At 51.9% G+C, this 71,233-nt stretch overlaps 2 protein-coding genes across 2 annotated transcripts; both read right to left on the bottom strand.

Annotated features, from left to right (window-relative positions):
• Nucleotides 1-16,737: 16,737 nt before the first annotated feature.
• On the bottom strand, nucleotides 16,738-18,981 carry LOC133924518 (indole-2-monooxygenase-like). Its single transcript, XM_062370094.1, has 3 exons — nucleotides 18,376-18,981; nucleotides 17,755-18,198; nucleotides 16,738-17,561 (listed from the first exon to the last, which is right to left on the bottom strand). The coding sequence occupies exons 1-3, from the start codon at nucleotides 18,895-18,897 to the stop codon at nucleotides 16,932-16,934; spliced, it is 1,596 nt and encodes a 531-aa protein (XP_062226078.1). The 5' UTR covers nucleotides 18,898-18,981; the 3' UTR covers nucleotides 16,738-16,931.
• A 31,734-nt stretch (nucleotides 18,982-50,715) lies between these two features.
• Nucleotides 50,716-52,966, bottom strand: LOC133924517 (indole-2-monooxygenase-like). The gene is made up of 3 exons (XM_062370093.1): nucleotides 52,349-52,966; nucleotides 51,737-52,180; nucleotides 50,716-51,540 (listed from the first exon to the last, which is right to left on the bottom strand). Exons 1-3 carry the CDS (start codon nucleotides 52,844-52,846, stop codon nucleotides 50,881-50,883), a joined length of 1,602 nt encoding a protein of 533 aa, XP_062226077.1. The 5' UTR covers nucleotides 52,847-52,966; the 3' UTR covers nucleotides 50,716-50,880.
• Between the last annotated feature and the right edge of the window lie 18,267 nt (nucleotides 52,967-71,233).

The raw sequence follows: 71,233 nt of genomic DNA, 5'->3' as shown, positions 1-71,233 counted from the left end.
AAACATCGACAGCAGCCCCCGGGCCCATTGGCAGGCAATGGCCCAGAGACTGCGGATGGGCCCTTCGTCGCCAACGAGGCCGAGGCCGATACCGACGCCATGTGGCAAGCTTCCAGAGGGTGGTCCCTCTGGTTCAGGTCTTCCGGACGACCCAACGGGGAACCGAATGGACGCGCGTCCACACAACTCCCGAAGGGTGTGACAACGAGACAGGCGGCACATGACGGCGGGGCAGGCGGCACACGCGGCAGCCACACAAATCGAGAAAAATACGCCTGGCAACCGTTGACACCGCACGACCCGTGGGAGACTCGCCTGGCGGTTGTGTCGATCGAGGAAATCGTCATGCCGAGTGCGCTGTGGCGGACGACGTTTGAATTTCCCTGGGGTATAAAAGGAGGAGGGGAGCGAACCGCCCCCCTCTTTACGCCATCTCGTGATCTAGCCCCTGCTCTCCTTGCACTCCTGAGCCCTAGACTCTCCTTAGGCGATCAGAGCACCTTCCCTTCTCCACCGTCCAGATCATCCCCCGCCCCGACGAAATGCCAAGAGCAGGAGGAAGCAGCTGCGACAGGACTCCCGACGGCATGCTGCCAGAGTCCCGCTTGTCGAACGAGGAGGTGGCAGAGAAGATTCGGAAGTTGTTGGTCCCCGAAGGCCAGCAGGGGGCCTTGGTGATGAGGCCGGCGAGCTTCCCGCCGGCGACAAACCATCCGGGGCGCATCGTCCTCTTCACCTCCTTCGTGGCGGCCGGGCTGGTGCCGCCGTTCTCAACGTTCTTCCTCCAGATCCTCGACACCTACGGGATCCAGTTGGTGCATCTCAGCCCCAACTCCGTCGTCATCCTGGCGGTCTTCGCTCACCTCTGCGAGATGTTCGTGGGGGTGCCGCCGTCGGTGACGCTCTTCCGGCACTTCTTCGCGCTGCGGTCGGCCGGGAAGAAGAGGGACTTCTCCACCACGGACGTCACTGGCTGCTGCAGCTAACGGCTGCGGGACGGCCTAGGGGAGCGATACATTTCCCAGGTGCTGCGAAGCAAGTGGGAGGAATGGCGACGCGACTGGTTCTACGTCGATGTCAGCCCCCACGACTGTCTGACCCTGCCGGAGGTGGTAGCGGAACCCTAGAAGGCAACCTGGGAGGTGCCGCCGCTGATGGACGCGCGACTGGAGCCGGTCCTGGAGCGCATCGAGTTCCTGCGCGAGGCTGGGCTCACTTCGGTGATGGTGGTGGTGGACTTCCAGCGCCGTCGCCTGGCGCCCTTGCAGAAGCGGGCCCGGCCTTGCTGGCTTTACACCGGCCCCAAGGACATCACCCGGACCCAGATCAGCGAGGATTGGGACCTGGGCATGTCGGAGTTGAGGGGCATGCTCCGGGTGGTGACCGGGGTGGATGACCTGAGCCGGGCGGAGCTCCCGTGGAAAGAGATGGCGCTCTACGCCAATCCTGACCGGGTGGCGATTCAGGCGAAGCTGCCGGAGTTCGATGCCCAGGGGTTGGTCGACCGGCCGGGGCGCCGGAGTCCCAGGACCATCGAGACCCCCGGGGTGGACGAGGCGGCCGGCGAGGAGGCCGCAAGCGATCCGGCGCAGACTGGTGGCCCGGGCGTCGCAAGCGACGAGCCGCAGGCCAGCAGTAGGGCTGCTGTGGGCAGCAGCTGCCTCATCGGAGGAGGAGGCACCGTCGGCAGCGGGGCGGCGACGGCGCCGGAGGACCGGGGAAAGCGCCCCCGGCTCTTTATTCCTGTGCCAGAGTCCCTACCGTCACCGTTGCCAGGCGAGGGGGGAAGCCGGGACGGCCAGTTGTCCAGCGCGGGGCCGTCGGCGGGGGCGGCATCTGCGGTTCTGGAAGTGCACTTTGGTCTGCTTGGGCCCGATTCGGCGCACGGAGACCACGCGGCGGCCCCGCAGAGCCCCCGGCGGAAGAGAAGGAGGGAGGACTCTGGGCCAACGCCATCGAGCCCGGAGTTCACGATTCTGGCAGTAAGGTGGCAGCACCGAAGACCCACAACCACGTAAGTTTTGTCCTCCATTCTTTCCTAGGCGTGCTTTGCCCGGACGAAATTCTGAGTTTTGATCCCATTCTTCTCTTGCAGGCTGCCTACGGGCGCCGCCGAGAACCAGGGACGGTCAGAGGCACCGAGGCCAGCGCCAGCCCGCGAGCCAAGCGCGCCCGAGCCAAGTGCACCGGCGGAGCCAGGGCTGGCGAGCGCGGCGATGGAGCCAGGGCTAGCGGGGGCGGCGGAGCCGGGGCCGGCGGATGCGGCGGCCGAGACAGAAACGCAGCCGCCGCCCGAGTGTTCGGCGCCGTCCGAGACCACCCCGAGCGCGTAGAGCACAGGGCGGGTGACTGCGTGGTAGTTTTCGGGGACCCCGAGCCCAGCCGCCGCCCAGCCAACCCGCCGACCCTCTCCCGGTCGTGCTTGGGAGCGCCCGGGAGGTGATCGGGCGGCTGGAGGCGGCCGTAGCGAGGGAGATAGCGCAGCGAGAGGCGGAGCGCGCCGCTCTGGCCACGGAGAGGGCGCAGCTTACCGCGGCTTGGCGCGTTTTCGACTCCCACCTTGCCGCGGCGCGTGCCGCCAACAAGGACAAGCAGCGCGCTATGGAGGAGGGGCGGAAGGCCTTGGAGGAGGCCCGCGCGGAGGTCGCGCGGGAGCGGAAGACTCTGAAAGACGCCCGCGCGGAGGTCACGCGAGAGCGAGAAGACGCTGCCCGCCTGGCCGAGGCATCGCGGCAGCAGGCTGCCGGGGCCCTCGCCAGGGAGAGGCAGGCGCAGGAGCGAGAGGAGGCGACCGTGAACCACGAGAGGGCAGCAGAGGCCCTCCAGGCTGACCTAGCCCATCAGAAGGACGAGGTCGACCGGACCCGCGCCGAGCTCCAATACTGGGCAGAGGAGCTCTAGCACGTCGAAGGGGAGCTCCAACGCCGGGAGGAGGACGTCACGATCCGGGAGACCGACGCCGAGATAACGGCGGTGGACTTGGGCGCCCGGGAGGATCTGCTGGCCCGCCGGGAGGCGGAGGCTACCGAGGCAGCGACGGCCGCTGCTGCTAGGGAGGAGCGGGCCGCCAAGTCCGAGGCAGAGCTGGCTGCCCGCGAGCAGGCCCTGTCCGTCTTGGCGGGTCAGGTGAAGCTGGTTGTGGGCCAGGTACCTGGCGCTAGCTCTGCCGGTGCGGCCGGGGGCCAGGGGCTCGAGGAGCGGCTGCGGACCGCGACGGAGGAGCTCGAGGCCGCCTCGGTAGAACGGGCCAGCCTGCAGCTGATGCTAGAGGACACCCTCCGGCGGATGCAGCGGTCCGTGAGGGTGGCCGGGCTCGGGCGACTTCTCGTGGAGGAGAAGGGGGCGGGCCCTGGCCGGTTCGCCCTAGGCTTCCAGAAGGTCTGCGAGCGCCTCGAGGCGTTGCCCCAGGCCGTCCAGGAACTCGCCGCCTGGGAGGGGCGTGGCTTGGCCCAGACAGTGGCCAAACACGTCATGGCTTGCTACCGGAGCCGGGACCCGAACTTCCCGCTGGAGCCAGCTCAGGAAGGGGTGGTTGAAGCTGAGGAGGAGGCCGCCTGGGAGGCAGTTCGGAGCACCGCCGCCGCGGTGGCGGTCGGCTTCACACGGGAGGTGCCGCCGCCCCCAGTCCTGAGGAGCAGCACCGATGGCTCCGACTCCAACTAGGCTTTTGTAGTAGTTTTTTCTTCTTCTTTTCTTTTTACTTGATGTAAATATGGGAGTGATCCCTCAGAATAGCTATCCTTTTTTGTGAATATAATGGAGGCCTTTCTTTGGGGTCGCAACTCCAGTATTCTTCAGAGTGCTTGGTGTAGTTTCTGCTATTTTCACTTGATGCCCCGAGGAGTACTCAGTCGGACCGACCCCGACCTTTCCTTCCCCGAGAACAAAATCGCCCCGACCGTCCTTCTCGGCGTGTTCAGCTCCCGAGCCCTCGCGAGTCCGCAACGGCTAAGTCAAAAGACAAAGGCACGAACTTCCTTACTCGGGAGATAGATCGATCCAGCACGGAGCACGCCATGACCGGTGAACACTTCTCCACTTTGCGACCACTCAGCAAGTAGACTAGAGACAAGTGCGGGCGGGAATGCGACCAAGAGTCCCGGCGGTTCGGTGGTGCCCGGGCTTAAGACAGACCGGACCGAGCACCGACAGCCTGTCCCTGGGGCCTAGGCTCCGGACTACTCGAGCGGCTCGAGCGATAGGATTACCCGAGAATCCTAGGGACTCGGTAGTGCTCGGGCCCCTATAAGCGGACCGTACACCACGACCACTATGAAAGACTTCGATCGGACATTACCGTACACACGGTACACCTTTCTACGGACCGTTCTGTCGTTCTAGGAAAAAGTGGACACGCGGTAGGGTTTTGTGCACGAGGAGACCATTTCATCGAGCAGATTAGAGTACGAGGGCCCCTGAGGACGACTCGGGAATAAAATATTATTGAATATAAATTCGTCTGAATTTAACCACTCACCGGACAGCTGTCAGCCTTTCGGCCAACCGATCCAGGAGGGGCACGCGCTCCAAGCTCGGGGTGCCCGGGAACTTAGTTCCCACGGCCGGGGCTTCCGAGCACCAGGGGGCGCATGAGGGGCCCGGGATCAGGCGGTCCCGACCAGTCATGCCTGAGCGGTAGGACCACCCGAGGACCCTTAGGGCCGGGCAGCGACCTGGGCACTGAGGCCCTCGCGGTCGAGCTACCTTTGCTTTTGATTGTCGATCTGCGATTTCAAAATAGAGAGACTCTTTGCTTGGTGCGCTCTGTTAGTGCAGTACTCATTATAGACTGCTCTCGTTTTCGACCCGAGACCTCTCGAATACCCAGACCGGCGGACAAGAGCAGGTAGAGGCATAACCCAGAGGTCCTATGGTTCGGTGGCACCCGGGTATGACAGACCGGACCGAGCATCGACAGCCCGCCCCTGGGGCCTAGGCTCCGGACTACTCGAGCGGCTCGAGCGATAGGATTACCCGAGAACCCCAGGGACTCGGTAGTGCCCGGGAGACTGTCACGACACCGAACACCACGGCCCACCACAATAGACGTAAGTCAGCGCAACTGCCCGTGTGCATACCGATCGGGATTCTTTTATCAGCGGGGAAAATGAGAGAGAGAATTTTTCTCGCACAATCGAGCATCTCACCAGACAGATTAAACATATGGAATCCAGAAAAATGAAATTGACATATGATTGCACATTGATATACATACTGTATTGACAATTTTTTTACAAGGTTGGGTGACTTACCCAGTTAGTGGTAGGCCCCGGTCAACTTGGGCGGGGGGAAGCCCCCGGCCTGGGTGACCTGAGCCTGCAAACATGGCCATCTACGGGTAGAACTTGCGTAGGTGCTCGATGTTCCACGGGTTGGGGAGCGGCTGCCCATCCTCTGCAGCCAACCGATAAGAGCCTTCTCGCGGGACACCGATCACGGTAAAGGGGCCTTCCCACATAGGGGACAGCTTATTCCTTCCTTCGCGCGACTGGACGCGTCGGAGAACTAGATCCCTCACCTCGAGAGACTGGGCCCGGACGTGGTGCTGATGGTAGCACTGCAGGCTTTGCTGGTAGCGGGCTGCTCAGACGGCGGCACGCCGCCGGTGCTCTTCCAAATAGTCGACATCGTCGCGCCTCTGCTGCTCCTGTTCGCCTTCAGAGTAGGCATGCACCCAAGGGGAGCCTAGAGTGAGCTCGGAGGGGAGGACCGCCTCAGCGCCGTACACGAGGAAGAAAGGAGTCTCCCCGGTAGCGCGACTTGGCGTGGTCCGGTAGGCCCATAGCACGGCAGGCAGCTCGTCGATCCTCCCTTTCTCATGCTTTGCGAGCACGTTGTAGGTCCGAGTTTTGAGCCCCTTCAGTATCTCCACGTTGGTGCGCTCGACCTGCCCGTTGCTTCGAGGATGAGCGACGGAGGCGAAGCAGAGCTTGATGCCGAGGTCTTCACAGTAGTCCCCGAACAGGGCACTTGTGAACTGAGTACCGTTGTCGGTGATGATCCGGTTCGGGACACCAAAGCGACTGGTGATGCCGCGGATGAACTGGAGCGCCGTGTTCTTGGTCACCTTGACGACTGGGACCGCCTCCGGCCATTTGGTGAACTTGTCGATGGCGACGTAGAGGTACTCATAGCTCCCGACTGCTTGGGGGAATGGCCCCAGAATGTCCAGCCCCCAGATCGTGAAAGGCCCTGACATGGGGATGGTGTGAAGAGCTTGAGCTGGCTGGTGAATCTGCTTGGCGTGGAACTGGCACGCTCTGTAGCGCCGGACCAGCTCAGAAGCGTCCTGGAGGGCTGTAGGCCAGTAGAAACCTTGCCAGAAGGCCTTCCCGACCAACGTGCGGAACGATGTATGGCCACCGCACTCGCCCTCGTGGATCTCAGCGAGAAGCTCGCTGCCTTCTGCCTGGGTGATGCATTTGAGGAGAATGCCACCTGCGCTACGCCAGTAGAGATCCCCATCTACTATGGCATAGCGTTTGGACTGCCGAGCAACTCTTTCGGCAGAAGCCTCATCCCCGGGGAGGAACTTTTCCTGCAAGTACCCTCGGATCTCGTCCATCCACGAGGCATCTTGAGAACAATCAGCAAGCACAACGCACTCGCCGGACAGCGGCACCCTGTCGGGGCTTCCCACTGAGGACGCCGCCGGGGTCCCTTGAATTAAGCTCGAGGTTTCCCCTTCGTCCTGTTCGATAGGTAGGACGGAAGGCCGTGTGAGTCTTTCTTCAAAGACTCCGGCAGGGATGCGCGCACGGGAGGAGGCCAAGCGGGAGAGGTCGTCGGCCAGAGCGTTGTCGTGGCGTGGGATGTACCGCAGCTCCAGGCCATCGAAACGCTTCTCCAGCTTCCTGACTGCCGCCACGTACGCCGCCATTTGAGGATCCGTGCACTGGTACTCTTTATATACCTGGTTGACCACCAGCTGGGAGTCTCCCTTGACCAGGAGGCGACGAATCCCGAGGCCCACCGCGGCTCGGAGGCCAGCGATGAGACCCTCATATTCCGCCATGTTGTTGGATGCGTAGAACTGCAGCTGCACGACGTACCGGAGTTCTTCACCCGTTGGGGAGATGAGAACCACTCCGGCCCCCGCGCCTTTCAGCGAGAGGGAACCGTCGAAATGCATGATCTAGTACCCGGGTGCATCGTGCCCGGGATATGTAGAGATCTCTTCTGGGAAGACCTCAGGGACGGGCGTCCACTCGGCCACGAAGTCAGAGAGTGCATGGCTTTTGATCGCCTGGCGACTGACAAAATGCATGTCGAACTCCGCCAGTTCCACCGCCCACTTGACTACACGCCCAGTGCCTTCTCGGTTCCGGAGGATGGGCCCCAGTGGGTACGTGGTAACCACTGAGACCTTGTGCGCTTGGAAGTAGTGGCGCAGCTTCCGGGAAGCGATGAGCATGGTGTAGAGCAGCTTCTGAGCCTGGGGGTACCTTGTTTTTGCCTCCCAAAGGACTTCACTGACGAAGTACACCGGTCGTTGTACCCGGCGGGCCCGGATTGCGACCTCACCCGAGGGCCTGCTACAGCCCCCAGGCTTGGCGACATGGTCGGGGCTGACAGGGTGCTCGGACTCTACTCCCTGGTAGGGAAGAGCCAAGTGCTCGGACTCGACTCCCTGCTCGGGGGGAGTCAAGTGCTCGGGCTCGACCCCCTGCTCGGGAAGAGCCAAGTGCTCGGGCTCGACCCCCTGCTCGGGGGGAGCCGCGAGGACGGGGGAGTGCCCGGGGGCGGCCGGGAGCTGGGACCCAGCACCTGACCCCGTGCACTCATCGCGCTCCACCACCAGCACCATGCTTACGACCTGAGGGGTGGCCGATACGTAGAGTAGCAGTGGCTCATCTTCGGACGGGGTCACCAGCACGGGTGGTGAGGTGAGATACTTCTTCAGATCACGGAAGGCGTGCTCGGCCTCCGGCGTCCAGTCGAAACGACCGGTCTTCTTCAGAAGCTTGAAGAGGGGGAGCCCCCGCTCCCCAAGTTTGGAGATGAAGTGCCCAGGGCTGCCATGCAGCCGGCGAGGCGCTGAACCTCCTTGAGTCGAGCCGGGGGTCGCATCTGCTCGATGGCCCGGATCTTCTCTGGATTGGCCTCGATCCCTCGGCTGGAAACCAAGAAACCGAGGAGCTTGCCCGCAGGTACCCCAAAGACACACTTCTCGGGGTTGAGCTTCAGGCGGGTAGTGCAGAGACTATTGAAAGTCTCGGCAAGGTCTTCGAGCAGGGTGGCGCGGTCTTGGGACTTGACCACGAGATCATCGATGTAGGCCTCAACGTTGCGGCCAACCTGCGAATCAAGGGTGATGCGGATAGCGCGCTGGAAAGAAGACCCAGCGTTGCGCAAACCAAAAGGCATCGACACATAGCAATAAGTCCCCACCGGAGTGGTGAAAGCAGTTTTTTCTTCATCCTTTACGACCATGCGAATCTGGTGATAACCAGAGTTTGCATCTAAAAAACATAAAAGATCACATCCCGCAGTTGCATCTACAATTTGATCTATGCGGGGCAAAGGAAAATGATCTTTAGGGCAAGCCTTGTTTAGATCGGTGTAGTTCACACACATGCGGAGCTTGCCGTTGGCCTTCGGGACGATAACTGGGTTTGCCAACGACTCGGGGTGGAGGACCTCTCGGATAAATCCGGCATCAAGGAGCTTGCTGACCTGCTCCCGGATGAACTCCTGGCGCTCGGGCGCCTTCCGCCGGACCTTCTGCTTCACCGGCCGTGCGTCTGGGCGCACGGTAAGGTGGTGCTCGATCACCTCCCTAGGGATCCCGGGCATGTCGGACGGCTGCCATGCAAACACGTCGGCGTTAGCCCGGAGGAAGGCGATGAGCGCGCTTTCCTATTTACCGTCCAAGTCACCGCCGATTCGGATGACCTGGGAGGCGTTTTCACCCACCACGACCTCCTTCGTAGGAACGGAGGCGTCGGCGGCGAGTCGGGGTTTGGATGAAGAGGGTCCCGGGCCCCCTGGACAGCCTTCGACCTCGGCCTGAGCTGAGACCAAGGCCAGGTATGACTGATCGGCGCAGGAGACGGCACCGCCGGTGTCGGCGGACACGGAGATGGGGCCTGCTGGGCCCGGTATCTTGACCATGAGGTATGTATAGTGCGCAGCCACCATGAACCTAGCGAGCGCTGGGCACCTGAGGATGGCTTTGTAGGGGAGGGGGAGCTCCACGACGTCGAAGACGACACTCTCCGTGCGAAAGTTATCCTGACTCCCGAAAGTCACGGGCAGCTCAACCTGCCCGAGGGGCAGGGAGTGCCCGGGTGTCACCCCGCAGAATGGAAGCGACGGCTTTAGGCGCCTGGAGGGAACCTGCAGCTTCTCGAAGGCCTCCTTGGAAAGGAGGTTGAGGTCTGCGCCCCCGTCGATCAGCACCCTGCCAACCCTTACATTGCAGATGGTGGGGGACACTACCAAGGGTAGTCGCCCCACGCCTGCAGTACTGGCAGGGTGATCGGCCATACTGAACGTGATCGGGGCGTCTGACCATCTCAGGGGCCTTGTGGCCTCTTCGCTCGGGGTTGCCGAGCAAATCACGCGCCGCATGGTCTTGACGCCGCGCCGTGAGGAAGGCGTATAGGTGCCTCCGTCGATGAAGGCGACGGTGTGCACGGGCTCCTGAAAGCCGAGCTCTGTGTTGTCGGGAGCGGCTCCAGCGTCGCCTCCCCTGCGGGACTCGTCGCGCTCCCTTTGGCGCTGCTCGACGAGGCCCTTGACCGTTCGGCACTCCGTGAGTTCGTGCCATTTGGTCTGATGAATCGGGCACCACTTGCCCGGCTCGGGCCCCGCGGGAGCGGGGGCCCTGGCCGGGGTGGGGGCCCTCGCAGGAGCCGAAACCCTAGGAGGAGCATGGGCCGGGGCTCCTGCGGGCGCAGGCCATCTATCGGTGGCCGCCCGGCGTGCTTGCCGGCAGTCGGGCTCTTGGGCCGCCCTATGGGCGGGGCCCTGGGCCGACTCGGCGGGGACGACCTCGCGCCTCCTTCTCTTTTTCTTTTCCCGCCTGTCGGAACGGGAAGAACTTGGTTGATCGGCGGCTGGGCGCTCGCGGCGCGGAGCGTGCCAAGCCCGCGCCTCCGCCGCCTTGGCGCACTTGTCGGCCAACGCAAAAAGTTCCGCAGTGGTCTCGACCACGTGCGTGCCTAGCTTCTCGAGCATCCGCTCATCGCGGACGCCCTGCCGGAAAGCAACGATGATAGTGTGGGGGGTTATCCGCGAGATAGTGTTACGGACCTGGCTGTAGCGCTGAATAAAGCACCGCAGCGTCTCCCCCTCCTGCTGCTTGACGGCGTGGAGGTCGCACTCCAGGCCGGGGCGCGTGAACGTGCGCTGGAACTTAGCCACAAACTGGTGGCAAAGATCATCCCAGGAGCTAATAGATCCTGGAGGTAAGTTCATGAGCCAAGAACGGGCAGAGCCCCTCAAGGCAACATGAAAATAGTTAGCCATCACCTTTTCGCTGCCACCAGCCACTTGGACGGCAGTAGTGTATATCTGGAGGAACTCAATGGGGTCGATGGACCCGTCGTACTTCTCTGGTAGCTCAAGGCGGAACTTGGAGGGCCATTTGACCCGGCGGAGCTCGCTAGTGAAGGCACGACAGCCGGTGCCGTACCCTGTGGCGCGGGTGGCGTTCTTGGGCGGTGAACGCCGGCGAGCCGGGGAGCCCCGACGATCATAGGCCGGCAAAAAGGAAGCCTGGTCCTCAGCTTCGGCCTCCGCCGGGTCTCCCGTTGGTGCTCGAGAGTGACGCGCGCGTCTTCGAGGCCTCTTCGCTTGTTGAGGTGCAAGCGGAGGTCCTGGGTTCCGGAAGCGAGCGGGGGGGGGGGGGGGGGAACGCTCCGCCTGGGGGCCCCCCCGGCCAGAACGAACATTACCCGACGATGGGCCGGTTCTGGCGGCGCCACGCGGGGTGGTGGCGCGGGAGCTCTCGGCCAGCACCTGGCGGCGAGCAGTGCCAACTAGGGCGGCAACCTCTTGGAGCCAGCGGCCCTCTGGGGTTTCCCCGGTCGCCTGGACTGGCGGATGCCTGAGGAGAGCGTGCGCTGCAAGCCGCGCGCTCCAGGGGCTGGCCTCGCCGAAGGCGAGCCTACGCCGGAGAGGCGCCCGGCGCTGTCCAGACGCGGACCTGGCGGCAGGAGTCTCGGCCACCGGTTGGGGATCGGATGGTGCACCGGCGACGGCGGCAGCGGCCCTACTGGCTTCTGTGCTTAAGGATCTATTCCAGATGCATTTTGCCATCCCTGCTTCTGTGCCGCCGGCTGCTTTAAGTACCCGCCGGCAGCAACGTGCCCCGAACGGGAGGGAGGGGGCACGAGTTCTGAGACACCATAAATGGAAAGGGCGTCATCATTTCCTCTGGGCGAAGTGACCGGGGGTGGAAAATACGGCACACGCCCGGTCATCCGTCACCATAAATGGCCTGGCAACGGGCGCCGTGGAGAGGGCCCACCGGGCAGCCGCAGAGCGGCCCGGCGTGCCCGCCCTGTCTTGTTCCCTTACCACAGCAGCGCGGCAGACGGAACGCCTCGGCCCTCACGACGTTATCCTGAGACGGGCCGGATGGCACGGGACGGGACCCGTGCAATTAATAACCCCACGCCTCTCTACCAGAACGTGACAGAAACTAACGCCGAGCGCGGCGGGAGCAGTTGGAGGTGACAGGCCACGCACGCTCTTTAAATGCGGCCTCGGGCCTTTGACTGGCTGATACCTCAGCGGTGGGCCTCTCGGGGGCCTCCATCAGGGGGCTTTCTGGGTCGTCGGGGTACCGAGTGCTCGGGGGGTACTGTTCACCTCCTCGAGCACTCTTTCCCGAGAATACCCTTTCTTGACCTCGGAAAACCGAGTGCTCGGGGGTACTGTTCACCTCCCCGAGCACTCTCTCCCGGGCACACTTGTACGGATCCTCGGGGAATCGAGTGCTCGGGGGCTGCTGCACGCAGCCCCGAGCACTCTCTCCCGGAACTTTCTTCGGTAAGTCCTCGGGATACTTGGGTGCCCAGGGGCCACCGTCGGCGGCCCCGGGCATGTTTCTCCCGGTACTTAGCTCTCCTGGTCGTCGGGGGACTAGGGTGCTCGGGGGCTACCGTACACCTCCCCGAGCACTCTCTCCCCGGGACTCAATCTCTTTCACCCCTGGGGAGAGACTTCGCGGAATGGTGCCACGTGGCGGATTATTGGCTTGACCTCGGGATTCAGGGACCCTCGGTTCCTGAAACACCGAGAACATTACTCCATAATTTTTCCCGTTCTTATAATTCTCTTCGGAGGTACTAATTGGACCTCTTCCTAGAGCAGTTAACTGACTATATGAACATTGGTACTTGCAAAATTAAAATTAGATAATTAGATTACAGCCACTGTAAGATCAGAAAGCAACATACATGTAGTTACACAGCATTCTTACAGAATGTTCTGAACTTCCTATAAAATTGTTGCCAGAGATACCTTCCTGCAACGACAACGACAATTCTCATTCTGCTGAAACAATTAATCTGGTACAGTTAAGATATGATATGATACGATCCACTGAGTCTGTAGGTGAAAATCAACCAAGAGAAAACTAAACATGGTAGCTAACACAATGTGGATTAAAAAAAATTCACCAATTCGGTACCGAGAGTACATAACTTACCCATCAAAAAAATATCCAGCATCAGAAAAGTAGTTAACCTTTGCAGTATTTCTACTAGAGTGGACCTCTAGCTGAGAATCCAGAAAGAAGAGCATGCCAAGGTGTAATGCAATAGTTCATCTTTATGGGATCATAAAGTAAAGAAGTCAGAAAGATTTAGCAGGATGAAAATCAGAATTGGCAACAGTTGTGCAGGTCCAGTTTATGATGCTAATAGTTGGAAGAAACTTTCATTATGTACAAGTAATTGTACACAACTCTGAATTAACAAATAGGAACAAGTAAATTTAGAGGCCTCTGTAAAGGACAGTTAAAAGAGTTCATACAACTGTGAGAGGCTGCATCATGAGTCATCACCATGCATCACAAAGGAAAGCAAAAAATGTATATATAAAATTGTATAGCTTGGAATGCATCACAATGAATGATGGATACAGAAGACTTAAAAAAGCAGTTACCTTACCATGTAATCCGAGTCCATCCAGTTTCATCAAGCGATGTCTTATGTTATCCAGATATATAAATCGTGTCCAGTATAGGCGACTGAAAACACCGAAAGTTACAGTCGATGGCGTCGCATGAGGAATTAGCATCGGGGGCTTAGACAGATGGGCTTTGGAGGTGGCGCAGGGGCTAGAGCACAAACAAAGAAGACGACGGGAGGAAGATGATCTACCGTGCTGCTTGGATCAGAGGTGGAAGAAGCAATCACGGACGTCCGATCGCAATCTAACTGTTGAGACTCGTCGACTGAAATAAACTCTAATTTCTGCTGCTTGCAGAATATCATCGTCCTTATTTTCACACAAAAAGGAAGAACGAATCATTCTTTCAGCATCAAGCATATATTTGTCTAACAGTGTTTGACTATGACATCTATTTCTTGTGGACCAAAATAGTAGGCGAAAGAGGTACACAAACATTTGGATGTCAACTTGTCACCTTAATTAATGTTATCCCCATACAATTCTTGCCTTAGGCCATCTCTAGCAGCTACCTTAAATTTTCATCCCAAAAACACTATTACAGCATCCCCTATCACTATTACAGTATCCCTTATTTTTTCATCTCCAGCAGCTACCCTATTTGCTACCTTCTACTCCTTTTTTTTCTCTCTCCGGACGCGCTGTCAGCCTATATGAACAGTGTTACTACAGCACCGACGCGTTTTTCTGCCCCCGACATTGTCAGTCCTTGCGAGCAGCATTGGTACAGTCCTGCTACAGCACCACTACAGTGATACATGCTGCTACAGTACCCGGGCAAAATACAACACTGTAGCGCTAGATTTGCAGATTCTGCAGAATTTGGCCTTATATGGTTATTGAAGGTGACACCTCTATTATTAAATATCAAATTCTAGGCTGTTTATCGTGTGTCTTATTAAGATGATTTTTTTCTTTTATTGATCGTTGATGTACCTATCAAGAGCAAGTCGCATTGGTAACTTTATCCATCCTCAAGTTTCGTATCTTTAGTCTTTTGTAGACGCTAAGTAAGTATATATAGTGGTATGACTGTATATATATATATATATATGTATATACATATATGTATATATGTATATACATATATGTATATATATATGTCTACAAGTAATATCGGTATTTTTTAAAAAACAACATGCTATATATATATATATATATATATATATATATGTCTACGAGTAATATCAGTGTTTTTTAAAAAACAACATGATATGTGGTCATATCCTTTGACTATTATTTCTAAGAATAATTTACAGCAAAATAATTTCAAAATTTTAATATTTCAAGCGCACTTCCGGCAGGGCAGTAAGCGATGGAGCTTTGAAGAGGATTCATGCATGCATGCGAAGACCGGTAGCAGATCGTTGGCGCCAGGATCTGACAGAGAGAGCCTTCACGACAATGACCTTAGAGGCATTCGTCAATTGCAGCTCCAAAAATACTTCACGTACAACCTATTCATAGTATTGCCCCTGTTCATCCAAGTATCCATGCGCCATATCCATGTGTGAGTCTTCATCCAAATGTTTGTGAGAAACTAAATTGAGATATGTCTTAGTTTATTGTTTGTGATGAGTGATTAATAATGTATGGTTTTGGTTGAGTGTTTATCAGATTATAGTTATCTATGTAAAGATTGATATTCTCCAATCAAAGTAGCAAAGAATTGGAGATTATATCGTTGTCTCAGTGCAGGAAGTTTATACTCACCGGATAGTCCCGTGTGAGGGTGTTTGACCTTACCGGATAGTTCGGTGTGTGGCAATTATGAGTACCGAAGTTTTTTCAGCGCAGAGGAAAAGAAAAATTCATTCACCGAAAGGTTCGGTGTGGGTGAGAGTGAGCATCAGACAAATTCTTGCATAGAAGGATTTTTGACACTAAATTTGGAGAGAGTGCCGGATGGTCCGGTGTTGGTAATAGGTGCACATCGGACTAATATTTCTAGAAGAGCTGAAATGTGTGTATCAGGAGTAGTTATGCTCACCAGATAGTTCGGTGTGTGCAATATTGAACATCAGAAATTTTTCAGTGCAGAGAGCAAGTTGAAGGCACCGGATGGTCCGGTGTTGACAGTGTGAGCACCGAAAGTGGTCACTAGACTAATTTTTTCAGAGAGTAATGCAAATCAGGCTCCAATAGAATTGTATTCATCGAATGGTCCGATGTTGCACTTGTGTGAACGCTGGACCATCCTGTGTTCACATTTTTGTTACGTCTGATCTTTTTCAACTTGATTTTGATTTGGACTAACATGTGATGGTGTTATATGGTTATGAAGATGCTTAACTTGATGGTGGACGATGGGTGATTGAGGCCAAGCGGAGTGCTTGATGCCGGACGATCAAGGAGGTCGGACGGAGTGAAAGGTGATCCTAGCTGTATACATGGAGGTTAAGCAAAATATGAGGTGAAGGATGAAGACAGTGTGTTGACAAAGTCAAGCGAAGGGGATGCTGGTGCAAGTGACAAGGCGGTCCAAGAGATCGAGAGCGGGAGAGACTTGCCGACGATTAAGATAGTAAGACGGAGGACACGTATCAACATCGGAAGATTTGCTTGAGGTCAAAGCAAGTAGTTGTGAATTATGCCTTAAGAAGCGTGCGAGTCGGTTTCCCAATTTAGTCATAAAATCGTAGGCAAATGGAGTGCACATGGGATCATCACGAAGATTGTGTCGAGGCGAAGTAAGTCGTGAAGGCGCCTCGATCGTTCGATAAATGGAGGAGAAAATGGACTAAAACGCTCTCGGTGGTAGGTAGAAGTGTACTACAATAGAGGGATATTTTGGAAAAAAGTTAGAAAATTTAGGGGTCCAAGTTTTTTAGACCTATAAATAGAGGGGTAGAACTATAGGAGGGGATGAACTAGCCACTCGAGTCTCTTGAGCCATATACATGAGAGTCATGTGCTAGGATTTAGAGCAGAGAAAAATGAATATTTAGCTTATATAATATTTGAGAGTTTTGGGAGATAAATATTTGTAATCAGTCTAAAATAAGACTGACCTTTTTTTATAATGAAGTTTATATTTTTGCATATACTTGAATTCTCTTGCTTCTAGTTTTTCACTATTGGTTCACTTGCAAGTTTGCAAGTTTTTCGGTTTTAATTTTTGTTTTAGTTTTTGGGCTGATATTTTAGCATCTTGTGAGGTCATTCTTCCTGTTACTAGAGACATAAAACTCGTATACACACGCTTATGTGATGTGGTTTTGAATTCCCTTTTTATTTAGACAATCAACTTGAAGAGTTTCGTTGCTTGGTGCTTATCTTTTCTTGTTTCTTTGCAAGTTGTGATTTTTCGAGTGCTAAGACCCATGGATTGATCTTAAATGAAACCTATAGTTCATATACCATCTGTGAAGTCACGTTGCTTCGATTTTCTCATATTAAAACTTATCTTTATTTTTGTTTTTGCTTGAGTTTGAGATGCGTTAGGTGATCTAAATAGGAGATGATCATCGATTTCGTAAGAAATTTATCGAAACACATATTCACCTCACTCTGATTACCAATTTCGTTCCTACAGTTTTGAGCCCTCCAAATCATTAGTACCACGCAATTTCCCAATTAAAACACACAATATGAACTTAATAATCGAGAAATTTACTTGATCATTACAAACAATCATATACGCCACGTTATGCACAACAGCACAAACGAGATCCACATACAAACAATTTATGAAAATAATTAAACTAATGTCGCTCGGATACGACTAATCATCATGTTGTATAACCCATGCAACATTTACTGACGTGCTTGGATGCAAGACGATGCTACACACGAAATTTTGGAACTAAGAGGAGCTTCTCCTTCCGGTGCACCACTACCCCGAACACCTCCGACATATCAACGTCGCGCGTCTCCATCCCCGCCGGCAACTCCCAGTCAAAACGGTGCATGAGGTTCGCCAGCATCAGCTCGACGGTGGCCATCCCAAAGTTCATCCCGGGGCACATCCTGCGTCCGGCGCTGAAGGGCAAGAACCGGAAATCGTTACCCTTGAAGCTAACATCCGCCGCGCTGCCGTCGCCGAGAAACCTTTCGGGAACGAACTCCTCCGCGTCCTCCCAGAAGCGCGCGTCCGTGGCGATGGCCCAGGCGTTGATCAGAACCCGCACCCCCGCGGGAACCACGGACCCGTCGATGCTGCAGCTGGCCATGGAGAAGTGCGGCGCGAGGAGCGGCGCCACGGAACGTAGCCGGAGCGTCTCCTTTACAACAGCTCTCAGGTAGGCCATGTTGTTTAGGTTGGGTTCGCTGATGATTTCTTGTCCCAGCTGCTCGGTCTTGCTGCCCCTTACCTCGGCTTGTAGTTTCTTCATCACGTGTGGCCTCCGCATGAGCTCGGCCATGGCGAATTCGAGTGTCGAAGATGATGTGCCTGTTCCCGCGAAGAACACGTCCTGCATGTTCATAACTCGGGAAAAAATATCAGATATAGAATATATAAATCTACTCCCGTATATTTATTTTCTATCTGACTATCATGTCTAATTCAGACCTGGTGCGTGAATTCACGTAATATATTTGTACCAAAATTGTTCGTAGTAAATCAGCAACTTTATGTGTGAGACACGAGCTGAAATTTTAACTTACAAGCAGGATGCCTTTCATCTGCTCTCTGGTGAGGCCGTACTCCTGTCGAACGGAGAGCATAACATGCATGAAGTCGTCGTCGTCGTCCTTTGGATCACTCGCCGCCGCCGCAGACTCGTACTTGCTCTCACAGTCCTCGATCAGCCCGTCCAGCAGCTCGTCCCACCTCCGCCTCAATCTCTCGGACTTCGTGCGGACCACCTTGCTGAGCACGCCGAAGCGAGCCAGGAACGGGAAGAACTCCTCGACGTTGAAGCCGCCCAGCAGCGGGGACGTGTCGCGGACGAGCTCCCGCAACAGCTTGTTCCGGCCCTCGCTCCGGAAGGACTTGCCCATCACGGCGCGGCACGCCAGGTCGTTCGTGAACGAGCCGAGCAGCTCGCCCACGTCCACCGCCGCGCCCGCGGTGGCCGCCTCACCGATCCGGGCCATCACCGTGCTCACCTAGCCATGCACAGCATGTCACATATTTACAGCGTCAAAACAGAACCAGCTGCGTGATAAGTTTTTAAGGTTATCTCAAAGCCAGTTCAACGATATCATAGTTTGTAAAAGTGATTATCTCTTTTCTTTAAAAAAAGAAAAAGCTTGTACAAGTGGAAAAAACGCATTAACTCGTACCTCTTCCTCGCGGGCGAGGCGGAACGACTGCACCCTCTTGACGCTGAGCAGGTGCGTGGTGACGAGCTTCCTCGCCTGCCGCCAGTAGTCCCCGTACGGCGCGAAGCCGACGTCAGACGGGCCGTACAGGACGACCTCGGCGACCAGGGAGTGCGGCCGGGACGCGAACACGTGGTCGTGCGTGCGCAGCACCACTTCGGCGGCACGCGGCGACGACACGACGAGCACCGGCATAGCGCCGAGGCGGAGCAGCATAAGGTCCGTGCCGTGCTGCCTGGCGAGGCGCCGGAGGGAGACGTGAGGGAGCGAACCAATGAGGTGGAGGTGGCCGAGGATAGGCAGCGCCGGGGGCGAAGGCGGAAGACGGTGGTGGTCTAGCTGCTGCTGCTGCTTCCGCGCTCTCTTGGCGCTGAACGTAGCCAACGTGCAGCGCACGAGCAAGAGGAAGAGAGGGAAGGCTAGCAGAAACCACGCTCGTGGAGCCGTCATCTCGCGCATGAACTGCTGTGCCAGGCTCGCCATGATAAGGAAATGGTACGTACCACTCCGGTTTATGGATCAGCTTGATCTGCAAGGGACGAACGATGCTTGTGATGGTTGTTGATACGTCCTGTGACTCTTTATGCTTCCACACAAGCTAGCTGGCCAGCAGCAAAATGGAACGATCGCATCCACACACGCTCACTGATAATCTGATATGATGCACGACCATGGTTCACGTTACCGACCGGAGGCGGTAACCAAAAAACCGCGATTACCGGTCAAAAATTCAAAAAAATTCGGAGAAAATTTATTCGGCAAATTTTGAATTTTTGCGAAAAAATCGTGTTTTTCCCCTCTCGGTAACCGCTCGGTTTTGGTCGGTTACCGAGCGGTTTGGGTCGGTAACCGCTCGGTTTTCTCGATTTATCGAGCGGTTTTATCGAATTTCAGTGCAGTTCAACAAAAAACCTAAAAAAGGGTTCAATCTTGTAAAATTAATAACTAATTCATCTGAGCTTCAAATCAAGTGAAACAAATTTTGTTGGCTTCCTTGTAACATGATCTACATGATAAAAGTATTTATACTCATAAAAAAGTTCAAAATTTTCTGTGAGAAATTTTATTTGTTAAACCAAGGTAAATGCATAGTTTACTCTTTGCTAATCCAAAAATCATGAAACTAATTTTGTTAGTCTTTTTACATGATCCTATATCTTTTAAAAATATATGAACTCATGAATTAGTTATTTTAACATGCATGATTGTGTAAATGTGTTGCGACTAGATTAATTCATAACTGACCCATCACACCTCAAAAATTAGTGAAACCACTTTCATTAGCTTACTTATATTATGATTTACAAAGAAAAAATAATAGTAGACATGAAAAAGTTAATTACAGTGCTGTTTCTTAACATATTCACTTTATGCTTGTGAACTTTGTAAAAATCATAGAGAATTTAATAAAAGTCTAAATAAAGTGAAATCAATTTTAAAGATTCTCTTAAAATAAGTTTTATACAAGAAAAATATGTGTTTGCATTTTACACTTTTCCTTAACGTGAGTTAATAATTGAGCGGCACGCTTCAATTTTTTTTTCATTTTTTTCAAACTTTCTCCCTATAGAATATGATGCAAACGACATTATTTTTGAAAACGTTTTTCACAGAAGGTCTTAGAACCGTGTCTAATTTTTTTAAAGATTTGTTTTGAATTTGTTTTGAATTGTTTTTATTTTTTTCGAATTTTTTGAATTCAAATTTCGGTTTTTGAAACCGGACCGGACCGGGAAGGTCGGTAACCGCGATTTTTGGGCGGTTACCGGCCCCTAAGCTAGCCGACGAGATCACAGAACAAGTGGATATCATCGTTAACTCAGCAGCGAATACCACATTTGATGAGAGGTGGAAAAAGTGAGGAAGTGTGTGTGTGTGTGGGGGGGGGGGGGGGGGCACCTCCTGATCAGCATGAAAGGCAAAAAGCGAAGCGGTCCCTTTTTGGTTAGATACCGCTCCGTTAGGTACTAATGCTTCTACCTATCACCCTCTGGGTGAGTTTGAGAGCTGTGTTTTTTCCAACGTTAATAGCATTCCGCGAGAAAAGAGAAAAGTCATCTACTGATGTTGTCAGCGGAGTCCCTCATCCATCCATGTATGCGGTTTTTTGAACCCTGTGCACGACAGATTTGTATGTTCCTATATTGGATTTGTCGAAACTAGCAACCGCACAAATGTATTTCACACATTTTAGGGATGACAATGAATTTGGTGGTTGTAGGTCTCTGGTGGGTTCTACGCCCAGTGAGGTTAGGGTGGGTGCAGATATAAAATTATATTTGTGGGTCTGACGGATCGAGATCGGGTTTAAATTTTCACCTGTGATATTTACCAGGGACGAACGATGCTTGTGATGGTTGTTGATATGTCCTGTGACTCTTTCTGCTTCCACACAAGCTAGCTGGTCAGTAGCAAATGGGAACGATCGCATCCACACACCTCACTGATAATCTGATATGATGTACGACAGATTTGTATGTTCCTATGTTGGATTTGTAGAAACTAGCAACCGCACATACGTATTTTACTCATTTTAGGATGACAATGAATTCGGTTGGTGTAGGCTTCTGGTGGGTTCTACGCTGATGAGGTTAGGGTGGGTGCAGGTGTAAAATTGTGGGGTTGACGGATCGAGGCCGGGTTTAAGTTTTCACCCGTGATGTGCATGGCAGGGACTGACACTGCGGCGGGAGCAGTTGGGGATATCAGGATGTCAGGCCGCGCACGCCCATTAAATGTGGCCTCGGACCTCTGACTGGTTGACACCTCGTCGGCGGGCCCCTCGGGGGCCCTTCTGGGTCATCGGGGGCACCGAGTGCTCGGGGGTACTGTTCACCTCCCCGAGCACTCTCTCCCGGGCACTCTCGCAGGAACCTTCGGGGAACCGAGTACTCGGGGGCTGCCACGTGCAAACCCGGTCACTCTCTCCCGAGCGCTTTTGCTCGAACCTTCAGGGAACCAAGTGCTCGGGGGCTGCCACGTGCAACCCCAAGCACTCTCTCCCGAGCACTTTTGCACTGACCCTCGGGGAACCGAGCGCTCGGGGGCTGCCACACGCAGCCCCCCGAGCGCTCTCTCCCGGAACTTAGCTCTTCTGATCATCGGGGGACTGGAGTGCTCGGGGGCGACCGGGAACCTCCCCGAGCACTTTCTTCCCGGAACTTAGATTTTTCTCATCCCGCAGGAGGGACCTCGCAGGATGGTGACACGTGGCGGACGGCTGGCCTGGCCTCGGGACTCAGGGATCCCCGGTTCCTGATACACCGACAGGCATGCTCCGGGTGGTGACCGGGGTGGATGACCTGAGCCGGGCGGAGCTCCCGTGGAAAGAGAAGGCGCTCTGCGCCAATCCTGACCGGGTGGTGATTCAGGCGAAGCTGCATGAGTTCGATGCCCAGGGGTTGGTCGACCGGCCGGGGCGCCGGAGTCCCGGGACCATCGAGACCCCCGGGGTGGACGAGGCGGCCGGCGAAGAGGCCGCAAGCGATCCGGCGCAGACTGGTGGCCCGGGCACCGAAAGCGGCGAGCCGCAGGCCAGCAGTAGGGCTGCTGCGGGCAGCAGCCGCCGCACCGGAGGAGGAGGCACCGCCGGCAGCGGGGCGGCGCCGGCACCGGAGGACCGGGGAAAGCGCCCCCGGCTCTTTATTCCTGTGCCGGAGTCCCCGTCGTCGCCATTGCCAGGCGAGGGGGGAAGCCGGGACGGCCAATCGTCTAGCGCGAGGCCGTCGGCGGGGGCGGCATCTGTGGTTCTGGAAGCGCACTTTGGTCTGCTTGGGCCCGATTCGGCGCCCGGAGACCACGCGGCGGCCCCGCAGAGCCCCCGGCGGAAGAGAAGGAGGTAGGACTCTGGGCCAACACCATCGAGCCCAGAGTTCAGGATTCCGGCAGCAAGGTGGCAGTGCCGAAGACCCACAACCACGTAAGTTTCGTCCTCCATTCTTTCCTGGGCGTGCTTTGCCCGCACTAAATTCTGAGTTTTGATCCCATTCTTCTCTTGCCGGCTGCCTACGGGCGCCGCCGAGAACCAGGGGCGGTCAGAGGCACCGAGGCCGGCGCCAGCCCGCGAGCCAAGCGCGCCCGAGCCAAGTGCACCGGCGGAGCCAGGGCTAGCGGGGGCGGCGGAGCCAGGCCCGGCGGACGCGGCGGCTGAGACAGAAATGCAGCCGCCACCCGAGCGTTTGGCGCCGTCCGAGCCCGCCCCGAGCGCGCAGAGCGCGGGGCGGGTGACCGCGTGGCAGTTTTCGAGGACCCCGAGCCCAGCCGCCGCCCAGCCAACCCGCCGATGCTCTCCCGGTCGTGCTTGGGAGCGCCCGGGAGGTGGTCGGGCGGCTGGAGGCAGCCGTAGCATGGGAGATAGCGCAGCGAGAGGCGGAGCGCGCCGCTCTGGCCATGGAGAGAGCGCAGCTTACCGCGGCTTGACGCGTTTTCGACTCCCGCCTTGCCGCGGCGCGCGCCGCCAACAAGGACGAGCATCGCGCTATGGAGGAGGGGCGGAAGGCCTTGGAGGAGGCCCGCGCGGAAGTCGCGCGGGAGCGGAAGACTCTGAAAGATGCCCGCGCGGAGGTCGCGCGAGAGCGAGAAGACGCCGCCCGCCTGGCCGAGGCATTGCGGCAGCAGGCTGCCGGACCCTCGCTAGGGAGAGGTAGGCGCAGGAGCGGGAGGCGGCGGCCGTGAACCGCGAGAGGGCATCAGAGGCCCTCCAGGCTGACCTAGCCCGTCAGAAGGACGAGGTCGACCGGACCCGCGCCGAGCTCCAATACTGGGCAAAGGAGCTCCAGCACGTCGAAGGGGAGCTCCAACGCCGGGAGGAGGACGTCGCGATCCGGGAGACCGACGCCGAGATAACGGCGACGGACTTGGGCGCCCGGGAGGATCTGCTGGCCCGCCGGGAGGCGGAGGCTGCCGAGGTGCCGACGGCCGCTGTTGCTAGGGAGGAGCGGGCTGTCAAGTCCGAGGCAGAGCTGGCTGCCCGCGAGCAGGCCCTGTCCGTCTTGGCGGGGCAGGTGAAGCTGGTTGAGGGCCAGGCACCCGGCGCTAGCTCTGCCGGTGCGGCCGGGGGCCAGGGGCTCGAGGAGCGGCTGCGGACCGCGACGGAGGAGCTCGAGGCCGCCTCGGTCGAACGGGCCAGCCTGCAGCTGATGCTAGAGGACACCCTCCGGCGGATGCAGCGGTCCGTGAGGGTGGCCGGGCTCGGGTGACTTCTCGTGGAGGAGAAGGGGGCGGGCCCCGACCGGTTCGCCCTAGGCTTCCAGAAGGTCTGCGAGTGCCTCGAGACGCTGCGCCAGGCTGTCCAGGAACTCGCCGCCTGGGAGGGGCGTGGCTTGGCCCAGGCAGTGGCCGAACACGTCCTGGCTTGCTTCCGTAGTTGGGGCCCGAACTTCCCGCTGGAGCCATCTCAGGAAGGGGTGGTTGAAGCCGAGGAGGAGGCCGCCCGGGAGGCAGTTCGGAGCACCACCGCCGCGGTGGCGGCCGGCTTCACGCGGTAGGTGCCGCCGCCCCCAGTCCCGAGGAGCAGCACCGATGGCTCCGACTCCGACTAGGCTTTTGTAGTAGTTTTTTCTTCTTCTTTTCTTTTTACTTGATGTAAATATGGGAGTGATCCCTTAGAATAGCTGTCCCGACCAGTCATGCCTGAGCGGTAGGACCACCCGAGGACCCTTAGGGCCGAGCAGCGACCTGGGCACTGAGGCCCTCGCGGTCGAGCTGCCTTTCATTTTAATTGTCGATCTGCGATTTCAAAATAGAGAGACTCTTTGCTTGGTGCGCTCTGTTAGTGCGGTTCTCATTATAGACTGCTCTCGTTTTTGACCCAAGACCTCTCGAATACCCAGACCGGCGGACAAGAGCAGGCAGAGGCATAACCCAGAGGTCCTATGGTTCGGTGGCGCCCGGGTATGATAGACCAGACCGAGCACCGACAGCCCGCCCCTGGGGCCTAGGCTCCGGACTACTCGAGCGGCTCGAGCGATAGGATTACCCGAGAACCCCAGGGACTCGGTAGTGCCCGGGAGACTGTCACAACACCGAACACCACGGCCCACCACAACAGACGTAAGTCAGCGCAACTGCCCGTGCGCATACCGATCGGGATTCTTTTATCAGCGGGGAAAATGAGAGAGCGAACTTTTCTTGCACAATCGAGCATCTCACCAGACAGATTAAACATATGGAATCCAGAAAAATAAAATTGACATATGATTGCACATTGATATACATACTGTATTGACAATTTTTTTACAAGGTTGGGTGACTTACCCAGTTAGTGGTAGCCCCCGGTCAACTTGGGCGGGGGGAAGCCCCCGGCCTGGGTGACCTGAGCCTGCAAACATGGTCATCTATGGGTAGAACTTGCGCATGTGCTCGATGTTCCACGGGTTGGGGAGTGGCTGCCCATCCTCTGCAGCCAACCGATAAGAGCCTTCTCGCGGGACACCGATCACGGTAAAGGGGCCTTCCCACATAGGGGACAGCTTATTCCTTCCTTCGCGCAACTGGACGCGTCGGAGAACTAGATCCCCCACCTCGAGAGACCAGGCCCGGACGTGGCACTGATGGTAGCGCCGCAAGCTTTGCTGGTAGCGGGCTGCTCGGCAGGCAGCTCGTCGATCCACCCTTTCCCGTGCTTTGCGAGCACGTTGTAGGTCCGGGTTTTGAGCCCCTTCAGTATCTCCGTGTTGGCGCGCTCGACCTGCACGTTGCTTCGAGGATGATCGACGGAGGCGAAGCAGAGCTTTATGCCGAGGTCTTCGCAGTAGTCCCCGAACAGGGCACTTGTGAACTGAGTACCGTTGTCGGTGATGATCCGGTTCGGGACACCAAAGCGACTGGTGATGCCGTGGATGAACTGGAGCGCAGTGTTCTTGGTCACCTTGACAACTGGGACCGCCTCCGGCCATTTGGTGAACTTGTCGATGGCGACATAGAGGTACTCATAGCCCCCGACTGCTTGGGGGAATGGCCCCAGAATGTCCAGCCTGCGAATCAAGGGTGATGCGGATAGCGCGCTGGAAAGAAGACTCAGCGTTGCGCAAACCAAAAGGCATCGACACATAGCAATAAGTCCCCACCGGAGTGGTGAAAGCAGTTTTTTCTTCATTCTCTACGGCCATGCGAATCTGGTGATAACCAGAGTTTGCATCTAAAAAACACAAAAGATCACATCCCGCGGTTGCATCTACAATTTGATCTATGCGGGGCAAAGGAAAAGGATCTTTGGGGCAAGCCTTGTTTATATCGGTGTAGTCCACGCACATGTGGAGCTTGCCGTTGACCTTCGGGACGATAACTGGGTTTGCCAACGACTCAGGGTGGAGGACCTCTCGGATAAATCCGGCGTCAAGGAGCTTGCTGACCTACTCCCGGATGAACTCCTGGCGCTCGGGCGCCTGCCGCCGGACCTTCTGCTTCACCGGCCGTGCATTCGGGCGCACGGCCAGGTGGTGCTCGATCACCTCCCTAGGGATCCCGGGCATGTCGGACGGCTGCCATGCAAACACGTCGGCGTTAGCCCGGAGGAAAGCGACGAGCGCGCTTTCCTATTTGCCGTCCAAGTCACGGCCTATTTGGATGACCTGGGAGGCGTCTTCGCCCACCACGACCTCCTTCGAAGGAACGGAGGCGTCGACGGCGAGCGGGGTTTGGATGAAGAGGGTCTCGGGCCCCCTGGACAGCCTTCGACCTCGGCCTGAGCTGAGACCAAGGCCAGGTATGACAGCTCGACGCAGGAGACGGCACCGCCGGTGTCGGCAGACACGGAGATGGGGCCTGCTGGGCCCGGCATCTTGACCGTGAGGTACGTATAGTGCGCAGCCACCATGAACCTAGCGAGCGCCGGGCGCCCGAGGATGGCGTTGTAGGGGAGGGGGAGCTCCACGACGTCGAAGACGACGCTCTCCGTGCGGAAGTTATCCCGACTCCCGAAAGTCACGGGCAACTCACCCCGCAGAACGGAAGCGACTGCTTTAGGCGCCTGGAGGGCACCTGCAGCTTCTCGAAGGCCTCCTTGGAAAGGAGGTTGAGGTCTGCGCCCTCGTCGATCAGCACCCTGCCGACCCTTACATTGCAGATGGTGGGGGACACTACTAAGGGTAGTCACCCCACGCCTGCAATACTGGCGGGGTGATCGGCCATACTGAACGTGATCGGGGCGTCCGACCATCTCAGGGGCCTTGTGGCCTCTTCGCTCGGGGTTGCCGAGCATACCACGCGCCGCATGGTCTTGACGCCGCGCCGTGAGGAAGGCGTATAGGCGCCTCCGTCCATGAAGGCGACGGTGTGCACGGGCTCCTGAAAGCCGAGCTCTGTGTTATCGGGAGCGGCTCCAGCGTCGCCTCCCCTGCGGGACTCGTCGCGCTCCCTTTGGCGCTGCTCGATGAGGCCCTTGACCGTTCAGCACTCCGTGAGGTCGTGCCATCTGGTCTGATGAATCGGGCACCACATGCCTGGCTCGGGCCCCGCGGGAGCGGGGGCCCTCGCGGGAGCCGAAACCCTAGGAGGAGTGCGGGCCGGGGCTCCGGTGGGCGCATGCCATCTATCGGTGGCCGCCCGGCGTGCTTGCTGGCAGTCGGGCTCTTGGGCCAGCCAATGGGCGGGGCCCTGGGCCGGCTCGACGGGGACGGCCTCGTGCCTCCTTCTCTTTTTCTTTTCCCGCCTGTCGGAGTGGGAAGAACTTGGTTGATCGGCGGCGGGGCGCTCGGGGCGCGGACTGTACCAAGCCCGCGCCTCCGCCGCCTTGGCGCACTTGTCGGCCAGCGCGAAAAGTTCCGCAGTGGTCTCGACCTCGTGCGTGCCTAACTTCTCGAGCATCCGCTCATCGCGGACGCCCTGCCGGAAAGCAACGATGACAGCGTGGGGGGTTATCCGTGAGATAGTGGTGCGGACCTGGCTGAAGCGCTGAATAAAGCACCGCAGCGTCTCCCCCTCCTGCTGCTTGACGGCGTGGAGGTCGCACTCCAGGCTGGGGCGCGTGAACGTGCCCTGGAACTTAGCCATGAACTGGTGGCAAAGATCATCCCAGGAGCTAATAGATCCTGGGGGTAAGTTCAAGAGCCAAGAACGGGCAAAGCCCCTCAAGGCAACATGAAAATAGTTAGCCATCACCTTTTCGCTGCCACCAGCCGCTTGGACGGCAGTAGTGTATATCTGGAGGAACTCAATGGGGTCGATGGACCCGTCGTACTTCTCTGGTAGCTCGGGGCGGAACTTGGAGGGCCATTTGACCCGGCGGAGCTCGCTAGTGAAGGCACGACAGCCGGTGCCGTCCCCTGTGGCGCGGGTGGCGTTCTTGGGCGGTGAACGCCGGCGAGCCGGGGAGCCCCGGCGATCATAGGCCGGCAAAAAGGAAGCCTGGTCCTCAGCTTCGACCTCCTGTCGGGTCTCCCGCTGGCGCTCGAGAGTGACGCGCGCGTCTTCGAGGCCTCTCCGCTCGTTGAGGTGCAAGCGGAGGTCCTGGGTTCCGGAAGCGAGGGGGGGGGGGGGGGGAACGCTCTGCCTGGGGGCCCCCCGGCCAGAACGAACGTTACCCGAAGATGGGCTGGTTCTGGCGGCGCCACGCTGGGTGGTGGCGCGGGAGCTCTCGGCCAGCACCTGGCGGTGAGCAGTGCCGACCAGGCTGGCAACCTCTTGGAGCCAGCGGCCATCCGGGGTTTCCCCGGTCGCCTGGACTGGCGGATGCCTGAGGAGAGCGTGTGCTGCAAGTCGCGCGCTCCCGGGGCTGGCCTCGCCGAAGGCGAGCCTACGCCGGAGAGGCGCCCGGCGCTGTCCAGACGCGGACCTGGCAGCAGGAGTCTCAGCCATCGGCTGGGGATCGGATGGTGCACCGGCGACGGCGGCAGCGGACCTACTGGACCTAGCGCCCTGGTCGCCTTGGAAGGGGAGCGCCGCTGCGCAGACCACGGCTGCTGCTGGGACGCGACAGCGGCTGGGGCCTCCTGTGCGAGGGGCTGCATTTCCCGGCTGGAACTGGAGCCGGAACGCAGGAGGCGATGACCACCGGCCATTTTTTTCTGCGGAAGAAAACAAACAAACAGATTCAGGGATGCTTCCCCCTACCTGGCGCGCCAGCTATCGGAGGATTAACTCCAGTCGCAGGGATCCCGAGAGACCCCTTTTTAGAGATTCGGCCGGGGGGATGATCTTGAGTCTGTTCGTCGGAGTAATAAATGGGAATGAATGCAACGGCCGGTGGTGGTGGTGTGGCCTCGTGCAAAAAGAAGTAAATGCACCGAAATTTAGACAGGTTCAGGCCGCACGGGGGCGTAACACCCTACTCCTGTATGGATACTATAAATGCCCTGAGGAAGTCTCTCAAGGATGTTGCTGGTTACAAGAATGTTTGTCTATCTTAGAGCCTGAGGCTCTTTGTTCTTCAGCCTGTCTCGTGCTGCTCACTTCTCAGCCGTGTTTCTCTTGCGCTGTGTTCTTCTGAGCTTAAGGATCTATTCCAGATGCATTTTGCCATCCCTGCTTCTGTGCCGCCGACTGCTTTAAGTACCCACCGGCAGCAACGTGCCCCGAACGGGAGGGAGGGGGCACGAGTTTGGAGACACCATAAATGGAAAGGGCGTCATCATTTCCTCTGGACGAAGTGACCGGGGGTGGAAAATACGGCACATGCCCGGTCATCCGTCACCATAAATGGCCTGGCAACGCCGGGGGCGAAGGCGGAAGACGGTGGTGGTCTAGCTTGATCTGCAGGGCCGGGGGCGAAGGCGGCCGAGGACAGGCAGCGCCGGGGGCGAAGGCGGAAGACGGTGGTGGTCTAGCTGCTGCTGCTGCTTCCGCGCTCTCTTGGCGCTGAACGTAGCCAACGTGCAGCGCACGAGCAAGAGGAAGAGAGGGAAGGCTAGCAGAAACCACGCTCGTGGAGCCGTCATCTCGCGCATGAACTGCTGTGCCAGGCTCGCCATGGTAAGGAAATGGTACGTACCACTCCGGTTTATGGATCAGCTTGATCTGCAGGGACGAACGATGCTTGTGATGGTTGTTGATATGTCCTGTGACTCTTTCTGCTTCCACACAAGCTAGCTGGCCAGCAGCAAAATGGAACGATCGCATCCACACATGCTCACTGATAATCTGATACGATGCACGACCGTGGTTCACGTTACCGACCGCGGTAACCGAAAAACCGCGATTACCCGTCAAAAATTCAAAAAAATTTGGAGAAAATTCACTCGGCAAAATTTGAATTTTTGCGAAAAAAATCGTGTTTTTCCTCTCTCGGTAACCGCTTGGTTTTGGTCGGTTACCGAGCGGTTTGGGTCGGTTACCGAGCGATTTTCTTGTATTTTTGATTTGGTCGGTTACCGAGAGGTTTGGGTCGGTAACCGCTCGGTTTTCTCGATTTATCGAGCGGTTTTATCGAATTTCAGTGCAGTTCAACAAAAAACCTAAAAAAGGGTTCAATCTTGTAAAATCAATAACTAATTCATCTGAGCTTCAAATCAAGTGAAACAAATTTTGTTGGCTTCCTTGTAACATGATCTACATGATAAAAGTATTTATACTCATAAAAAAGTTCAAAATTTTCTGTGAGAAATTTTATTTGTTAAACCAAGGTAAATGCATAGTTTACTCTTTGCTAATCCAAAAATCATGAAACTAATTTTGTTAGTCTTGTTACATGATCCTATATCTTTTAAAAATATATGAACTCATGAATTAGTTATTGTAACATGCATGATTGTGTAAATGTGTTGCGACTAGATTAATTCATAACTGACCCATCACACCTCAAAAATTAGTGAAACCACTTTCATTAGCTTACTTATATTATGATTTACAAAGAAAAAATAATAGTAGACATGAAAAAATTAATTACAGTGCTGTTTCTTAACATATTCACTTTATGCTTGTGAACTTTGTAAAAATCATAGAGAATTTAATAAAAGTCTAAATAAAGTGAAATCAATTTTAAAGATTCTCTTAAAATAAGTTTTATACAAGAAAAATATGTGTTTGCATTTTACACTTTTCCTTAATGTGAGTTAATAATTGAGCCGCACGCTTCAATTTTTTTTCATTTTTTTCAAACTTTCTCCCTATAGAATATGATGCAAACGACATTATTTTTGAAAACGTTTGTCACAGAAGGTCTTAGAACTGTGTCTAATTTTTTTTAAGATTTTTTTTGAATTTTTTTATTTTTTCGAATTTTTTGAATTCAAATTTCGGTTACCGTTCGGTTTTTGAAACCGGACCGGACCGGGAAGGTCGGTACGCGATTTTTGGGCGGTTACCGGCCCCTGAGCTAGCCGATGAGATCGTAGAACAAGTGGATATCATCGTTAACTCAGCAGCGAATACCACATTTGATGAGAGGGTAAACCACGGATGTCAATCTCTGGTTTAAGGGGTGGAAAAAGTGAGGAAGTGTGTGTGTGTGGGGGGGGGGGGGCACCTCCTGATCAGCATGAAAGGCAAAAAGCGAAGCGGTCCCTTTTTGGTTAGATACCGCTCCGTTAGGTACTAATGCTTCTACCTATCACCCTCTGGGTGAGTTTGAGAGCTGTGTTTTTTCCAACGTTAATAGCATTCCGCGAGAAAAGAGAAAAGTCATCTACTGATGTTGTCAGCGGAGTCCCTCATCCATCCATGTATGCGGTTTTTTGAACCCTGTGCACGACAGATTTGTATGTTCCTATATTGGATTTGTCGAAACTAGCAACCGCACAAATGTATTTCACACATTTTAGGGATGACAATGAATTTGGTGGTTGTAGGTCTCTGGTGGGTTCTACGCCCAGTGAGGTTAGGGTGGGTGCAGATATAAAATTATATTTGTGGGTCTGACGGATCGAGATCGGGTTTAAATTTTCACCTGTGATATTTACCAGGGACGAACGATGCTTGTGATGGTTGTTGATATGTCCTGTGACTCTTTCTGCTTCCACACAAGCTAGCTGGTCAGTAGCAAATGGGAACGATCGCATCCACACACCTCACTGATAATCTGATATGATGTACGACAGATTTGTATGTTCCTATGTTGGATTTGTAGAAACTAGCAACCGCACATACGTATTTTACTCATTTTAGGATGACAATGAATTCGGTTGGTGTAGGCTTCTGGTGGGTTCTACGCTGATGAGGTTAGGGTGGGTGCAGGTGTAAAATTGTGGGGTTGACGGATCGAGGCCGGGTTTAAGTTTTCACCCGTGATGTGCATGGCAGGGACTGACACTGCGGCGGGAGCAGTTGGGGATATCAGGATGTCAGGCCGCGCACGCCCATTAAATGTGGCCTCGGACCTCTGACTGGTTGACACCTCGTCGGCGGGCCCCTCGGGGGCCCTTCTGGGTCATCGGGGGCACCGAGTGCTCAGGGGTACTGTTCACCTCCCCGAGCACTCTCTCCCGGGCACTCTCGCAGGAACCTTCGGGGAACCGAGTACTCGGGGGCTGCCACGTGCAAACCCGGTCACTCTCTCCCGAGCGCTTTTGCTCGAACCTTCAGGGAACCAAGTGCTCGGGGGCTGCCACGTGCAACCCCAAGCACTCTCTCCCGAGCACTTTTGCACTGACCCTCGGGGAACCGAGCGCTCGGGGGCTGCCACACGCAGCCCCCCGAGCGCTCTCTCCCGGAACTTAGCTCTTCTGATCATCGGGGGACTGGAGTGCTCGGGGGCGACCGGGAACCTCCCCGAGCACTTTCTTCCCGGAACTTAGATTTTTCTCATCCCGCAGGAGGGACCTCGCACGTTTTTCACAGAAGGTCTTAGAACCGTGTCTAATTTTTTTAAAGATTTGTTTTGAATTTGTTTTGAATTGTTTTTATTTTTTTCGAATTTTTTGAATTCAAATTTCGGTTTTTGAAACCGGACCGGACCGGGAAGGTCGGTAACCGCGATTTTTGGGCGGTTACCGGCCCCTAAGCTAGCCGACGAGATCACAGAACAAGTGGATATCATCGTTAACTCAGCAGCGAATACCACATTTGATGAGAGGTGGAAAAAGTGAGGAAGTGTGTGTGTGTGTGGGGGGGGGGGCACCTCCTGATCAGCATGAAAGGCAAAAAGCGAAGCGGTCCCTTTTTGGTTAGATACCGCTCCGTTAGGTACTAATGCTTCTACCTATCACCCTCTGGGTGAGTTTGAGAGCTGTGTTTTTTCCAACGTTAATAGCATTCCGCGAGAAAAGAGAAAAGTCATCTACTGATGTTGTCAGCGGAGTCCCTCATCCATCCATGTATGCGGTTTTTTGAACCCCGTGCACGACAGATTTGTATGTTCCTATATTGGATTTGTCGAAACTAGCAACCGCACAAATGTATTTCACACATTTTAGGGATGACAATGAATTTGGTGGGTGTAGGTCTCTGGTGGGTTCTACGCCCAGTGAGGTTAGGGTGGGTGCAGATATAAAATTATATCCGTGGGTTTGACGGATTGAGATCGGGTTTAAATTTTCACCTGTGATATTTACCAGGGACGAACGATGCTTGTGATGGTTGTTGATATGTCCTGTGACTCTTTCTACTTCCACACAAGCTAGCTGGCCAGTAGAAAATGGGAACGATCGCATCCACACACCTCATTGATAATCTGATATGATGTACGATAGATTTGTATGTTCCTATGTTGGATTTGTAGAAACTAGCAACCGCACACACGTATTTTACTTATTTTAGGATGACAATGAATTCGGTTGGTGTAGGCTTCTGGTGGGTTCTACGCTGATGAGGTTAGGGTGGGTGCAGGTGTAAAATTGTGGGGCTGACGGATCGAGGCCGGGTTTAAGTTTTCACCCGTGATGTTCACCAGGACCCGAAACAAAACAAAATCTCATGACCCATGTTACAATTCTAGCCTAACAACTCACTCTCCACCTTGAAATATTAACCAAATAGCCCACTCCACCACTAACCTACTCAATCTGACTACCCTTTGCACCACCAATGGCCGTGACGCCCCTCCGCTGGTCCACCCTTCCGTGCCGCTGCCCCCTCTGCCGGTCTACAACCTTTGCGCTCGGTCATGCCGCCGTCTCTTGGTTGCCCCTCCGCGCTCGACTATGCTGGCGTCGCCCCGCCACCCCCTCCACGCATGACCGCACCGCCCCGTCTGTCGTCCGTCCGCCTCCTCCTTTGATAAGACCAGACGGGTCCCCACTAGGTTTCAAGTCCCCACCAGGTTCGGGTGCAGGGGCACAATTTAACCTGATTAGCAATTCGAGCGCGGGTTGGACTTTGATTTTCGGGTTTCGTGGTGGGCTGGTTTTGGCTGAACCCGCACCCGACTGGAACCATTGCCATCCGTAACACCCGTGAAAGTAATCCAAGATATAGCAATCCGAATAAGTAAAATGATAGAGTAGCATTGCCGGTTCATACACCGTGCGGGAAGAATCAATCATCGTAGCTTATGAACGATAGTGATAAGGGTCATCATTGCCGGCCAATGGTTTGAGCTGCCAGTGATGTCCAACTCCATCATCACTGCCGGTTGAAGACACCGACCGACAGTGAAATAAGGGCATCACTGCTATCTGATGATTTTAGCCGACAATGATATCTCGCCTATATAAAAGTGGTCATCTCCTTCTCTAAGTCTGAGCACAACAGAGAGAAGTTATGTTTTCTTGTTTGGTGGTGGCCATTTTTGCTCACCTATTTCTTGGGGGTTTCAAAAATTTGAGGAATCCTCATGCCTTAAGTGTTCCAAGATATGTAACTTTATCTCTAATCTATTTCTAGTTGAATTTTATTTGCTAAATTGCTTTAGATTTTAAAATGATGCAGATAAATCTATGGCCATGATGTTTGAAGACAATGTAGATGCAATTATACCTCATTTATGATATGTAAGCTTCAATTAGTAGCTTATAGTGGAAAGTGTCTTTATTATTGATTTACATTAGCTATATGTATAAGCATATTTATTTTTGATTTTTAATGAATTAGAACAATTAGCCATACAATTAAGGTATATAGTAAGCTCCAATTATATTTTTTATATTTTAATTAATTAGCAAGCTCCAATATAGAAACTTTAGGCATGAGCATATTAATTTTTTTTAATGAATTAAAATTTTTAGCAATGATATTAAGGTATATATCAAGTTCCAATTATATTTTTTATATTTTAATTAATTAGCAAGCTCCAATATAGAAACTTTAGGTATGAGCATATTTATTGTTAATTTTTAATGAATTATAAAAATTAGCCATAATATTTAGGTATGTAGCAAGCTCCATTTATATTTTAATCAATTAGCATGCTCCAATATGAAAACTTTAGGTATGAGTGTATTTATTTTGATTTTTAATGAATTAGAAAATTTTGCCATCATATTTAGGTATGTGCAAGGTATAATTATTTTTTTATATTTTATTTAATTAGCAAGCTCCAGTATAGAAAATTTATATATGAGCGTATTTCTTTATCATTTTACTTAATTAGTCCTACATAAGGGTTGAATAATAATAAAAAATTTAGGGATGACACCAACAAATAATCATCGGAAGCGAACGTGAAAGTATACAAAAGGCGGCCCCTCCAACCCGGGCCAATTGCCGGTAGAAGATGATGAGGTAATTTATTTATTGGTGATTGCAAAATCTTCTAGATGTTATGAATTTCGATTTACAATAATGATATAATTGTAGATGGATAGAAGATGGATGCACTATGCGAGCCATGTGAGCGCAGAGTACAAGAACATGTGGAGTATTTTCTGGTAGCAGCCGTGGCGCACAAGTCAAATACACAGTATCAATACATGTGATGTCCATATATCAATTGCAAGAACAAGAAGCAGTTTTCCACCACCCAGCAAACACATTCTCACTTCATGCTAAGGGCTTTTACGCCTGGCTATACCCATTGGACCGAGCACGGTGAAGCTGAGATCGTATAGGAAGGGCAATACATTGGCAGAGAAGATGAAGACTTATGCACCGACACGCTGGTTGACGAATACACCGATATGCCATCTGCCAAAGATACATTGGTCGATGATGTTCTAGAGGAGATGTTGAGCGACGGCGGTGCTGATGATCTAGAGCAGATGTTGATCGACGCCGACGCTGATGATTTAGAGCAGATGTTGCGCGATGGGGAGAGAAACTTTCCTAATGCAAGAGAGTTTCAAAAGTTCCTGCGTATGGTAGAGAACTCTAAAACACCGTTATTCCTAGGCTGCGAGAAGTAGCACACAAAGTTGCATACCAACTACCGAATTCTAGAATAAAGAGCAACCTTAGCCTAGAATGAATAAAAGCAACTAGACGACCTAGCAAGCTAGAATGATAAGCACAAACATGCAAGCATATAGAACATAAGTAAAGTGCAGAATTGAAATTTGCATGAAGGAAATGCTAAAAGTAAAATGCGGAATGTAACAAGAGTAGGGAAATGGCACATTTGTCGGAGGATTAACTCCAGTCGCAGGGATCCCGAGAGACCCTTTTAGAGATTCGGCAGGGGGATGATCCTGAGTCTGTTCGTCGGAGAAATAAATGGGATTGAATGCAACGGCCGGTGGTGGTGGTGTGGCCTAGTGCAAAAAGAAGTAAATGCACCGAAATTTAGACAGGTTCGGGCCGCACGGGGGCGTAACACCCTACTCCTGTATGGATACTATAAATGCCCTGAGGAAGTCCCTCAAGGATGTTGCTGGTTACAACAATGCTTATCTATCTTAGAGCCTGAGGCTCTTTGTTCTTCAGCCTGTCTCGTGCTGCTCTTCTCAGCTGTGTTTCTCTTGCGCTGTGTTCTTCTGAGCTTAAGGATCTATTCCAGATGCATTTTGCCATCCCTGCTTCTGTGCCGCCGGCTGCTTTAAGTACCCGCCGGCAGCAACGTGCCCCGAACGGGAGGGAGGGGGCACGAGTTTCAAGACACCATAAATGGAAAGGGCATCATCATTTCCTCTGGGCGAAGTGACTGGGGGTGGAAAATATGGCACACGCCCGGTCATCCGTCACCATAAATGGCCAGGCAACGGGTGCCGTGGAGAGGGCCCACCGGGCAGCCGCAGAGCGGCCCGGCGTAACCGCCCTGTCTTGTTCCCCTGCCACAGCAGCGCGGCAGACGGAACGTCTCGGCCCTCATGATGTTATCCTGAGACGGGCCGGATGGCACGGGATGGGACCCGTGCAATTAATAACCCCACGCCTCTCTGCCAGAACGTGGCAGGAACTGACGCCGAGCGCGGCGGGAGCAGTTGGAGGTGACAGGCCACGCACGCTCTTTAAATGCGGCCTCGGGCCTTTGACTGGCTGACACCTCATCGGTGGGCCCCTCGGGGGCCTCCAACAGGGGGCTTTCTGGGTCGCCGGGGTACCGAGTGCTCGGGGGTACTATTCACCTCCCGAGCACTCTTTCCCGAGAATGCCCTTTCTTGTCCTCGGGGAACCGAGTGCTCGGGGGTACTGTTCACCTCCCCGAGCACTCTCTCCCGGGCACACTTGTACGGATCCTAGGGGGAACCAAGTGCTCGGGGGCTGCTGCACGCAGCCCTGAGCACTCTCTCCCGGAACTTCCTTCGGTGAGTCCTCGGGATACTTGGGTGCCCAGGGATACACCTCCTCGAGCACTCTCTCCCCAGGGCCCATTGGCAGGCAATGGCCCAGAGACTACGGATGGGCCCTTTGTCGCCAACGAGGTCAAGGCCGATACCGACGCCACGTGGCAAGCTTCCAGAGGGTGGTCCCTTCGGTTCAGGTCTTCCGGACGACCCAACGGGGATGCGAATGGACGCGCGTCCACACAACTGCCGAAGGGTGTGACAACGGGACAGGCGGAACACAACGACGGGGCAGGCGGCACGCGCGGCAGCCACACAAATCGAGGAAAATACGCCTGGCAACCGATGACACCGCACGACCCGTGGGAGAATCGCCTGGCGGTTGCGTCGATCGAGGAAATCGTCCTGCGGAGTGCGTTGTGGCGGGCGACGTTTGAATTTTCCTGGGGTATAAAAGGAGGAGGGGAGCGAACCGCCCCCCTCTTTACGCCATCTCGTGATCTAGCCCCTACTCTCCTTGCACTCCTGAGCCCTAGACTCTCCTTAGGCGATCAGAGCACCTTCCCTTCTCCACCGTCCAGATCATCCCCCGCCCCGATGAAATGCCAAGAGCAGGAGGAAGCCGCCACGACAGGACTCCCGACGGTGTGCTGCCGGAGTCCGGCTTGTCGAACGAGGAGGCGGCGGAGAAGATTCGGAAGTTGTTGGTCCCCGAAGGCCAGCAGGGGGCCTTGGTGGTGACGCCGGCGAGCTTCCCGTCGGCGACAAACCACCCGGGGTACATCGTCCTCTTCACCTCCTTCGTGGCGGCCGGGCTGGTGCTGCCGTTCTCAACGTTCTTCCTCCAGATCCTCGACACCTACGGGATCCAGTTGGTGCATCTCAGCCCCAACTCCGTTGTCATCCTGGCGGTCTTCGCCCACCTCTGCGAGATGTTCGTGGGGGTGCCGCCATTGGTGACGCTCTTCCGGCACTCCTTCGTGCTGCGGCTGGCTGGGAAGAAGAGGGGCTTCTCCACCACGGACGTCACTGGCTGCTGCAGCTTCCAGCTGCGGGACGGCCTGGGGGAGCGATACATTCCCCAGGTGCTGCGAAGCAAGTGGGAGGAATGGTGGCGCGACTGGTTCTACGTCGACATCAGCCCCCACGACCATCTGACCCTGTCGGAGGTGGCGGCGGAACCCCAGAAGGCGACCTGGGAGGTGCCGCCGCTGATGGACGCGCGGCTGGAGCCGGTCCTGGAGCGCATCGAGTTCCTGCGCGAGGCCGGGCTCACTTCGGTGATGGTGGTGGCGGACTTCCAGCTCCGTCGCCTGGTGCCCCTGCGGGAGCGGGCCCGGCCTTGCTGGCTTTACACCGGCCCCGAGGACATCACCCGGACCCAGATCGGCGAGGATTGGGACCTGGGCATGCCGGAGTTGAGGGGCATGCTTCGGGTGGTGACCGAGTTGGATGACCTGAGCCGGGCGGAGCTCCCGTGGAAAGAGATGGCGCTCTGCGCCAATCCTGACCGGGTGGCGATTCAGGCGAAGCTGCCGGAGTTCGATGCACAGGGGTTGGTCGACCGACCGGGGCGCCGGAGTCCCGGGACCATCGAGACCCCCGGGGTGGATGAGGCGGCCGGCGAGGAGGCCGCAAGCGATCCGACGCAGACTGGTGGCTCGGGCACCGCAAGCGGCGAGCCGCAGGCCAGCATTAGGGCTGCTGCGGGCAGCAGCCGCCGCACCGGAGGAGGAGGCACCGCCGGCAGCGGGGCGGCGACAGCGTCGGAGGACTGGGGAAAGCACCCCCGTCTCTTTATTCCTGTGCCGGAGTCCCCACCGTCGCCATTGCCAGGCGAGGGGGAAAGCCGGGACGGCCAGTCGTCCAGCGCGGGGCCGTCGGCGGGGGCGGCATCTGCGGTTCTGGAAGCGCACTTTGGTCTGCTTGGGCCCGATTCGTTGCCCGAAGACCACGCGGCGGCCCCGCAGAGCCCCCGGCGGAAGAGAAGGAGGGAGGACTCTAGGCCAACGCCATCGAGCCCGGAGTGCAGGATTCCGGCAGCAAGGTGGCAGTACCGAAGACCCATAGCCACGTAAGTTTTGTCCTCCATTCTTTCCTGGGCGTGCTTTGCCCGGACTAAATTCTGAGTTTTGATCCCATTCTTCTCTTGCAGGCTGCCTACGGGCACCGCCGAGAACCAGGGGCGGTTAGAGGCACCGAGGCCGGCGCCAGCCCGCGAGCCAAGCACACCCGTGCCAAGTGCACCGGTGGAGCCAGGGCTGGCGAGCACGGCGACGGAGCCAGGGCTAGCAGGGGCGGCGGAGCCGGGGCCGGCGGATGCGGCGGCTGAGATAGAAATGCAGCCGCCGCCCGAGCATTCGGCGCCGTCCGAGCCCACCCCGAGCGCGCAGAGCGCGGGGCGGGTGACTGCATGGCAGTTTTCGGGGACCCCGAGCCCAGCCGCCGCCCAGCCAACCCGCCGACCCTCTCTCGGTCGTGCTTGGGAGCGCCCGGGAGGTGATCGGGCGGCCGTATAAAGGGAGATAGCGCAGCGAGAGGCGGAGCGCGCCACTCTGGCCACGGAGAGAGCGCAACTTACCGCGGCTTGGCGCGTTTTCGACTCCCGCCTTGCCGCGGCGCGCGCCGCCATCAAGGACGAGCAGTGCGCTATGGAGGAGGGGCGGAATGCCTTGGAGGAGGCCCGCGCGGAGGTCGCGCGGGAGCGGAAGACTCTGAAAGACGCCCGCGCGGAGGTCGCACGAGAGCGAGAAGACGCCACCCACCTGGCCGAGGCATCGCGACAGCAGCTTGCCGGGGCCCTCGCCAGGGAGAGGCAGGCGCAGGAGCGGGAGGAGGCAGCCGTGAACCGCGAGAGGGCAGCAGAGGCCCTCCAGGCTGACCTAGCCCGTCAGAAGGACGAGGTCGACCGGACCCGCGCCGAGCTCCAATACTGGGCAGAGGAGCTCCAGCACGTCAAAGGGGAGCTCCAACGCCGGGAGGAGGATGTCGCGATCCGGGAGACCGACGCCGAGATAACGGCAGCGGACTTGGGTGCCCGGGAGGATTTGCTAGGCCGCTGGGAGGCGGACGCCACCGGGGTCCCCTGAATTAAGCTCGAGGTTTCCCCTTCGTCCTGTTCGGCAGGCAGGACGGAAGGCTGTGTGAGTCTTTCTTCAAAAACTCCAGCAGGGACGCGCGCACGGGAGGAGGCCAGGCGGGAGAGGTCTTCGGCCAGAGCGTTGTCGCGGCGCGGGATGTGCTGCAGCTCCAGGCCGTCGAAGCGCTTCTCCAGCTTCCTGACTGCCGCCACGTACGCCGCCATTTGAGGATCCGTGCACTGGTACTCTTTATATACCTGGTTGACCACCAGTTGGGAGTCTCCCTTGACCAGGAGGTGATGAATCCCGAGGCCCACCACGGCTCGGAGGCCAGCGATGAGACCCTCATATTCCGCCATGTTGTTGGATGCGTGGAATTGCAGTTGCACGACGTACCAGAGTTCTTCACCCGTTGGGGAGGTGAGAACCACTCCGGGCCCCGCTCCTTTCAGCGAGAGGGAACCGTCGAAATGCATGATCCAGTACCCAGGCGCATCGTGCCCAGGATATGTAGAGATCTCTTCTGGGAAGACCTCAGGGACGGGCGTCCACTCTGCCACGAAGTCAGAGAGTGCCTGGCTTTTGATCGCCTAGCGACTGACAAAATGCATGTCGAACTCCACCAGTTCCACCGCCCTATTGACTACACGCCCAGTGCCTTCTCGGTTCCGGAGGATGGGCCCCAGTGGGTACGTGGTAACCACTGAGACCATGTGCACTTGGAAGTAGTGGCGCAGCTTTCGGGAAGCGATGAGCACGGCGTAGAGCAGCTTCTGAGCCTTGGGGTACCTTGTTTTTGCATCCCGAAGGACTTCACTGATGAAGTACACCGGTCACTGTACCCGGCGGGCCCAGATTGCGGCCTCACCCGAGGGACTGCTACAGCCCCCAGGCCTGGCGACGTGGTCGGGGTTGACCGGGTGCTCGGACTCGACTCCCTGCTCGGGGGGAGCCAAGTGCTCGGACTCGACTCCCTGCTCGGGGGGAGTCAAGTGCTCGGGCTCGACCCCCTGCTCGGGGGGAGCCAAGTGCTCGGGCTCGACCCCCTGCTCGGGGGGAGCCGCGAGGGCGGGGAAGTGCTCTGGGGCGACCGGGAGCTGGGACCCAGCACCTGACCCCGTGCACTCATCGTGCTCCACCACCAGCACCATGCTTATGACCTGAGGGGTGGCCGATACGTAGAGTAGCAGTGTCTCATCGTCGGACGGGGCCACCAGCACGGGTGGTGAGGTGAGATACTTCTTCAGATCACGGAAGGCCTGCTCGGCCTCCGGCGTCCAGTCGAAACGACCGGTCTTCTTCAGAAGCTTGAAGAGGGGGGGCCCCCGCTCCCCAAGTTTGGAGATGAAGCACTCGAGGGCTGCCATGCAGCCGGCGAGGCACTGAACCTCCTTGAGTCGAGACGGGGGTCGCATCTGCTCGATGGCCCGGATCTTCTCTGGATTGGCCTCGATCCCTCGGCTGGAAACCAAGAAACCTTGGAGCTTGCTCGCAGGTACCCCAAAGACACACTTCTCGGGGTTGAGCTTCAGGCGGGTAGTGCAGAGACTATTGAAAGTCTCGGCAAGGTCTTCGAGCAGGGTGGCGCGGTCTTGGGACTTGACCACGAGATCATCGATGTAGGCCTCAACGTTGCGGCCAACCTGCGAATCAAGGGTAATGCGGATAGCGCACTGGAAAGAAGACCCAGCATTGCGCAAACCAAAAGGCATCAACACATAGCAATAAGTCCCCACCGGAGTGGTGAAAGCAGTTTTTTCATCATCCTCTACGGCCATACGAATCTGGTGATAACCAGAGTTTACATCTAAAAAACACAAAAGATCACATCCCGCGGTTGCATCTACAATTTGATCTATGCGGGGCAAAGGAAAACGATCTTTGGGGGCAAGCCTTGTTTAGATCGGTGTAGTCCACGCACATGCGGAGCTTGCCGTTGGCCTTCGGGATGATAACTGGGTTTGCCAACGACTCGGGGTGGAGGATCTCTCGGATAAATCCGGCGTCAAGGAGCTTGCTGACCTGCTCCCGGATGAACTCCTGGCGCTCGGGCGCCTGCCGTCAGACCTTCTGCTTCACCGGCCATTCGTCCAGGCGGACGGCCAGGTGGTGCTCGATCACCTCCCTAGGGATCCAGGGCATGTCGGACGGCTGCCATGCAAACACATCGGCGTTAGCCCGGAGGAAGGCGACGAGCGCGCTTTCCTATTTGCCGTCCAAGTCACCGCCGATTCGGATGACCTGGGAGGCGTCTTCACCCACCAGGACCTCCTTCGTAGGAACGGAGGCGTCGGTGGCGAGTCGGGGTTTGGATGAAGAGGGTCCCGGGCCCCCTGGACAGCCTTCGACCTCGGCCTGGGCTGAGACCAAGGCCAGGTATGACTGCTCGGCGCAGGAGACGGCACCGCCGGTGTCGGCGGACACGGAGATGGGGCCTGCTGGGCCCGGCATCTTGACCGTGAGGTACGTATAGTGCGCACCCACCATGAACCTAGCGAGCGCTGGGCGCCCGAGGATGGCATTGTAGGGGAGGGGGAGCTCCACGACGTCGAAGACGACGCTCTCCGTGCGGAAGTTATCCCGACTCCCGAAAGTCACGGGCAGCTCAACCTGCCCGAGGGGCAGGGAGTGCCCGGGTGTCACCCCGCAGAACGGAAGCGATGGCTTTAGGCGCCTGGAGGGCACCTGTAGCTTCTCGAAGGCCTCCTTGGAAAGGAGGTTGAGGTCTGCGCCCCCGTCGATTAGCACCCTGCCGACCCTTACATTGCAGATGGTGGGGGACACTACCAAGGGTAGTCGTCCCACGCATGCAGTATTGGCGGGGTGATCGGCCATACTGAACGTGATCGGGGTGTCCGACCATCTCAGGGGCCTTGTGGCCTCTTCGCTCGGGGTTGCCGAGCATACCACGCGCCGCATGGTCTTGACGCCGTGCCGTGAGGAAGGCGTATAGGCGCCTCCGTCGATGAAGGCGACGGTGTGCACGGGCTCCTGAAAGCCGAGCTCTGTGTTGTCGGGAGCGGCTCCAGCGTTGCCTCCCCTGCGGGACTCGTTGCGCTCCCTTTGGCGCTGCTCGACGAGGCCCTTGACCGTTCGGCACTCAATGAGGTCGTGCCATCTGGTCTGATGAATCGGGGGCACCACTTGCCCGGCTCGGGCCCTGCGGGAGCGGAGGCCCTGGCCGGGGCGGGGGCCCTCGCGGGAGCCGGAACCCTAGGAGGAGCTCTTACGGGCGCAGGCCGTCTATCGGTGGCCGCCTGGCGTGCTTGCCGGCAGTCGGGCTCTTGGGCCGGCCTATGGGCGGGGCCCTGGGCTGTTTCGGCGGGGATGGCCTCACGCCTCCTTCTCTTTTTCTTTTCCCGCCTGTCGGAGCGGGAAGAACTTGGTTGATCGGCGGCGGGGCGCTCGGGGCACGGAGCGTGCCAAGCCCGCGCCTTCGCCGCCTTGGCGCACTTGTCGGAAAGCAACGATGATAGCGTGGGGGGTTATCCGCAAGATAGTGTTGCGGACCTGGCTGAAGCGCTGAATAAAGCGCTGCAGCGTCTCCCCCTCCTGCTGCTTAACGGCGTGGAGGTCGCACTCCAGGCCGGGGCGCGTGAACGTGCCCTGGAACTTAGCCACGAACTGGTGGCAAAGATCATCCCAGGAGCTAATAGATCCTGGGGGTAAGTTCATGAGCCAAGAACGGGCAGAGCCCCTCAAGGCAACATGAAAATAGTTAGCCATCACCTTTTCGCTGCCACCAGCCACTTGGACGGCAGTAGTGTATATCTGGAGGAACTCTATAGGGTCGATGGACCCGTCGTACTTCTCTGGTAGCTCGGGGCGGAACTTGGAGGGCCATTTGACGCGGCGGAGCTCGCTAGTGAAGACACGACAGCTGGTGCCGTACCCTGTGGCGCGGGTGGCGTTCTTGGGCGGTGAACGCTGGCGAGCCGGGGAGCCCCGGCGATCATAGGCCGGCAAAAAGGAAGCCTGGTCCTCAGCTTCGGCCTCCTGCCGGGTCTCCCGCTGGCGCTCGAGAGTGACGCGTGCGTCTTTGAGGCCTCTCCGCTCGTTGAGGTGCAAGCGGAGGTCCTGGGTTCCAGAAGCGAGCGGGGGGGGGGGGGGGGGGGGGGGGGGGGGTGGGGGGGGGGACGCTCCGCCCGGGGGGCCCCCGGACAGAACGAACGTGACCCGACAATGGGCCGGTTCTGGCGGCGCCACGCTAGGTGGTGGCGCGGGAGCTCTCGGCCAGCACCTGGCGACGAGCAGTGTCGACCAGGGCGGCAACCTCTTGGAGCCAGCGGCCCTCCGGGGTTTCCCCGGTCGCCTGGACTGGCGGATGCCTGAGGAGAGCGTGCGCTGTAAGCCGCGCGCTCCCGAGGCTGGCCTCGCCGAAGGCGAGCCTACGCCGGAGAGGCGCCCGGCGCTGTCCAGACGCGGACCTGGCGGCAGGAGTCTCGGCCACCGGTTGGGGATCAGATGGTGTACCGGCGACGGCGGCAGTGGCCCTACTGGACCCAGCGCCCTAGTCGCCTTGGGAGGGGAGCGCTGCGTGCGCAGACCGCGGCTGCTGCTGGGACGCGACAGCGGCTGGGGCCTCCTGTGCGAGGGGCTGCATTTCCCCGCTGGAACTGGAGTCGGAACGCAGGAGGCGATGACCACCGGCTATTTTTTTTTGCGGAAGAAAACAAACAAACAGATTCAGGGATGCTTCCCCCCTACCTGGCGCGCCAGCTGTCGGAGGATTAACTCCAGTCGCAGGGATCCCGAGAGACCCCTTTTTAGAGATTCGGCCGGGGGGATGATCCTGAGTCTGTTCGTCGGAGTAATAAATGGGAATAAATGCAACGACCGGTGGTGATGGTGTGGCCTAGTGCAAAAAGAAGTAAATGCACCGGAATTTAGACAAGTTCAGGCCGCACGAGGGCGTAACACCCTACTCATGTATGGATACTATAAATGCCCTGAGGAAGTCCCTCAAGGATGTTGCTGGTTACAAGAATGTTTGGCTATCTTAGAGCCTGAGGCTCTTTGTTCTTCAGCCTGTCTCGTGCTGCTCACTTCTCAGCCGTGTTTCTCTTGCGCTGTGTTCTTCTGAGCTTAAGGATCTATTCCAGATGCATTTTGCCATCCCTGCTTCTGTGCCGCCGGCTGCTTTAAGTACCCGCCGGCAGCAACGTGCCCCGAACGGGAGGGAGGGGGCACGAGTTTTGAGACACCATAAATGGAAAGGGCGTCATCATTTCCTCTGGACGAAGTGACCGGGGGTGGAAAATACGGCACATGCCCGGTCATCCGTCACCATAAATGGCCTGGCAACGGGCGCCGTGGAGAGGGCCCACTGGGCAGCCGTAGAGCGGCCCAGTGTGCCCGCCCTGTCTTGTTCCCCTGCCACAGCAGCGCGGCATACGGAACGCCTCGGTCCTCACGACGTTATCCTGAGACGGGCCGGATGGCACGGGACGGGACCCGTGCAATTAATAACCCCACGCCTCTCTGCCAGAACGTGACAGAAACTAACGCCGAGCGCGGCGGGAGCAGTTGGAGGTGACAGGCCACGCACGCTCTTTAAATGCGGCCTCGGGCCTTTGACTGGCTGACACCTCATCGGTGGGCCTCTCGGGGGCCTCCATCAGGGGGCTTTCTGGGTCGTCGGGGTACCGAGTGCTCGGGGGTACTGTTCACCTCCTCGAGCACTCTTTCCCGAGAATGCCCTTTCTTGACTTCGGGAAACCGAGTGCTTGGGGGTACTGTTCACCTCCCCGAGCACTCTCTCCCGGGCACACTTGTACGGATCCTCGGGGAACCGAGTGCTCGGGGGTTGTTGCACGCAGCGCCGAGCACTCTCTCCCGGAACTTCCTTCGGTGAGTCCTCGGGATACTTGGGTGCCCAGGGGCCACCGCCGGCGGCCCCGGGCATGTTTCTCCCGGTACTTAGCTCTCCTGGTCGTCGGGGGACTAGGGTGCTCGGGGGCCACCGTACACCTCCCCGAGCACTCTCTCCCCGGGACTCAATCTCTTTCACCCCTGGGGAGAGACTTCGCAGAATGGTGCCACATGGCTGATTATTGGCTTGACATCGGGATTCGGGGACCCCCGGTTCCTGAAACACCGACAACATTACTCGATGGAACTGGGAACTGGTGAAGATAATTTTTCCCGTTCTTATAATTCTCTTCGGAGGTACTAATTGGACCTCTTCCTAGAGCAGTTAACTGACTATATGAACATTGGTACTTGCAAAATTAAAATTAGATAATTAGATTACAGCCACTGTAAGATCAGAAAGCAACATACATGTAGTTACACAGCATTCTTACAGAATGTTCTGAACTTCCTATAAAATTGTTGCCAGAGATACCTTCCTGCAACGACAACGACAATTCTCATTCTGCTGAAACAATTAATCTGGTACAGTTAAGATATGATATGATACGATCCACTGAGTCTGTAGGTGAAAATCAACCAAGAGAAAACTAAACATGGTAGCTAACACAATGTGGATTAAAAAAAATTCACCAATTCGGTACCGAGAGTACATAACTTACCCATCAAAAAAATATCCAGCATCAGAAAAGTAGTTAACCTTTGCAGTATTTCTACTAGAGTGGACCTCTAGCTGAGAATCCAGAAAGAAGAGCATGCCAAGGTGTAATGCAATAGTTCATCTTTATGGGATCATAAAGTAAAGAAGTCAGAAAGATTTAGCAGGATGAAAATCAGAATTGGCAACAGTTGTGCAGGTCCAGTTTATGATGCTAATAGTTGGAAGAAACTTTCATTATGTACAAGTAATTGTACACAACTCTGAATTAACAAATAGGAACAAGTAAATTTAGAGGCCTCTGTAAAGGACAGTTAAAAGAGTTCATACAACTGTGAGAGGCTGCATCATGAGTCATCACCATGCATCACAAAGGAAAGCAAAAAATGTATATATAAAATTGTATAGCTTGGAATGCATCACAATGAATGATGGATACAGAAGACTTAAAAAAGCAGTTACCTTACCATGTAATCCGAGTCCATCCAGTTTCATCAAGCGATGTCTTATGTTATCCAGATATATAAATCGTGTCCAGTATAGGCGACTGAAAACACCGAAAGTTACAGTCGATGGCGTCGCATGAGGAATTAGCATCGGGGGCTTAGACAGATGGGCTTTGGAGGTGGCGCAGGGGCTAGAGCACAAACAAAGAAGACGACGGGAGGAAGATGATCTACCGTGCTGCTTGGATCAGAGGTGGAAGAAGCAATCACGGACGTCCGATCGCAATCTAACTGTTGAGACTCGTCGACTGAAATAAACTCTAATTTCTGCTGCTTGCAGAATATCATCGTCCTTATTTTCACACAAAAAGGAAGAACGAATCATTCTTTCAGCATCAAGCATATATTTGTCTAACAGTGTTTGACTATGACATCTATTTCTTATGGACCAAAATAGAAGGCGAAAGAGGTACTGTCAGTCCCTACGCTACAGTACTGTTACAGTACCTGACGCGTTTTTTTCCCTACGGGTCCACTGGCGGTCCCTGTGAGCAGCGTTGCTACAGTACTGCTACAGTAACACTACAGTAATACATACTGCTACAGTACCACCGGGCAAAATACTGGGGAAGATTTCTGACGCTACAATAGTCTGAAAACACTGTAGCGCTGGATTTGCAGATTCTGCAGAATTTGGCCTTATATGGATATTGAAGGTGACACCTCTATTATTAAATATCAAACTCTAGGCCGTTTATCGTGTGTCTTATTAAGATGATTTTTTTTCTTTTATTGATAGTTGAAGTACCTATCAAGAGCCAGTCACGTTGGTGACTTTATGAATCCTCAAGTTTCGTGTCTTTAGTCTTTAATAGACGCTAAGTAAGTATATATATAGTGGTATGACTATATATATATATATCTACGAGTAATATCAGTGTTTCTTAAAAAACAACATGATATGTGGTCATATCCTTTGACTATTATTTCTAAGAATAATTTACAGCAAAATAATTTCAAAATTTTAATATTTCAAGCGCACTTCCAGCAGGGCAGTAAGCGATGGAGCTTTGAAGAGGATTCATGCATGCATGCGAAGACCGGTAGCAGATCGTTGGCGCCAGGATCTGACAGAGAGAGCCTTCACGACAATGACCTTAGAGGCATTCATCAATTGCAGCTCCAAAAATACTTCACGTACAACCTATTCATAGTATTGCCCCTGTTCATCCAAGTATCCATGCGCCATATCGATGTGTGACTCTTCATCCAAATTAAAGATGTCTAAATGGGCGGCCCGGCCCGACACGGCACGGGCCCAGTCAGGCACGGCCCGTTTTGGGCACAGCCCGTTACAGCCCGTTAGCTAAACGGGTCGTGCCGTGCCGGCTCACGTGCCGTGGTTGCAGCCCAGGCACGGCCCATTTAAGATCGGGCCGTGCCGTGCTGGCCCGTGGCACGATATGCCCATTAGTATTTTTCTGGCCAGGCAGCCCGTTAACACGTGAAAATCCAAAAAACATCAAAAAACTGCCGAATGCAGGGATCGAACTCAAGACCTCGTACATGGGAAGCAATGACTCTACCACCCTGTTAAGGATCTCTTTATGTATTAGGGATAAATAAATTATATAAAACCTTAAAAAATAGAAAAACTTAAATGGGTCGTGCCATGACGGCTCGGCGTGCCGCTGCCCCGGCCCAGACACGGCCCGCCTAACCTTGCCGTGCCGGCACGGCCCATTTACTTTCGTGCCGTGCTGTGCCTGGGCCGGGCCAATTTTCCCGTGCCGCGGGCTGGCCCGTTAGGCCCGGCCCAGTTGGCCATCTTTAATCCAAATGTTTGTGAGAAACTAAATTGAGATATGTCTTAGTTTATTGTTTGTGATGAGTGATTAATAATGTATGGCTTTGGTTGAGTGTTTATCAGATTATAGTTATCTATGTAAAGATTGATATTCTCCAATCAAAGTAGCAAAGAATTGGAGATTATATCGTTGTCTCAGTGCAGGAAGTTTATACTCACCGGATAGTCCCGTGTGAGGGTGTTTAACCTTACCGGATAGTTCGGTGTGTGGCAATTATGAGTACCAAAGTTTTTTCAGCGCAGAGGAAAAGAAAAATTCATTCACCGAAAGGTTCGGTGTGGGTGAGAGTGAGCATCAGACAAATTCTTGCATAGAAGGATTTTTGACGCTAAATTTGGAGAGAGTGCCGGATGGTCCGGTGTTGGTAATAGGTGCACATCGGACTAATATTTCTAGAAGAGCTGAAATATGTGTATCAGGAGCAGTTATGCTCACCAGATAGTTCGGTGTGTGCAATATTGAACATCAGAAATTTTTCAGTGCAGAGAGCAAGTTGAAGGCACCGGATGGTCCGGTGTTGACAGTGTGAGCACCGAAAGTGGTCACTAGACTAATTTTTTCAGAGAGTAATGCAAATCGGGCTCCAGTAGAATTGTATTCATCGGATAGTCCGATGTTGCACTTGTGTGAACGCTGGACCATCCTGTGTTCATATTTTTGTTACATCTGATCTTTTTCAACTTGATTTTAATTTGGACTAACATGTGATGGTGTTATATGGTTATGAAGATGCATAACTTGACGGTGTTGGATGCAACTTGACGGTGGACGATGGGTGATTGGGGCCAAGCAGGGTGCTTGATGCCGGACGATCAAGGAGGTCGGACGGAGTGAAAGGTGATCCTAGCGGTATACATGGAGGTTGAGCAAAACATGAGGTGAAGGATGAAGACAGTGTGTTGACAAAATCAAGCGAACGGGATGCCGGTGCAAGTGACAAGGCGGTCCAAGAGATCGAGAGCAGGAGAGACTTGCCGACGATTAAGATAGTAAGACAGAGGACACGCATTAACATCGAAAGATTTGCTTGAGGTCAAAGCAAGTAGCTGTGAATCATGCCTTAAGAAGCGTGCGAGTCGGTTTCCCAATTTAGTCATAAAATCGCAGGCAAATGGAGTGCACATGGGATCATCACGAAGATTGTGTCGAGGCGAAGTAAGTCGTGAAGGCGCCTCGATCGTTCGATAAATGGAGGAGAAAATAGACTAAAACGCTCTCGGTGGTAGGTAGAAGTGTACTACAATAGAGGGATATTTTGGAAAAAAGTTAGAAAATTTAGGGGTCCAAGTTTTTTAGACCTATAAATAGAGGGGTAGAACTATGGGAGGGGATGAACTAGCCACTCGAGTCTCTTGAGCCATATACATGAGAGTCATGTGCTAGGATTTAGAGCAGAGAAAAATGAATATTTAGCTTATATAATATTTGAGAGTTTTGAGAGATAAATATTTGTAATCAGTCTAAAATAAGACTGACCTTTTTTATAATGAAGTTTATATTTTTGCATATACTTGAATTCTCCTCTTTCCAATTTTTCACTATTGGTTCACTTGTAAGTTTGCAAGTTTTTCGGTTTTAATTTTTGTTTTAATTTTTGGGCTGAAATTTTAGCATCTTGTGAGGTCATTCTTCCTGTTACTAGAGACATAAAACTCGTATACACACCTATAATTCATATACCATCTGTGGAGTCGTGTTGCTTCGATTTTCTCATATTAAAACTTATCTTTATTTTTGTTTTTGCTTGAGTTTGAGGTGCGTTAGGTGATCCAAATAGGAGAAGATCATCGATTTCGTAAGAAATTTATTGAAACACATATTCATCTCACTCTGATTACCAATCTCGTTCCTACAGTTTTGAGCCCTCCAAATCATTAGTACCACGCAATTTCCCAATCAAAACACACAATATGAACTTAATAATCGAGAAATTTACTTGATCATTACAAACAATCATATACGCCACGTTATGCACAACAGCACAAACGAGATCCACATACAAACAATCTATGAAAATAATTAAACTAATGTCGCTCGGATACGACTAATCATCATGTTGTATAACCCATGCAACATTTACTGACGTGCTTGGATGCAAGACGATGCTACACACGAAATTTTTGGAACTAAGAGGAGCTTCTCCTTCCGGTGCACCACTAGCCCGAACACCTCCGACATATCAACGTCGCGCGTCTCCATCCCCGCCGGCAACTCCCAGTCAAAACGGTGCATGAGGTTCGCCAGCATCAGCTCGACGGTGGCCATCCCAAAGTTCATCCCGGGGCACATCCTGCGTCCGGCGCTGAAGGGCAAGAACCGGAAATCGTTACCCTTGAAGCTAACATCCGCCGCGCTGCCGTCGCCGAGAAACCTTTCGGGAACGAACTCCTCCGCGTCCTCCCAGAAGCGCGCGTCCGTGGCGATGGCCCAGACGTTGATCAGAACCCGCACCCCCGCGGGAACCACGGACCCGTCGATGCTGCAGCTGGCCGTGGAGAAGTGAGGCGCGAGGAGCGGCGTCACGGAACGTAGCCGGAGCGTCTCCTTTACAACAGCTCTCAGGTAGGCCATGTTGTTTAGGTTGGGTTCGCTGATGATTGCTTGTCCCAGCTGCTCGGGCTTGCTGCCCCTTACCTCGGCTTGTAGTTTCTTCATCATGTGTGGCCTCCGCATGAGCTCGGCCATGGCGAACTCGAGTATCGAAGATGATGTGCCTATTCCCCCGAAGAACACGTCCTGCATGTTCATAACTCGGGAAAAAAAAAATTCAGATATAGAATATATAAATCTACTCCCGTATATTTATTTTCTATCCGACTATCATGTCTAATTCAGACCTGGTGCGTGAATTCACGTAATATATTTGTACCAAAATTGTTCGTAGTAAATCAGCAACTTTATGTGTGAGACACGAGCTGAAATTTTAACTTACAAGCAGGATGCCTTTCATCTGCTCTCTGGTGAGGCCGTACTCCTGTCGAACGGAGAGCATAACATGCATGAAGTCGTCGTCGTCGTCCTTTGGATCACTCGCCGCCGCCGCCGACTCGTACTTGCTCTCATGGTCCTCGATCAGCCCGTCCAGCAGCTCGTCCCACCTCCGCCTCAATCTCTCGGATTTCGTGCGGACCACCTTGCTGAGCACGCCGAAGCGAGCCAGGAACGGGAAGAACTCCTCGACGTTGAAGCCGCCCAGCAGCGGGGACGTGTCGCGGACGAGCTCCCGCAACAGCTTGTTCCGGCCCTCGCTGCGGAAGGACTTGCCCATCACGGCGCGGCACGCCAGGTCGTTCGTGAACGAGCCGAGCAGCTCGCCCACGTCCACCGCCGCGCCCGCGGTGGCCGCCTCACCGATCCGGGCCATCACCGTGCTCACCTAGCCAAGCACAGCATGTCACATATTTCAGAGTCAAAACAGAACCAGCTGCGTGATAAGTTTTTAAGGTTATCTCAAAGCTAATTCAACGATATCATAGTTTGTAAAAGTGATTTTCCCTTTTCTTTAAAAAAAGAAAAAGCTTGTACAAGTGGAAAAAACTCGTACCTCTTCCTCGCGGGCGAGGCGGAACGACTGCACCCTCTTGACGCTGAGCAGGTGCGTGGTGACGAGCTTCCTCGCCTGCCGCCAGTAGTCCCCGTACGGCGCGAAGCCGACGTCGGACGGGCCGTACAGGACGACCTCGGCGACCAGGGAGTGCGGCCGGGACGCGAACACGTGGTCGTGCGTGCGCAGCACCACTTCGGCGGCACGCGGCGACGACACGACGAGCACCGGCATAGCGCCGAGGCGGAGCAGCATAAGGTCCGTGCCGTGCTGCCTGGCGAGGCGCCGGAGGGAGACGTGAGGGAGCGAACCGATGAGGTGGAGGTGGCCGAGGACAGGCAGCGCCGGGGGCGAAGGCGGAAGACGGTGGTGGTCTAGCTGCTGCTGCTGCTTCCTCGCTCTCTTGGCGCTGAACGTAGCCAACGTGCAGCGCACGAGTAAGAGGAAGAGAGGGAAGGCTAGCAGAAACCACGCTCGTGGAGCCGTCATCTCGCGCATGAACTGCTGTGCCAGGCTCGCGATGGTAAGGAATGGTACGTACCACTCCGGTTTATGGATCAGCTTGATCTGCAAGGGACGAACGATGCTTGTGATGGTTGTTGATGTCCTGCGACTCTTTCTGCTTCCACACAAGCTAGCTGGCCAGTAGCAAAAGGGAACGATCGCATCCACACACGTCACTGAATCACTGATAATCTGATATGATGTACGACATATTTGTATGTTCCTACGTTGAATTTGTCGAAACTAGCAACCGCACACGTATTTCATACATTTTAGGGATGACCATGAATTCGGTGGGTGTATGTCTCTGGTGAGTTCTACACCCGGTGAGGTTAGGGTGGGTGCAGGTGTAAAATTGTATCTGTGGGTCTAACAGATCAAGGTCGGGTTTAAGCTTTCACCCGTAAATATTCACCAGGGATTCGAAACAAAACTAAATCTCATGACCCATGTTACAATTCTAGCCTAACAACTCACTCTCCACCTTGAAATATTAGTCAAATGGCCCACTCCACCACAAACCTACTCAATCTGACTGCCCTCCTCACCACCAATGGCCGTGACGCCCCTTCGCTGGTCCACCCTTCCGTGTCGCTGCCCCCTCTGCCGGTCCACAACCTCTGCGCTTGGTCACACCGCCGTCTCCTGGATGCCCCTCCGCGCTCGACCATGCTGGCGTCGCCCCGCCACCCCTCCACGCCCGACCGCAACGCCCCGTCTATCGTCCGTCCGCCTCCTCCTTTGATAAGACTAGATGGGTCCCCACCGGGTTTCGAGTCCCCGCCAGGTTCGGGTGCAGGGGCACAATTTAACCCGATTAGCAATTCGGGTGCGGGTCGGACTTTGAGTTTCGGGTTTCATGGTGGGCTGATTTTGGCTGAACCCGCACCTTACCGGAACCGTTGCCATCCGTGACACACGTGAAAGCAATCCAAGATGTAGCAATCCGAATAAGTAAAAGAATATAGTATAACACACTACTACAGAATCGGTCTTATATGCTGGCTCATCACTGTTGGTTCCTAATAGGTCGACAATGATAGAGTAGCACTGCCGGTTCCTAATAGGTCGGAAATGATAGAGTAGCACTGTCGGTTCATACACCGCGCGAAAAGAATCAATCATCGTGGCTTATGAACCGATAGTGATAAGGGTCATCATTGCCGGCCAATGGTTTGAGCTTCCAGTGATGTCCAACTCCATCATCACTGCCTGTTGAAGATATCGACCGATAGTGATATAAGGGCATCACTGCTGGTTGGTGATTTTAGCCGACAATGATATCTCAGCTATATAAAAGTGGTCATCTCCTTCTCCAAGTTCGAGCACAACAGAGAGAAGTTATGTTTTCTTGCTTGGTGGTGGCCATTTTTGCTCACCTAGTTCTTGGGGGTTTCAAAAAATTGAGGAATCCTCATACCCTAAGTGTTCCAAGGTATGTAACTTTATCTCCAATCCATTTATAGTTGAATTTTATTTGCTAAATTGCTTTAGATTTTAAAATGATGTAGATAAACCTATGGCCATGATGTTTGAAGACAATGTAGATATAATTATACCATATTTATGATATGTAAGCATTAATTAGTAGCTTATGGTGAAAAGTGTCTTTATTATTGATTTACATTAGCTACATGTATGAGCATATTTATTTTTGATTTTTAATGAATTAAAAAAATTAGCCATAAAATTAAGTATATAGCAAGCTCCAATTATATTTTTTATATTTTAATTAATTAGCAAGCTCTAATATAGAAACTTTAGGCATTAGCATATTTTTTTTGATTTTTAATGAATTAAAAACTTTAGCAATGATATTAAGGTATATATCAAGCTCCAATTATATTTTTTATATTTTAATTAATTAGCAAGCTCCAATATAGAAACTTTAGGTATGAGCATATTTGTGGTTGATTTTTAATAAATTATAAAAATTAGCCATAATATTTAGGTATGTAGGAAGCTCCAATTATATTTTTATATTTTAATCAATTAGCATGTTCTAATATGGAAACTTTAGGTATGAGCGTATTTATTTTGATTTTTAATGAATTAGAAATTTTCGCCATCATGTTTAGGTATGTGCAAGATACAATTATATTTTTTATATTTTATTTAATTAGCAAGCTCCAGTATAGAAAATTTATATATGAGCATATTTCTTTATCATTTTACTTAATTAGTCCTACATAATGGTTGAATAATAATAAAAAATTTAGGGATAACACCAACAAACAATCATCGGAAGCGAACGTGAAAGCATACAAAAGGCGTCCCCTCCAACCCGGGCCAATTGCCAGTAGGAGATGGCGAGGTAATTTATTTGTTGGTGATTGCAAAATCTTGTAGATATTATGAATTTAGATTTACAATAATGATATAATTGTAGATGTACAGAAGATGGATGTACGATACGAGCCGTGTGAGCGCAGAGTACAAGAACATGTGGAGTATTTTCTGGTAGCAGCCGTGGCATACAAGTCAAATACACAGTATCAATACATGTGATATCCATACATCAATTGCGAGAACAAGAAGCAGTTTTTCACCACCCAATAAATACATTCTCACTTGATACCAAGGGGTTTTACGCTTGGCTATACTCGTTGTACCAAGCACGGTGAAGCTGAGATCGCATAGGAAGGGCAATACATTGGCATAGAAGACGAAGACTTATACACCGATATGCTGGCTGGTGAATACACCGATATGCCATTTGCCGGAGATACATTGGTCGATGATGATCTAGATGAGATGTTGGCCGATGCCGATGCTGATGATCTAGAGCAGATGTTGGCCGACGCCGACGCTGATGATCTAGAGCAGATATTGCGCGATGGGGAGAGAAACTTCGCTAATGCAAGAGAGTTTCAAAGTTCCAGCGTATGGTAGAGGACTCTAAAACATCGTTATTCCTAGGCTGCGAGAAGGAGCACACAAAGTTGCATACCGTGATTTCATTGTTACAATTGAAGGCTGAAAGGATCTAATGGCCCTAAAGAGGGGTGAATAGGGCACTAATAAAAAAAAATAAACCAACTACCGAATTCTAGAACAAAGAATAACCTTAGCCTAGAATGAATAAAAGAAACTAGACGACCTAGCGAGCTAGCATGATAAGCAAAAACATGCAAGCATATAGAACATAAGTAAAGTGCGGAATTGAAACTTGCATAAAGAAAATGCTAGAAGCAAAATGCGGAATGTAACAAGAGTAGGGAAAGGGGACACCGAGTTTTTTCCGAGGTATCGAAGAGTTGGTACTTCCCACTAATCCTTGTTGGAGCATCCACACAAGGATGTCGCTTCCCCTTGGGTCACCAAGACTCAAGTGCTCACTAGTGATTGCCACTTCTCTATCTCTGGATTGGCAAGCATCAAACCAAGTATACGAGCTTCTAGGGGCTCCCACAAGACCTCCAAGAGCTCACAGAGAACACCTCCAATCTCCACGACCGGCTAGGTGTTGTCAACCACCAAGAGTAACAAGCTAACTGGTTCACTTGATTCCTATCAAGCCTAAACAGCAGCTAGATGCACACTCGCTACTCTTGAAGCACTAATGGAGTCCTTAATCTTCAATTAAGAACTTACAAATCACCTCAAGTGCTGTCCCTTATTTCTAGATGATACACACTGTGTATGAATGCTTCTGGGTTGCAAGAGAGACATATGAAACCAAGTGAGGGGGTATATATAGGCTAGAGGTCCAAATCTAGTTGTTGCCCAACCACTCACATTTTTTGTGAACATCGGATTGTCTGGTGCAGACGCCTCTGTTAACACCGGATAATCCGGTGAGTATACTTTTTCCACACGCTAGTCTGCCAGCTGTCAGTAGCCATTGCAAAATGCTCCGGTGTTCCTCCACTTAGTATCATCAGGCAATCCAGTGAGTTATAGTCTTCTGCACCATGACACAAGTCATAAAATGCTCCAGTGTGATATCCATCTCATCATCGGATCATTCGGTGCCTTATAATTCATTTTCTCCGAAAATATCAAGCTTCTGTTAAATAGTCTGGTGATAACTCCTTTAAGTCACCGGACAATCCGGTCAGTTTAACTCAGATTTTCTCCCAAAAAATAGTCCTTCTGTTAAATAGTCCGGTGTATGCGTCCTTCAGATCATCGGACAATCTGGTGCATGTAACTTCAAATTTCTCTGAAAAATGACTCTTCTGTTAAATGCTCTGGTGCAAAATTCCTCCCATCATCAGACAATCCAGTGAGGTCATTTGAAATCTTCACAAAGAGGAAAAATAGTCCAGTGAGTTTAATCCTTCTCGCACCGGACAATCCGGTGAGAACAAACTTTCTGGAACTCATCTAATTCAATCGACTTTGAGTTCTAACTTCTCAACTTCTCACCCATGGGCTTCTTTGATCTACCTAGTGTTAGATTTTTGCAAGTGTGCATCCAACTATGTCTAGACTCGACTAGATCAAGCTACAACACTTAGCCCACTTTATAGTACAGTCAAAAGACAAAAAGAGACATATGTCTACCCTTAGTGTCCTTTATCACCTTATGACACTTAGAACTAGAAGATCCTTAATCTTGACACAAATGTCCTTTGATTGACCAATAGAATTCCATGAGGACCAAGAAAACCCATTCAATCATTGTAAACTAAAAAAATTTAATTCCCTTCAAAACACACGCATTAGTCACAATGATACAATTGTCATTAATCACCAAAACACGTACCACTTACTTAGGGGCCTAGATGCTACAATCTCTCCTTTTTTGTGATTGATGACAACACAAATAGGAATAAAGAAATGAATATGAAGAACACTCTATCATACTAGGCATTGAACGACATATAACAATTAAGCAAGAGAAAACTTAGCACTAGAACAACCTATCATGCTAGTAGAATAATAATTAAAACAGAGCACGAAAGGAAACACAATGCGATGACAAGTGAAACACATCGATTAAGAATCAAATAGCTTGTCATTACATCAAAATCCATGAAGATCCAACACTCCAACCCTATACTACCCAAGCTCCCCTTAAATCTATGAACTAGAAAGCTCACTAGTCACTTATATACCTCTCTCCAAAAGACTCCCCCTATCACCTAGACTCTCTCCCCCTTTGGCATCTAAGCACCAAAAAGAGCACACTCCTAAACATCCGGAGTTGGAGGAAAGGAGGAAGTTGGCGCTGCTAGAGATGGTCGCACCTCGAACTGTGAGCTTGAGTCTTTATCTAAATTTGATAGCTGAACTGTGAGCTTGAGTCTTTATCTAAATTCGATAGCTCAATAGTTACGGGGTCAACAGCTGGCTGAGGAGGCTGAGCTGACTTTGACGGTGCCTTTGAGATTGTAGTTGGGGCCGAGCTGGTAGCAGTAGCAGTACCCTGAGTAGCCATCTCCTGTAGTGCTGTATCGATCTCCTCGAAGGTAGACTGAACAACTGAAGGAGTCTGAACGGATGGCTGTTGAGAAGGCACTGTCGGCTGTGGAGAGTCCTCAAAGTGAAGAGTGCCAGTCATAGGAGTAGACAACGAAGGTAGAACTGGCCTCGTCGTAGTCCTGGCAGGCTGAGAAAACACATCAGTGCTGAAGAGAGGTGACAAGGGAATCCTGATACTGGTGTTCCCAAGAGACCACTGACACTGCCCGAAAGAGAACTAGGTGCTGGGGCTGGAGCCCGAGGAGCAACTGGCAGCTGTAGGCTTGATGCCTGAAAGAGAGATCCAAGACATCCAGAGATAAACGTGAACATGCGGTCATTGTTCTCTCGATCGGCCTAAAGAGCTGCTAAGGTAGCCTGTTGATGTTGCTGGAGTGACTACATCATCATGAGCTGCTGCTCCTGCTGTCGAAGCATGTCTGCCTGTAGCTTGGCTTGCTGCTCTGCTTGGGTTACTGCATCTGCTGAAGAATAAGAATAAACCCGGACGACGGTGCAGCAGGGGGCACGGAGGTCGCTGTCTCAGGTGCTGAAGGAACTGTAGAAGTGGGAACTGCCTTAGAAGGCCCTCCAACCTCAGCATCATGTGACCTAATGACTGGTGGGAAGAACTCAAGATCTGACGAAACCGAGTCGCTGTCACTGAAGTAAAACACGTGCGGGAGAGCTGCCTCGGCCGCTGCAAAGGCCTAATCCTCTGCTGCTACTCTCTCTAACATCAGCTGGCATATACTCCTGAGCATGAAACATCGCACGCTGGCCTCGTCGCCTTTCTAAAGGTGCTGTGGAGCATACACATTATAGTGTGTAGGCGACTTCTCGTAGGCCTGGACGAACTCGGGGAATCTGACCGAATGTGCAATCAAGTGGGATATGAAATGTGCATAAGGCTGTTGTCTAGCTATGGTCATCCTCTCAGCAATCACATCCTAAATCTCACAAAGGATCAAATCAACCACATCAAATCTCTAGTGAGTGAGGGTGGAAAGTATCAATCCCAACCCTGCTGCCTCACGAGTGCGGGAGGACTGACGCGGCGGAGTCTTATCTGTGCCTCTGATCTGCAATCCTTGCTGAGAAACTGGGGCATCGGCGGCTGTAATCGCCCGATCCCACTCCTTTTGCTCTTTTGTTTTCTTCTTCTTAGGCTGCCCGACGGCCTTGCCCTTGTCGCGGCGCTCACGACCCATCTAGAAGATCAAAAGATGCAATATGGATGAGCGAGAGCCCTAATTTGTGGAGAATTCAGATGAACATGCTTGGGATTCAAGATTGAGACACTAATTGAAGTCCAATTGCATAGGATATGACCTTAATTGAAGCAATTTGATTCAATTTTGCTCGAATTTTGCATGAGTTTGAGTGAATTTAAAGAAATTCGAGCTAGGGTTTGAAGATTTGGGAAAACTAGATGAAATTTGAGCTCACCACGAGAAGATGTTGATCTCGAGACTTGAGATGAGCTCCTGTGGCCGGCGGCGAACACTAGCGACAGCGGTGGCGCTATGAGTTCTAACGGCGGCGGTGGCTCTGTGGATTGCTGGACGACGGTGGCTAAGTAGCTAAGGCAGGCGGCGACTACAGCAGTGGAGGTGGCCGGCAGCGTGGTCGGGTGGCGGAGCAGGAGCGCGGAGCACGGGCAACGCTATGGTGGCGAATCGACGGAGGCAGAGGCGCTCGGGTGTCAGATCGAAAAGGAGGCGACCGAACGAACGAGAGACATATTACAAGTGGGTCTCACCGAGAATATGAACAACGGATAATCTGGTGATGACTGGAGTGAGCATCGGACAATACACCGCACCAATTAACAGAACCTCTGAAATTTTGCATCTCCGCTGAAATGTGAACACCGGATAGTCTGACGTCTGACCATATGCTCACCGGACCATTTTGTCTTAAAAGTTCCAATAAGCACACCAGATGGTCTAGTGAAAAAAACTTAGAACTCGCCAGACTATTTCTTTCCACTGAGATTTTTCTGCCTCTGAAATGAACACCGGAAGGTACGGTGAAGCTAACTTAAAGAGCAGCGGACAGATTTCCAGAGACCTTAGCAAACGCCGACAACCTAATTATAGTGCTAGCTTTGTAGTCCCATGCTATGACTAGTAATATGAAAAATATGTGTGCTGCTTTTTTATTTCTTTTTTCAAATAGTTGTGGATGTACATCACAAACGGAAGAGATCTTGCAACAATAATTTTCCACATGGCCCTTTTGGAATTTCCACTCAAGAACCATCCTACTCTACATGTGAAAGTTCATCGGATGATGCTGAGCCTCGTCGGCTACCTTCCTCATTTGCAATTCCTACCTAAAGTATCCTCACATCCTCCGGGGTGTTACAAGGCAAAAGATCCAATGGTCAACTACTTTACGAATTTTGCAAGTGCAGAACAACATAAATGACCTCCCAACTAATTAACTAATATGAATAACATTATACTTGGAATAGGTGGGAATAATAATCATGTCATTGCAATACCTAAGCAGCAACAATCAATACGTTTTGTTGAAAGAAGCACTTGTGGCTAGACGATGGACTGTGCAGAAACCAAGTGATAATGTGAAAAAGCACGTTATGCAAGCATGATAGCTGAGCAAACAGTAGATAGGTGGGCACGTGATAGAGTTCGTTACACAAGTATGACAAACGGGCAAAGGCAAGTGACGCGAGATCAACAAAACCAATGAAACATGGCAAGATGTAGCACTCCCCATCCAAATTATGCCTTAGGTTCAAATGTCACCGATACAAAAAATGCCTCTGGGGTCGGCTCCAACAATATTGATACAACCGACCTTATCTACCAAAACCGACCAGATAACACTCATATGTTGAAGCCTCAGCCAGAATGTTGCCATTGTGATGCGAAGATGTTTGAGTATGAGTCATTGGGATTTTGTTGCAAGGATGGGAAAGTCAAACTAGAAATGCCGGAACCACATGAAGAGCTTTGACAACTATACACGAGTGGGGATTCTAAATTGCAGCGTTTTCAGGACAGCATTAGGTATTTCAATAGTCATTTTTCGTTCACCACACTCTATTGTGATTATGACAAAGAACTAGCAAGTGCAAAAGCGATGCGATCTTGCCCGATCTTCCGAAGGTAATATGATAGGTCGATTTGGTAGGGTTTCGATGTTGATGATCCAAAGGCTTCGACCGGAATAGATTTAGAACCCTCGCGACCATTATACCACTACTCCGTGGTAATCAACCGTGCCAAGACACGGTTGACCTCACCAAGAAGGCTTTTCCTGCAAGCGAATCGAGAACACAAGTAAGAACAGACAGATGCAATTTGAATTTGTTGATTGCCAATGAAGTGCTCGAGTTTGGGGTTCTACAAACCAATAAATGGCGAAATTGTCTAATACAGAATAATCTAAATAAAACCCAAGCCTAAACTACGACGACTACTGTATATATATAAGGGGACATAAGGAAGTCGACATAGGGTTGTGCAGCTATGAAAAGAGACATATACAACCCGACACCGACCCCGACACGATTACAAGAACTGACAAGGCCCACAACAGTGACACAACACTTTATTTCATTCATTCTGACTAATCTATAAGGAATATTTACTCAAGGCTAGATCCATTTGAAAGATCTCATCATAAGCTTTCCAGCAAGTCCAAGATCACCTCAATCGGACTTCACATGTGAGAGTTATGTCTACTTTATTGACGTGATGTATTGGGACTCCGAGTAGACTTTGGAGTTCAATTAGGACTCGACTTTGACACCGAATAGACTTGGCCTTCGAGTGATGACATCCAGGTGAGGTTGTGGTGCTTCTTCTAGATTCCTAAGCAACAAATCAACATAAAAACTTAGTTGTATTCTATTCGTTAAAAAAAATATGAACAATGAGGAACGAAATCATCTTGTGTGTATCCGAGGGAGCCATGCCCTTATCATCCTCCCTTTCTTTACAACAAACTGTCCTCGGTTTGCGCCTAGCATTGTCTTATCCATAAATTTCTACATAAAGTAAAATGCGTAAGGAACTCTAGTTATATAATATCATACGTTATTTATGAAACAATTGTATTTCTCTTAAAATGATTGTACCTGATCATAATTAGCCATAGTATACATCATTAGTATAATGTATGCACATGTCGCTTCTTGCTCCCCTTCTTTAAAAGAAGTGATATTGCATCGTAACCTGGTATCATTGTATCTTTTGTAAAAAAAAGGTTAAAGCAATGGTTGTAGGGTATGGTAGTAGCCAACAACGCTCTCATTTTTGTGAACTACTTGGTGAGTTGCAAATAGAACAAGAAAAACTTAACATGACATTAATATTGCTACTGATGTCCTCTAAATGATCACTTTGGGGCACAATAGTAGAAAATTTCAGATATAAACAAAATTAAACCCGATGCACCATATACTCTAATTTATCATTGTATTTACCAATAACATAAAAAGTATTCTATGGAAAGTATGGCAAGTTAGAATTAAGTTTTAATTTCTCCTCTAAACTATTCAGATCACAAAGAACATCAAATTCAATATAACCTAAAGTATTTAGGGAAGATAACAATTTCAACTCTTCCTGCTCACTAGCAATGTATTAAACATATTTAATTTCAGAACAAGTATTTATTTGTAAAACAGAATTAACACGTTCATTCATAAGTTATGGTGATATAAATGAAACATTATCACATAGCTCTTCTTTATCACAAGGATCAACAAGCAAATCATCCTATGACAAAGGTATATCAGTTGTAGGGTCCATTAATGGTTGCTCTACAATAGCATGGGTAGTGGACAATTTTAGCACATCAAAGTAATCCTCACCTTGTGTGAGTATAGCAACTTTTTCATTACCTTTGTTCTGTTCATCAGGTGATATAGGTACTTTATCATTTGTACCTTTTTGTAACATGCATAGTGCAGCAGATGTCTCCTCATTCCCCTTGTTTTTCTTCTTATTTTCCCTTTTCTTGTTTGTTTGCATTTTCCTGCAAAATGTTAGGCACAGGTAGAGGTGTAGCAAGGGGTTGTTCCTCCGAAAGATGCACTATTTCTTTACAAATAGATGTATGAGATTGAGGGATAAATCTTTTTCTCATAAGAATTTTCATTTCTTTCCAAGTTCGGGGAACCTCATTAGATGCACACAAATTCTTCCACCGAATTGATGCACAGTTAGTTAAAACACTAGTGACATTTCTAATCTTCCTGTTTTCACAAATTCGCCATTGTGCAAAAAAATTATCTATTGTTTTTTCCCAATCAATGTATTTGTCGGTGTATTCAGAACCAGGGGTCCCTAAGTCCCGAGACCAGGCCGGCCATCCACCACATGTCACCACCCTGCAAGGTAAGAAGAAGCTAAGTCCCGGGAGAAGGTGCTCGGGGCCGCCGCCTCTGGTTCTCGAGCACCCTAGTTCCCCGATGATCCGCAGAGCCCAAATACCAAGAAGGAAGTGCTCGGGAGAGAGTACTCGGGGCTGCACGTAGGCAGCCCCCGAGGACTCAGTGCCCCGAAGGTCCCACCGAAGTGCTCGGGAGAGAGTGCTCGGGGCTGCACGTGGCAGCCCCCGAGGACTCGGTGCCCCGAAGGTCCCACCAAAGTGCTCGGGAGAGAGTGCTCGGGGCTGCACGTGGTAGCCCCCGAGGACTCGGTGCCCCGAAGGTCCCACCAAAGTGCTCGGGAGAGAGTGCTCGGGGCTGCACGTGGCAGCCCCCGAGGACTCGGTGCCCCGAAGGTCCCACCGAAGTGCTCGGGAGAGAGTGCTCGGGGCTGCACGTGGCAGCCCCCGAGGACTCGGTGCCCCGAAGGTCCCACCGAAGTGCTCGGGAGAGAGTGCTCGGGGCTGCACGTGGCAGCCCCCGAGGACTCGGTTCCCCGAAGGTCTCACTCAAGTACTCGGAGGAGAGTGCTCGGGGCTGCACGTGGCAGCCCCCGAGGACTCGGTTCCCCGAAGGTTCGCGCAAGATCATTCGACGACCCGAAGGGTCCCGTCGTCAGGGTGTCATCCAGTCAAAGGCCCAATGCCGCATTTAATAGGCACGCGCGGCCTGACATCCTGACATTCTCAGCTGCCCACGCCCCAGTGTCAGACCCTGCCATGCACTGGCAGGAGGGGGGCGTGGGTCCATTAAATGCACGGGTCCCGTCCCGTTTCATCCGGGTGCCTCGGGATAACGTTGCCAAGCTCGAAGTGCTCCGTCTGCCACCCTGCCATGGCGGAAGAACAAGACAGGGTGGGCACCCCGGACACATCTGAGGCTGCCCGATGGGCCCCCTTTATGGCACCCGAGGGCTTCTACAGTGGCGGGTGGTCGGATGCGCGCCGCATTTCTCCACCGCCCCTGTCACTTCGTCGAGATGAAATGATTACGCCTTTCTCCGTGGCACCTTGACATTCGCATCCCCTCTTTCCCATTCAGGATATGTTGAGGTCGGCGCGCCTATAAAAGGAAAGGATGGAGAACACTAAAAAAGGGAGGACCCCCCGACGAACAAGACCGAAGGAACCGAAAGTGTGTGAAGAAGAGGACGCAGACGCTCGAACCAGCTCAAGCCAAGCTAGAACACGAGAGCCTCAAGCTCTTTGTAAACGGCTCTCCCCTTAGAACCAGATACATCCTTGAAGAATTCCCTTCAAGGATAAATATAGCGCTCACACAGGAGTAGGGTGTTACGCCTCCGTGCGGCCCGAACCTGTCTAAACCCCGGTGCACCCATCTTTTCCTCGCATTAGGGCAATCATCTCCCGCCAGCCATCGCATTTGTTTCCGTTCCCGCTTATTTCCCAAACAAGCTTTTCCAGGATCATCCCCCCGGCCGAATCTCTAAAAAGGGGTCTCTCGGGATCCCTGCGACAGGAGTTCACCCTCCGACAGTATTCATCAGCACCAAATCCATCATAAGAAGGAAGGGATGAGAAAGTATTACGACCTGTGGGAGGAGATGTAGCAGTGGTGGTGTGGCTCTCAAGCAACTTCTTCTTCTCTTCATCCATTGCTTCGATGATTTTCTTATCCTGCAAAAGGTTAGTAACAGTAGGAGGCAAATAGCTAGATATATCCTAAGTTGAAACTAAGGCATTTTTGCATTTCAAAACATATCTTGGAAGTTCATTATCATAAATTTTAGCAAGATCAGATTTAGTAGAAAGTATAACACAACCTTACTAATTTTCAGATGGGCAAACATAATTAAATGATGACTTGATGGTCATATCATTCTCTCCCCCTTGAAGCAAAACTGTCCTCGACTTTGAAAAAATATGAAGCACTTCTTTCCTCCTGTTCACAACAATGATTTTGCTGTCCTTGTTCTCCTGCCAATATTTTTCTATGGATCTATTGTCTTGGTTTAAGTTCTGTAATTTCTTATGCAAGTCATGTTTAAAAGAGGGTGGAACAAATCTATTACACATAGCAATCTTTAAGGCATCTCATGTAGTAGGTGCTAACCCTTTGTTGCATACCCTATTCCACAGCTGATGGCAAAACTTTTGAATTCACTAGTGACTTGCCTAACTCTATGCACTTCAGGAACTAAATGAGCATTAAACTTCTGTTTGATCGTCATCTCACAACCTAAATAATTTTCAGCATCATAAGCACCCGCAAAAAATGGTATAGTAAATTTAATCTTAGCAAATGGATCATCATTAACACGTAGGTTATGTTGCTGAAAATTATTACCTCTCATACTTTAACGGTTGAAGTTTAATTGATCCCATTATCATGCATCAAAGGCATCTTGTTCTTGCCCCAAAATTTCATCATCGGCGATGGACTCGTCATGTTCATGGGTTGCAACATGTGGGTCCATACGGCCATTGATCGATGTTTGACTGACCAACCGATCAAAACGTGTATCGAGTATTGCAATACTATCGTTGAGTCGTTGTAATATAGTATTTGTTTCCGCGATCTTCTTGTTAATGTCGTCATTAATAGCTTGTTGATGATCACCCAACACCATCGTGGGTTCCTCCCTCAAATTACACTCTTTCGCATTCGATGCTTCTCCTACTAAGGTTAGTAGCAAACAAGAGACAACAAAAATATATTATCCCTATCAACTACTAGGTGGTGGAGATTGAAGTTGAATTATACACTCTCAAGCGTCTTACCACGCTCTTGCAAGTGTTCTTACCAATCGCAATAGATGGCACAATCAGTGGCTGGTTTGTGATACCTTATCGGGTGCGAGTGAGGCGGTTGCAAAGGGAGAACTGTTCTGATCGAGAGAAGGTGGAGCTTGGATAGATAATATTTAGTAGTAAGGAATAGAAATTAATAAAATTAGATTAGCAAAGCTGAATAAAAGTCCACAGCACTTGCCACAGTTGCTGGTCTGAACGCGTTCCTAAAACTAGCTCAAGCAAGTCGAAAACTATAGCAAACACAAGAACAATAGAACAAAATTTGCAATGCTACCTAAATTCTCTTTCTTTCTTTCTTCTTCTTTTTTTATATACTCATTTTTTTGCACTCTTTGCTTCATTTTTTTGGCACTCTTTGCTCCTTCCTTTTTTTTTTTGCGAATGTAACACAAACTCAAAACTTCTCTACTACCTTTTCTAGGACCAATGAGGTATATGGGTCACAAACCTTTTTTCGGAGAGCAGGGGTATAAAGATAATAAAAAGATACTCTCTCTCTCTCTCTCTAAACTTTGGCTTGCTCCGTTTTGGCTAACGAAATGCTACTCGAACTTTGTCAGACAATTCTCAATATGAATGGTGCATGGGGGTGTCCGAGAGCAGCCAGAAACAGATAGACTTCGACTAAGTTGTGGAGGCAAAATTTAGTGGATAGTCGAATCTGACTAGGTGGTTGAAACCGAAAGGATGGTGGAATCCGACTAGGGATCGAACCCGATTAGATGGTCAAAATGACTAGTGGCCAAACCTGAATAGATAGTTGACTCGGATAGTGGTCAATCTGGAGTAGATGGTTGAAGCGACTAGTGGTCGAACCTGAGTAGATGGTCGACTCAACTAGAGACACGATCTCGGCTATAGCAGACAATGGCAGACCGAGATATTCGATGACTAAAATAGTAAAGACTCAATGCTAGAAACTGAACATGATGACTCGACCAGCAATAAAGACACCGACAATGGACTCAAACTCAACAGCGTGAAAATTGAAAACAAAATTACGAAAGGCACAAAGTGGTTTGGACAGCAGAAAAACTAAGATCTAAATCTTTTTGTGAGACAATTTTCTAGACTCTAGGTAATGGAATACAATGAAACAAAAGAGAATAAATGAGATTACCTAACGGACAACTAAAGCTCTAATACCAATTGATGCAATCTTGCTTGATCTTTTGAAGGTAATATGATAAGTCAATTTGATGGAGTTTTGACATTGATAATCCAAATGCTTCAACGAGAACAGATCGAGAATCTTCGCAACCACTACACCACTACTCTGTGGTTATCAACCGTGCGAAGACATAGTTGACCTCACCAAGAAGGCTTTTCCTGCAAGCGAATCGAGTACACAAGCAAGAACAGGTAGATGCAACCTGAATATTGATGATTACTAACGAAGTGCTCGAGTTTGTAGTTCTAGAAACCGATAAATGGTGAAGTTATCTAAAACGGAATAATCTAAGTAAAACCTAAGCCTAAACTACGACGACTACTGTGTATATATAGGGAGACAAGAGAAAGTCGACCTAGGGTTGTGCAGCTGTGGAAAAAGTCACAGCATAACTCTCTTTGGTAATAACAACATATTATTCAATCAGGCCTCATCATGGGTGTTATGACCCTTTGTCATATACTCTCCTTTTCCCAAGCGGGGAGCTCAGTTGGCATCCAGATATACCAAAATAAGGCGTTGATATTAGATAGGTACAGAGGTCTCGGTTTGCAAATCTCGACAACCCAGGTTAGTTAAGTGATATATAGTTGCATCTCATCAATTTTCTCATGGTACTTATCAACCTTCTACTAATTAACTGACCATGTCTACTCTTTTCTTGATAGACATCAATACCCAGTTGTGCGTCATGATGCGTGAATATTATTGCTACAAGTTCCAGATGCACCATGGAATCTTCAACACCATCTTGCATGGGAAGCGCCTATTCCATCAATTTGTAGTTGATACCTATATAAAGCTTGAAACATTACGCCTAAACTACATTATGAACAATGAATCAAGAATACATGTGGATCTTTACCAGGGCTTAGTCTATAGTGTATCTGTAGGGGAGAATCGAGAGAGTGCATTGGGCAAAAGATGGGTCCTTCCAACGTCATTTATTGGTGGCCCAAGGGATATGAGATGACGATACATGGATGCTATGGCCTTGGTGCAGAAGTATGGTAAACCAGACATCTTCCTCACTATGAGTACTGGGAAGAAATACTTAGGGAGCTTGAACCTAGCCTAACACCACAAGACCATCCTAATCTTTTTGTGTGAGTATTTAGAGCCAAACTAGAGGATCTCAAGTTTTAGCGCTTCCATAATCACATCCTTGGTGTCGTTGCAGCACAAGTCCATGACATCGAGTTCCAGAAAAGGGGTCTACCGCATGTACACTTTATCCTTATCATGCAGTCATGCTATAAGCTAACATGTCCAGAACAGTATGACATCTTCATTTCCGTAGAGCTTCCAAACAAGGATAGGTATCCTGAGCTTCATGAAATGGTAGTCAGACACATGATGCATGGCCTCTGTGGTTCATTAAACCCCGATAATGTATGCATAGAGAATCAAAATCGTACATGCAAGAACTATTATCCACGCCAGTTTACTGACACAATTCTCTAGGACAAGTACCCTTACCCCATCTACAGATGACAAGATGGTGGACATAAGGTACATGTAAGAGGGCATGACTTGGACAACAGATGGGTTATGCCATATAATCCTAAGCTACTAAGGAGGTATGACTTCCACATTAACACCGAGGTTTACTCAAGAATTAAGGTTATCAAATACCTTTACAAGTACATCTACAAAGGGCATGACAAGACATATGTTTCTATCAATGATGTTGATGGCAATCATGAGATTAATGAGATAGATGATTATAGGGAAGCTAGATGGGTAGCCCCACAGGAGGCATTGTGAAGAATCTTTAGTTTTGATATTAGTGGGATCTCCACCCAGTGTTGCAACTGCAACTTCATCTCCCAGGCATGCATCTCGTGTCCTATAGGGAGAATGGACGTATGTCGGGTTTTGGATCAACAAGGCACCTCTGAGACCATGTTAACCAAGTATTTTAAGGTGAACTGTGAGTTCCTGTGGACACGAAGCATACTATATAGGGAATTCCCAGAATATGCAGTTTGGAACCCTACATTGAAGAAATGGAATAAGAGAAAACAACGCACATAGCTTGGGAGGATCATCCTAGCACATCTTGCAGAGGGAGAAAGATACTATATAAGGGTGCTACTAAACAGCGTGGCAGGTGTTACTTCATATGAAAATCTAAGGACATTTGATGGTATTGTCTACCATACCTTCCGAGAAGCTACCAAGAAAAGAGGTCTTATTGAGTCAGACAATAAAATTGATGATTGCCTAATAGAGGCTGAAATATTCCATATGCCATCATCTCTCTGAAGGCTGTTTGCCACAATATTGATTTTCTGCGAACCTAGCGATGTTTGTGGGCTATAGAACAAACACCTAGAAGCAATGTCTGATGACTTCCAGTGAGACCAAATGAACTCACATGTAGTTGAACAGATGGTTCCGTTGGATATTAGAAATATGCTACAGTCAATGGGTAAGGACATAACATCATTCCCTCTTCCTGAGATCAAAGAGGAAATGACACCATATCAGGAGAGGTAAGGGAAATATTCGAAGAGAGATCTATAGAGGCAGGCCATGAATTTGCCTCAGTCGTGTCATCTCTCAATCATGAACAATGGTATGCTTGTGATAAAATATCATCATCTATTGGCAGTGGTAATGGAACTACATACTTTGTTGATGGTCCTCGAGGGATCGGAAAGACATTCCTATACAAAGCTTTGCTAGCGAAAGTCCGTAGTGAGGGAAAGATAGATGTTGCTACCGTGATGTTTGGTGTTGCTACCTCCATCATGCTTAGTTGTAGGGCTGCACACTCAAGATTTAAGATATCACTGAGCATACAAGAAGGATGGGTGTGTAACTTCACGAAGCATAGTGGGGTAGCCAAACTTCTTTGAATGGTTTTACTTATATTATGAGATGAGGTCTCTATGACAAAAAGATAAGCAATTGAGGCACTTCATAAGAGCGTGAGAGACATCATAGAAAAGCCCGATCTACCATTTGGAGGAAAGATGATAGTTTTTGAAGGCGACTTCAGGCAGGTCCTTCCAATTGTGCGAAAGGGGACAAGAGCACAAATAATAAATGCAACATTACGCAGATCTTACCTTTGGGACAACATGCAAAAGCTGAGGCTTGTTCATAATATGAGGGCTCAATCAAATCTATGATTTTTTTTTACTACCTACTGTGTTCAGGAATGGCACTGAAAAAATTGTCAAAGATGACTATGTAAAGGTAACTGACGCGATATGTGTGCCTTACACTGGTGCAAAATCTGACATTGATAATCTTATTGATAGAGTCTTTCCTATGTTAGCAACACACATGTCCAGTCCAAATTACATCACATCTCGAGCTATTTTTGTCAACAAGGAATGAGAACGTTGATGACATAAATTTGAGGCTTATCCAATACTTTCATGGCGATAAGATGGTCTATCACAGCTATGATCTTGCAGTTGATGATACTAACAACCATTATCCCCTTAAATTATTGAATTCTCTCACCCCAAATGGACTACCACTGAACATCCTCAAGCTAAAGGTCAATTGCCCTGTGATTTTGCTCAGAAATCTAGATCCAACTAATGGGTTATGTAATGGGAGAAGGTTGATAATCCGAGCATTTCAACGGAACACTATCAATG

The sequence above is a fragment of the Phragmites australis genome, chromosome 7 (genome assembly GCF_958298935.1).
Source record: "Phragmites australis chromosome 7, lpPhrAust1.1, whole genome shotgun sequence".
NCBI classification, from domain to species: domain Eukaryota; kingdom Viridiplantae; phylum Streptophyta; class Magnoliopsida; order Poales; family Poaceae; genus Phragmites; species Phragmites australis.
This window is presented reverse-complemented; position numbering and strand designations above follow the sequence as displayed.

What these genes read in the sequence shown, in the direction of transcription:
- LOC133924517 (XM_062370093.1), bottom strand. Translation starts at nt 52,846, where the DNA reads ATGCGCGAGATGACGGCTCCACGAGCGTGGTTTCTGCTAGCCTTCCCT. An exon ending in GCCTCGCCCGCGAGGAAGAG is followed by an intron (nt 52,181 to 52,348) that starts GTACGAGTTTTT and finishes GTGCTTGGCTAG; the next exon opens with GTGAGCACGGTGATGGCCCG. An exon ending in AGATGAAAGGCATCCTGCTT is followed by an intron (nt 51,541 to 51,736) that starts GTAAGTTAAAAT and finishes ATGAACATGCAG; the next exon opens with GACGTGTTCTTCGGGGGAAT.
- LOC133924518 (XM_062370094.1), bottom strand. Translation starts at nt 18,897, where the DNA reads ATGGCGAGCCTGGCACAGCAGTTCATGCGCGAGATGACGGCTCCACGA. An exon ending in GCCTCGCCCGCGAGGAAGAG is followed by an intron (nt 18,199 to 18,375) that starts GTACGAGTTAAT and finishes GTGCATGGCTAG; the next exon opens with GTGAGCACGGTGATGGCCCG. An exon ending in AGATGAAAGGCATCCTGCTT is followed by an intron (nt 17,562 to 17,754) that starts GTAAGTTAAAAT and finishes ATGAACATGCAG; the next exon opens with GACGTGTTCTTCGCGGGAAC.